General features: G+C 45.3%; 1 long non-coding RNA gene across 1 annotated transcript; it reads left to right on the top strand.

The window, feature by feature from the left end:
- The first annotated feature begins 31,144 nt into the window (after positions 1-31,144).
- On the top strand, positions 31,145-66,269 carry LOC147711362 (uncharacterized). Its single transcript, XR_015295694.1, has 3 exons — positions 31,145-31,236; positions 47,344-47,424; positions 64,915-66,269. It is a non-coding gene; the product is annotated as an uncharacterized LOC147711362 (long non-coding RNA).
- The last annotated feature ends 5,820 nt before the right edge of the window (positions 66,270-72,089 follow it).

Raw genomic sequence — 72,089 nt, 5'->3', positions numbered from 1 at the left:
CACCATCACATCCACCACCACCACCACCACATCCACCACCACCACCACCACCACCTCCACATCCACCATGACATCCACCGCCACATCCACCACCACATCCACCACCATCACATCCACCACCACCACCACCACATCCACCACCACCACCACATCCACCACCACTTCCACCACCACCGCATCCACCACCACCACTTCCACCGCATCCACCACCACCACTACATCCACCACCACATCCACCACAACCACCACCCCATCCACCACCACCACCCCATCCACCACCACCACCGCATCCACCACCACCACTGCATCCACCACCACCACCGCATCCACCACCACCACCGCATCCACCATCACCACATCCACCGCATCCACCACCACCGCATCCACCACCACATCCACCATCACCACCACATCCACCACCACATCCACCATCACCTCCACATCCCCCATGACATCCACCGCCACATCCACCACCACCACATCCAACACCACCGCATCCACCACCACCACCACTGCATCCACCACCACCACACCCACCACATCCACCACAACCACCACCCCATCCACCACCACCACCACATCCACCACCACATCCACCATCACCTCCACATCCACCACTACATCCACCGCCACATCCACCACCATCACATCCACCACCACCACATCCACCACCACCACCACATCCACCACCACTTCCACCACCACCGCATCGACCACCACCACCGCATCCACCACCACCACCCCCACCACCACTACCCCCACCACCACTACATCCACCACCACATCCACCACAACCACCACCCCATCCACCACTACATCCACCACCACATCCACCACCCCATCTACCACCCCATCCACCACCACCACCGCATCCACCACCACATCCACTGCATCCACCACCACATCCACCATCACCACCACATCCACCATCACATCCACCACCACCACCACATCCACCATCACCTCCACAACCACCACCACCACCACATCCACCATCACCTCCACATTCACCATGACATCCACCACCACCACATCCAGCACATCTGCATCCACCACCACCGCATCCACCACCACCACCACACCCACCACCACTACATCCACCACCCAATCCACCACAACCACCACCCCATCCACCACCACCACCACCGCATCCACCACCGCATCCACCACTGCATCCACCATCACCACATCCACCGCATCCACCATCACCGCATCCACCACCACATCCACCATCACCACCACATCCACCACTACCACCACCGCATCCACCACCTTCACCGCATCCACCATCACCACATCCACCGCATCCACCACCACATCCACCATCACCACCACATCCACCACCAGCATCACCACCACATCCACCACCACCACCACCACCACATCCACCATCACCTCCACATCCACCATGACATCCACTGCCACATCCACCACCACCACATCCAACACCACCGCATCCACCACCACCACCGCATCCACCACCAATAGCACTACATCCACCACCACATCCACCACAACCACCACCCCATCCACCACCACCACAACATCCACCATCACCTCCACATCCACCATGACATCCACCGCCACATCCACCACCACCACCACCACCACATCCACCACCACTTCCACCACCACCGCATCCACAACCACCACAGCATCCACCACCACCACTACCACTACATCCACCACCACATCCACCACAACCACCACCCCATCTACCACCACCACCGCATCCACCACCACCACCGCATCCACCACCACATCCACCGCATCCACCACCACCGCATCCACCACCACATCCACCATCACCACCACATCCACCATCACATCCACCACCACCACCACATCCACCATCACCTCCACCACCACCACCACATCCACCATCACCTCCACATCCACCATGACATCCACCACCACCACATCCACCACCACCGCATCCACCACCACCACATCCACCACCACCACCACACCCACCACCACTACATCCACCACCACATCCAATACCACCACCACCCCATCCACCACTACCACCACCACCGCATCCACCACCACCTCCGCATCCACCACATCCACCGCATCCACCACCACATCCACCACCACATCCACCATCACCACCACATCCATCATCACATCCACCATCACCACCACGTCCACCATCACATTCACCACCACCACCACATCCACCATCACCTCCACATCCACCATGACATCCACTGCCACATCCACCATCACCTCCACATCCACCATCCACCACCACCACATCCACCAACGCTACATCCACCACCACCACCACATCCACCACCACCACATCCACCACCACTTCCACCACCACCGCATCCACCACCACCACATCCACCACCTCTTCCACCACCACCGCATCCACCACCACCACATCCACCACATCCACCGCATCCACCAACACATCCACCTCCGCATCCACATCCACCACTTCCACCGCATCCACCACTTCCACCGCATCCACCACCACCACATCCACCACTTCCACCGCATCCACCACCACCACATCCACCACCACATCCACCACCTCACCCACCACCGCATCCACCACCACCACATCCACCATACCCACCACCATCACTTCCACCACCACATCCACCACCACTTTCACCACATCCACAACCACCACCACCACATCCACCACCACTTTCACCACAACCACCACCACATCACCACATCCACCACCACCACCATCGCCACCACATCCACCATCACCACCACATCCACCATCACATCCACCACCACCACCACATCCACCATCACATCCACCACCACCACATCCACCATCACCTCCACATCCACCATGACATCCACCACATCCACCACCACCGCATCCACCACCACCACCACACCCACCACCACTACATCCACCACCACTACATCCACCACCCCATCCACCACCACCCCATCCACCACCACTACCACCACCGCATCCACCACCACCACCACATCCACCATCACCTCCACATCCACCATGACATCCACTGCCACATCCACCACCACCACATCCAACACCACCGCATCCACCACCACCACCACATCCACCACCACCACCACTACATCCACCACCACATCCACCACAACCACCACCCCATCCACCACCACCACCACATCCACCATCACCTCCACATCCACCATGACATCCACCGCCACATCCACCACCACCACCACCACCACATCCACCACCACTTCCACCACCACCGCATCCACCACCACCACAGCATCCACCACCACCACTACCACTACATCCACCACCACATCCACCACAACCACCACCCCATCTACCACCACCACCGCATCCACCACCACCACCGCATCCACCACCACATCCACCGCATCCACCACCACCGCATCCACCACCACATCCACCTCACCACCACATCCACCATCACATCCACCACCACCACCACATCCACCATCACCTCCACCACCACCACCACATCCACCATCACCTCCACATCCACCATGACATCCACCACCACCACATCCACCACCACCGCATCCACCACCACCACATCCACCACCACCACCACACCCACCACCACTACATCCACCACCACATCCAATACCACCACCACACCATCCACCACTACCACCACCACAGCATCCACCACCACCTCCGCATCCACCACATCCACCGCATCCACCACCACATCCACCACCACATCCACCATCACCACCACATCCATCATCACATCCACCATCACCACCACGTCCACCATCACATTCACCACCACCACCACATCCACCTCCACATCCACCATCACCTCCACATCCACCATGACATCCACTGCCACATCCACCACCACATCCACCACCACCACATCCACCAACGCTACATCCACCACCACCACCACATCCACCACCACTTCCACCACCACCGCATCCACCACCACCACATCCACCACCTCTTCCACCACCACCGCATCCACCACCACCACATCCACCACATCCACCGCATCCACCAACACATCCACCACCGCATCCACATCCACCACTTCCACCGCATCCACCACTTCCACCGCATCCACCACCACCACATCCACCACTTCCACCGCATCCACCACCACCACATCCACCACCACATCCACCACCTCATCCACCACCGCATCCACCACCACCACATCCACCATACCCACCACCATCACTTCCACCACCACTTTCACCACATCCACAACCACCACCACCACATCCACCACCACTTTCACCACAACCACCACCACATCACCACATCCACCACCACATCCACCACATCACCACCACATCCACCACCTCCACCACCACCACATCCACCACCACATCCACTCCCACATCCACCATCACCACCACCACCACATCCACCACCACCATATTCCCCAGATCCACCACCACCACATCTATATGTGTGTGTCTATGTGTGTGTTTAGGTGCAAATGCAATGTTCTTGGATTTTCGTCACAATAAAATACACTGAACATAATCTTCACAAAAGTTATTTACAAACGTTTAAGCTATTGCCATTATAAATTACAATAACTTTTATTTAAGTATTAATTATTTACAAAATTAAAAGCCATTGTTATTTGTAATATCAATACATCTAAGTCACGTAAATACAACACCCATTGCATTACAAATGCTATAGGTGTCACATTTGCAAAAGTTAAAACTATTGACATTGTAACTGACAAGGCTATTAATTTTGCTACTTTCAAAACCAACACATAAATAAAAAGAGTGTCATTTACAATACCAATAGCTCAAACTTTCCTAATGCGAGACCTATTGCATTCCCAATGCTTGTTTTAACATTTGAACCGTGTGTGATTATTTGGCAGAACTTTGCACATCGGCCTGCACTTACCCTGATCTTTGTCGGTCCCCGGACCGTCACGGCTCTTGGTGCCGCTTGAACGGAGGGACGTGACTCCTCCCCCTCATTGCCAATAAAGCGTGAGTGAGACCGTCCGCGCTGGTGTGAGCAGCGCGAGCTATGCGCTGGTGGTGAGATCCTCTACAGCAGGCTAAAGAGCTAATTGATTCGAGAACCGCTGTTTTAAAAATTCCTGTGATATATTTTTTTAACATTTGAACTGTGTGTGATTATTTGGCAGAACTTTGCACATCCTCCTGCACTTACCCTGATCTTTGTCAGTCCCTGGTCCGTCACGGCTCTTTGTGCCGCTTGAACAGAGGGACGCAACTCCTCCCCCTCTTTCACTGCACTTCCCGTTTTCCTCCCCTTAAGGGAGATGGGTGCGCGGCTGCGCAGCGGACTTGCGCAGCGGGCGCGCCAAAGGCAAGCCCATCTGCGCCCGTCCGCGACTGGCTTGCGGCCAGCGCCAGAAACGCTGCTAGTGAGGGTAGGGACAGTAAGAGGATCACCTGGTCCAGGTTGGATCTACTTGCGATGAATACAGCGAGGCACTGTGAGGCAAAAAAGGTTGTTTTAGCAAACGCTGAGCTACCTCAGGTATGTTTGTACTGTGGCAAGGTTTTATGTGAGGACTGCTTGGCACTCAACCAGATCGGTCAGCAAAAAACCATTCCTATAGCGGGTCCCTCCGGTTTAATTTTTAGAGCGGGCCTACTGAATTGCAGATCTTTTGCTAGGCACGCAATATTTGGTTATTGTTGATGGACTCGGAGTTGGACGCATTGTTCCTGACAGAAACATGACTGAACGAAGACAATTTGACTACTATCGCATTAGCTGTCCCTCTGGGTTTTAAAATGAGTTTCTCGAACCGGGAAAGTGACAGAAGGGGCGGGGGTGGCTCTTATCTTCAGAGATAAATTTACTGTTACATCCTCGCTACCTACTACCATCATAGGTATGGAAGGGTTACATTTCTGCCTGCAAGTCAATCCCCAACTCTCATTGGCAGGGATAGTTATCTATAGACCCCCGGACTGTATGGGGGTCAGTTCAGGTGAACTTATGGACATCATTGTCCAAAGCTCCCTCCTACATCCCCACTTCATAGTAGTGGGTGATTTTAATGTTCATGTAGACAGGTCTAGCTGCTCCCTGGCGGCTCAGTTAATATCTACCTTGAGCGCTGCTAACTTAATACAAATTATTACTGGCCCTACGCATCGAGCAGGGCACACGCTTGATCTGATCTTTTCTAACATTTTGGGACACGACAGCAGAGACACCGCAGCCGCTGCTTTGGTCGGACCATTTCTTGATCTTCTTTGCTATTACACTGCCTCTTGGTTGTCAGGCTGTTGGCAGACGCTCCTTTCTGCACAGGCAATGGAAAAACTGTCGATCTGACACCATTGGCGCTGTCCTGCAAACTAATCCCCCTGCACTGACGTCAGATCCTAATACTGATGCAGTTGCGCTGAATCGATGGATAGGAGATATGGTGGAGACCATCGCGCCAGCTAAAATCACCTTGTCTCGCAGGGAATCCCCCTCAGCCCTTTGGTTCTCAGCGGAGCTGAGGGTGGAAAAGTCTGCCTGTAAGAGGTTGGAGCGTGAGTGGCGGGTGAATTATTGCGAATCAGCCAAGGTTTGTTATAAAACAGCCGTTCGCAATCTGAAAAAGTCAATACAAAAAGCAAAAAAACTCTTCATTGCCACCTCTATCCAACAAGCGGAACAATCTAGCAAAAAAGTTTTTTAAATAGTGCAGTCTTTTTCTAAGCCTAGAATCATTGAAACAGAAGTCACCCCATCTCAGACTCTTTGTGAAGCCATTTCGAATGTCTTTGATAATAAAATTAAGAAAGTGTATGGTACTTTCGCCGGCTCCAGTCCCACTGTACTGGCAGACACTGTTGAAATTAGCGCTCACCCCCGACTTTAAGTCAATTCCATCTGATTACATTCATGGAAGCACTGCAGGAAATAAAGAGGTGTAAATCAGGGGCCCCGGACGATCCCTGCCCTCCGAAGCTCTGGAACCTGATGGCGGAGTCAATTGTTATTACTCTCCTGCATATATGGAACAGGTCCATCACATCCGGGGTTTTTCCAGATTGCTGGAAACACGCCACACTCCTCCCTTTGAAAAAAAAAACGAACGGGGATCCGGAGGATTTTAGCAACCTCCGACCAATCTCCCTACTGGCTGCTCCAGGTAAAATGATGGAAAAATTGATACAGCGCCAGTTGAATAGCTTTACAGAGGAGAATAAGATCTTGCATGAAACACAATCGGGTTTTAGGGCCGGCTTTAGTACCGAGACCGCCCTGATTGAGGTAGCTGAGACAGTTAGGTGGTCTTTAGAATCAGGAGCATCAGCTATGCTGGTGCTCCTGGATCTATCTGCCGCTTTCGATACGGTCGACCACGGCAGACTCCTGCAGCACCTAGAGGACATTGGCCTTCAGGATAAAGCACTTGGGTGGCTTTATTCGTATCTGACAAATCGGTCACAGAAAGTGGCGCTGGGCTCTTTCTCTTCGAAACTGGAGCGGCTGGGGTGTGGGGTCCCTCAGGGATTGGCACTCAGCCCGCTGCTTTTTAATATTTATTTAGCTCCGCTCTTCACCTTGATCGCCAAATGGGGGGTCACAGCAATTTCATATGCTGACGACACCCAGCTTGTTTTTCCTTACTCAGAAGTGTCGGAGCCAGCTTTTGCCAAATTCAAGGGGTGCCTCCGCGATGTAGCCAGCTGGATGAATACCAACAAACTAAAATTAAACGCGGGCAAGACGGAGGTGATCTCTTTTTTGGGAAAGGCGTTCAACCCCCCTCGGATCTGTGGTGGCCATCTGAGATGGGCCCCGCGCCTCTCCCCAGTACAAAGGCAAAAAATGTGGGGGTGAGGTGGGATAATAGCCTGTCCTCCTCCCACATCCAGCAGGTCGTAGCAGAGTGTCTAAGCAACTTGAGGAATTTACATAAGTTCCTCCTGCTTCTACCGGAAGACTGTCGAAAAATGGTAATCCATGTGACAGTTACTTCAAGGCTGGATTATGCTAACTGCCTCTATTTGGGCCTTCCTGAATATTTAATTCAATGCTTGCAGACCGTGCAAAATGCGGCTGCGAGGCTGATAAAATATATCCCTTTTAAACAGCATGTCTCTCCGCATTTGCACGATCTGCACTGACTCCCGGTGGCAAGCAGAATCAAATTTAAGGCTCTAACCCTGGCTTTTAGAGCTCTCCGCGGGACCTGCCCCAACTATCTTAAAGCGAGACTCCCTAGGTATGTACAGGCGAGACTTTTGCGCTCTAACTCCCGATTTCAGTTACACGTCCCGCGAGTTAGGATGGCGCGTCTTGGAGGCAGGACTTTTTCAGCCAGCATGGTGAAGTTGTGGAATGCCCTACCGCCGGCCATTCAGTCAGCAACATCAGAAGTTGGGTTTAGGAAGCTATTAAAAACCTGGCTGTTCACTCAAAAGATATGAGCCACTGGTGCTATTTACTGTTTCACTGTGCTGCTCATATAGCGCCAGGACACCTCCGATTGAGGTAACTGTTCGCACTCTATAAAATTCTGTATTATTATTATTATTATTATTATTATTATTAATAAAACAAACTGTAAGTGAATTACAGGGCATCAGGGGGCTAATGCCAACTGTGGTTAGATCAGTGCTAGATATTGTTACTCAAGGTGGGGCAGGGGAAGTAGAACCTATGAATAATTGCCAGGATGTATATATATCTAAATGCCCAATGCTAATCAGGAGATGGGGAGAACACCCATGGCATAGGCTTTTAAACACAATGTTAAACTTAAAAAGACAAACACTGCAAAAAGGCAAAAAAAAAGGGCTTAAAGAAAGGAGGAGATAAGGGAGCTGGGCCTCATGAAACTCCACAAGAAAGAGGAGCTCTCTTAAATATTAAGAGAAAAAGGAGGAATACAGGGGGACCCCTAACCACGAGACAGGTGGAATTAAGGGGGGAAAGGGCTCAACAAAGATTCACTGGTAACGTAGGAAGACAGGAGAAAATGTTGCGTGAAAGGGTAAATCTGGAGGAGGTGAAAGATTATTCTAAGGATCCAGGGAAGGGTGGAAAAACTCCAAGGACAATAAAAACTCCATCCATAAAGAAAGACAAGAGGGGTAAGAAAAATTTGGGCTACAAAGAGTTAGAATCAAGTGTTAAAAAGTGGTTATACCTTGAACCCTCAGAAGTGGAGAAGGGGAGGAAAAAGCTAAGGAAAATTGTACCCTCAAACCGTTCGCAACTCGTATTTTCCTTTTCAAAATGCCCAAGCCTTGAAGAAATTGAGTCAAAAGTTCTGAGACAGGTAGGTTTTAGAAATAACAATAGAGGCAAGGAATATGCGAAAGTTGAAGTCTACTCGGGGCTGGTAAAAACTGCAATCTTAAAAGCAGAAAAAGAATTATTAAAGGAAGGAATCAGTCTAATACTGAAAGCTGAATTGGAAAGGATAAAACAGCCTGATACTACCTTCTTGAATTGCCATGCCAGCCTTGGGAAAAGGCAAGTAAATTTGATAACAGGGTTATGTGGAGAAAAAGCAAATATAAACATAGTCATAGAGAACCCAGAGCCCGGAATAGTTGGGGTAACTGGAGCCCAGGAGATAGCTTTACAAGCACTCCGGCGTGGGCCTTGTTAAGCCCAGCTGCCTTAGTGAGATTGATTAGGGATGTGGGTTGAGGCATAGCCTAAAAATAATCTCATGGAACAAAAAATGGCTTTATAGGGCAAGTAAAGTCTGAAAGTATTAAACTTGTCTCACTGCAGGCAGACAATATCTGCCTGCAGGAAACTTGGCTATGCGACATCACCCCGGTAATCGAGGGTTTTGAACAACATCATAAACCGGGTAAAAAAAAGAGGTGGGGGCGACCAGCCGGGGAGATTATGATTTTGGCCTCCACTAGGATTACAAAAAGTGTGAAGTTAAAAACAACAGCCTGTAAATGGGTGTTGGTTAGTGAATTAATCCTGTTGGTTACAGTAAGGTCAAATGAACGATTGATTCTAGTAAATATCTATATACCAGGGGGCTCTCAAGAGGAGTATGAAAGGGATATGGTGTTATTTAAGAATGTAATGAACTTGTTGAGCAATAAGTATGGAAACAAGGTGCTGCTCATTATGGGGGATTTTAACCATAAATTAAATCCCCAAAAATTAGACCCCTGGCTCAGTGAGATCGAAAATTCATACAACGTAAGGACAGCTTGGTTCCCTAATTGTAAAATGAATAAACAAGATTTTACTGAGTTTTTAATCTATTTTGAATCTGTGTATTCCTTGCTGCCTGTAAAGTTATTTTAACTTATGTTGTAGTTTACCCTTTGCAATGTTGTATTTTAAAGGTAATTTATAATTGTGGATGGCACTTTATGTATAATCAAATTCTATGATCATAGAGGTTAGCACAATGCACTTTATTTTCTGTTGTGCATTGTATATTATGCAGCATTATAAACTAATACAGTCAGTTGTAACGCTCTGCTGCTAGCATAAGGCACTTTAGTTTGGATGCTGAAAGTTTAATGTACTTTTTCTTCTGTTGCTAACTGTTATTGACAAATTGTAAAAATTGTTATTATTTGCACTTTTCTTCTGCTGCTAATTGTTATTAAAAAATTGTTAATAGTTGCTGCTAGCATAAGGCACTTTAGTTTTGGTGCCGTAAGCACAATGCACCTTATCATTTGTTGCTAATGGATTCTGGCTACTTGTTAAATTATTGTTGATCAACTTATGTTAGGGTTAGGCTGCGGACAGTACTTTGGTCATAAAAAATGAACTGTATCTGTATATGCTCAATCAGATGTTGTTTCAGATATATACTTTTTTGTAATGATTTTAATTAATCAACAAATAAATGTACTTACTTACTTACTTACTTACTTACTTACTTACTTACTTAAAGAATAAACAAGATGACGCTCTAGGAAAATTCCTAGGATCAATGGGATTATTTAGTCTAAATGGTAGGATGGAGTCTGACCGCCCAGCAAATCAGACATTTAGAAAAGGTAACCAACGCTGCCCAATAGATTATGTGTTTTTGCACGCCTGGAATTACACGAGGGTAAATATGTTTAAGGTAATACAGCGTAACGAAAGTGATCATAATGCCCTGTATTGTAAACTAACATGGGGGCCCATAAGATACTGTGAAAGAGTCCTTGTGCAGGATATGTCTTATCCAAAACATTTGTCTACTAAACTAAGGGATGAATGCTTAGTTAAACTAGCTAGTTTCCAACAGAATTTAACCATGGAGGAAGCAAGGGATCACAAGGTCTCCTGGTTTGAGGTTAAAATTAATCAGGTTGTGCAATGCCTCAGAGCTGATTTAGGTAAGAATGAAAAGAGCAATAAAAATAGTCAGTTCAGTCGAAGAAAGCAAGGAAGTTGGTTCGACTCTGTGTGTAGAGAAAAAAAAAGGATAATAAGGAGAGTTGAAAGATCCTTGCACCTAAGGTACGAGCAGGGGGGCCTTAATAAATTACTTAAACTAAGGAAAGAATATAAAATATTTGTAAGGTCTAACAAGAGAATTTTTAAAGAAAAATGCTGGGAGAATCTTCTGAAACAATAGAAACAGAAAATGTTAAAGGTTTCTGGAAGGTGATTCAAGATGCCTCGGGCGAACCCTAGGAACCATGAGCTGGGTAGTTGAAGAGACTTCCTGGGAGGATCATTTAGGCGAACTATATAAGGCAAACTATGTGCCTGTAATGAGTATGGAAAGAGCCTTCAGAGGAAGGGTAGCAAAAGATCTAAAGCCAGCTTTCTCCCCAGAAATAGTGAAGGAAACTATTAAGAAGCTAAATTTAACCCGAGCTGTAGGGCCTGATAACCTACCAGCTGTTATAATAAAAACACAGCTAGATTGGTGGGCACGATTTTCCTCCCGGATGTTCTTAGTGGTCCTGGACTCAGGAATTATCCCGAAATACTGGAGAGGGGCTGTAATCAGGCCCATCCATTAGAAAGGCGACAGGCGGGACCCTAAGAATTACAGATTAATCAATCTGCTCGATATTGGAGTGAAAGTGTTTTCTAAAATAATTCTTGGCAGATTGAAAGACTGGGCGGAGCAACACTAAATAGTGCCAGCAGAACAAGGTGGTTTTAAGGAGGGGCATTCAACAATAGACCACTGCTTTGCGTTATGGGCGGTAGCACAGAAATCCATGGAGAAGCAAGGAAGATTATATTGATGTTTTGTGGATTTTCGTGCAACCTTTGATTTAGTCAACAGGGAGTGTCTCTGGAAGAAGTTAAGAAGCTACAACATCTCGGAGGAACTCCTGGCGGTAATTCGGGAGTTACATAGTCAGAATTGGGCTCAGGTCATTAAAGATACGAAGGGGGGTTTGACTCCGGAGATAGCGATCAATAATGGCTTGAGACAGGGTTGCAGATTAGCCCCGTTACTCTTTTCAATCTTTCTTGCAGACCTACCTTATTTTCTGATGACTGACAGAAGTGCAAGCCCAAAAGAAAAATGGAAAGCAGTTGTCTTGCCTTCTGTACACAGACGATCTGGTGATCTTGGATCAGACAAAATTGGGTCTGCAAAGAAAGCTGAATGTGTTCAGTTCTTACTGCGTAACCAAACGTCTCGCAGTGAATATGGACAAAACAAAAATTCTGTGTTTTGGGAAGAGAAACCAAAAGTTCAGTTGGATCTTGGGGAAAACGAAATTAGAGATAGTCAACGAGAATAATTATCTCAGAATATGGTTCGACAAATCTTGAAAATGGGGCACGCACCCTGAAGCCGTGAAAGTAAAAGCCTTAACTGCAATTTGTGGGTTGAAACTTTTTAATCGCAGTTATGGCTCTATGTCCCATAGACCATTGCTGAAGGCTTATAATGCATTGACACCCCCACAACTGCAGTATGGTTTGGAGATCTTATGCCTAGGGGGAAAGGTTCCTGGGACAGCGAGGAAGGGAAATGTCTAAAAGCATTGTTCTCAATGCCTAGCTCTTCAATGATACAGGCAATTAGACAAGAGCTAGACATGACCACATGGAATGTCCAGGTGCAAGTGAGCCTAATTAGATTCTGGAAAAGGCTGGTAACAGGTGAAGAATCAAAAGTGGCACAATGGTGTATGAAGGAGAACCAGTTTTGTGAAATAAAGTGGGCGAAAGTAGCAAGAAAGTTTCTATACACCATTTGTGATAAGTTAAAGGCGACTATTGATCCACAGTCCCAGCATATCGATGAATCGAAAAGTGAACTTAAAGCCTTAGGGAAGGAATTATCTAAACTGAAGGACATGGAGTACTTGAAAAATAAAGAGTCTGTGCGATTTATGATAAATAGCTGGATGAGCGAGAAGTGGTACCCTTATTTAGACTTTTTACCAAACCCATGGCTTAGAATGGAATTACTAAGGGTAAGAATTGGCATCAATCCTGTTTGGTCCAATGATAAATTGAAAAGATAACTGATGTATCCAGATAGTAGATGCACATGTAGGATTGTTATGAAATGTAATTGCTTACATATTTTAATGGACTGTCAAAAATTGCTAGACAAACGAAAACTGTTATAGGACCGGTTTTCTTAAAATGTGATACTAGGTCTCGTGTGCAAGCAATTGAGCTCCTTACGGACATGCATTACCTTGATAATATATTAACTGTGGCAAAGTTTGTTCAGGATGTTAAAAGGTTGTTTTTGGATGAGGGATCTGAGGGATAGACTGAGTAAGAAGAATTGAGATTTTAAGCTTATTTATTAATGTTTTTAAAAATAAGATTTTAGTATATTGGATCAAATAGTCTATCCCCAGTGTGTCAATTCTCCAGGTTGGACGCATTTTTAAAAAATTAGGAGGGCCTCTATAAATTTATGAGCTATAATGGAATAAGAGGCTGTTTCTTTTTTAAAGAATTTATGTCATTTTAAAATAAACACAGTGTATGTTTTATGCGGTTTATAGATCTACCGTCTAAATAAACTTTACTTTTTTACTTGACTTGACTTGAACTTGTTAGCACATACCATTCCCACTAGATAGAGGCCTTCTCCCACCAGCCCAGCTGCAGTCACGGACAGGACGACCTTCATTTATAGATAGGGTGTACCCAGCCTTATTGTGAAAACTTTTCCTACTGTACCTCTTTGATTTAGCTGTGCGAGCCTGGAATTTTCCATTTTGGGGGTGCTTTTATTGATTTGAGATGTGCCTAATGTATCTTCATGCTGGCTGAAGCCGGTCCCTCCGCAGCAATCCAAAGAGGCTGGTCAGGCTGGACTCCACTCAAGTGTTCCTTCAATAAATACCTTTGGTTTGTATTCTCTACTGTCTGACCGACTCTTCATTCGTGAGGAAGGCTGAGATGTGGTCGCTAGGGACCCGAGTGACCCTGATTGGGTCACTTCCTTAAATTGGTGCCCGAACAGGAACTCCGTCGGGTGACCCATCCTTGCCCGCAGATGGGTGAGGAGGTTGGGCCACGTCAGGTCAGACGGGCGGACCAGGGATCCCTTCACGAGAGAGTCTTGTACTTCCAGCTGCCCCATCTGTCTGACCGGGCAGTGCCTCATCCAGAAATCATCCCGACTGGGGTCCTGAACAGAGAAAGCTTTGGATCTGACCATTTGGTCTGAAGAGTCGGCACCTAGAGGATGAAGTTCTCATGGACTGTGTCGTGGAGCTGGTGGATAGGGCAGAGCTCAGCATGGCACAGTCTGACAGGATCGTCCCGACAGTAACTACTTTGATAACATTTGGGGCGGACCGTATTATCATGACTATGATATGAACGTTGTGACTGGACTGTCTCACATCTACAACAGCCAGGGACGGAGTGAGGGACCAGTTCAGATACCTGTAGATCAGCACCGCCCTTATGTTACTGCAGATTTGCATGGGTCAGCTAGCAAATTTTTGGTGGATACAGGTGCAATGAATAGCTCTATCTCTTGTTTACTGGTCCTTGGGCAGCTCAGTCTGGCCATAATAATGTTTTGGTAGGATTTTCTGGTGTGCCGGTTGTGAGCCCAATTTCCAAACCTCTTACACTGACTATAGGTCTGTTCACTGTAGATTCACCATTTTTGTTGACATCTAATTGCAGAGAAAATTGAATGGGCTTAGATTTATTAAAGAAGTTGCCCGTATTCCTCAGTACAAAATACCACAAGCAGGGTAGACAGCCTTGTTGCAGATTATACAGGACCTTATTACATCAGGAGTTGTTGAAGAGATGACTGCTAATGTGTGCAATAGCTCTATTCTTCCCATTCTTAAGAGTGCACCTTTGGTTCCTCTGATGATTATACTGACATTTATCATTTTGTGATTGACTTGCACGAAGTTAATAAAATAGTGGTTCCTCAGTACCCGGTGGTCCCAGATATTACTGCTCTTCTGACGATGATTCCACCCTCTCCTAAATTTGTTTCTGTCATTTAACTGAAAAATGCATTCTTCAGTATTCCGATCCAGCTAGACAGCAGGCACTTGTTCGGTTTTACACTAGCTGGCAGAAGCTTTCGATTCTGTCGAACTCCTCAGGGCTATACTGAGAGCCGTAGTATATATAGTCAAGCTTTAAAAGCCCAATTGGACACACTCACACTTCCCTCAGGTAACGTATTGCTTCAATATGTAGATGACCTTCTCATCGCTTTTGAGCACATCAGTACCATTGTTAAAATTCATATCCTTCAAACTCAAAAGGATATGTGCACTTTTATTGGCTTTACTTCCTATTGTCGCCAACGGATCCTTAACTACTTGTTACTAACAAAGCCTATGCTGGCATTAACCACTAAAGATGTGCATGAACCCTTGCCTTGGATGCTTGAATGTCAGCAGTCTTTTGAGCAGTTGAAAGTTGCTCTTTGCTCTACGCCTGTGCTTGCTACGAATTATTACACAAAGCTGTTTGTGCTGTACGTACATGAGATGGCTGGTTGTCCGCTTTCTGTTTTAACACAGGGCTTTGGAGGTAAGCAAAGGCTGTGTGCTTATTTTTCAGCTTTTATTGACCCTGTCAGAAGAGCCCTCCCGAGCTGTCTAAGAGCGGTTGCGGCTATGGCCATCTCAATAACACAATTGGCTGGGCTCGTACTTGAGACTGACCTCACAGTCAGAGTGCCCCATGCTGTGGATACCCTTCCTTTTGACTAAGACCAAGACGCAGCACCTCACCAGTGCTCGTCTGACCCCTCCCTTTTGAAAGTGAGGAAATTGACATACATGATTGTATCTTTCGAACGGAGGAAGAGACGAAAGGACAGGTAGACCTGACTGATGTACACTTATCTGACCCTCAAGGGGAACTATATGTTGATGGCCCTTGTTTTAAGTTACCAGATGGCACTACAACAGCTGCATATGCAATCACAACACTGCGCACGGTAGTTGAGACATCACAAGTTCCCTGTCAGTCGGCCCAAGCTGCAGAGCTTGTTGCCCTTAATTCAAGCCTGTGAGTTGAGTGAGAGATTGGCTGTCAATTGTCAAATGTCAGTATGTCTTCGGAGTCACCAATAATTGTAGATGACTCTATGCAGAGAGAGGGTTTCTCACTTCCCATAAGATGAAGATCCAGCATAGCCCCCTTATACATAGGCTTTTGTCGGCTTTGACATTCCCCAAGAAATTAGCGATAGTAAAGTGCAGGGCCCACAAGGCAGTTACTGACAATGTGGGCAACGGGAATGCCTTTTCAGATCAGACAGCTAAGGAGGCGGCCCGAACAAAGATGAAAAGAATATCTGTAGCAAGTCCCCCTAGGTGGGTATCTGAGGCCACCCTGCCTGATGATACGCTGGAAAATGTCAAGGAGATACAAAGTGAGGCAACGAATGAGGAATTAGCAATATACAGGAAAGCACAATGGGGCAGATTTACAAGCCCCTTGCGCCTCATTTACGCTGCCGTTGCGTCACTTTTGTGACGCAGCGCAAATCCTGCTCCATGGTGCGGGGTACTTACAACGTGACGCATCTGGGAGATGCGTCACGTTGTAAAGCCCTGCACCACATGCAGGCGTTCCTATGCGGGGGGACGTTCCGGCACAGGAACGCCTCCTAAAAGTGGCTGAGTGAAATCCACAAGATTTCACTCAGTCACTTTTAGGCCCATGCTGCTTTAAAACCCTGTGCCTGCCTGAAGCAGGCATAAGGATTGACACAACATTAACTAGATAGGGCCCCCCCCCCAGTGCATTGCTGGAGCTGCATCGCGCTTGCGACGCGACTCCAGCAATGCGTCACTTTTACGGCACATATGCGTCATGCATCTGTGTCATTTTTGCCCCATGTGCGCCGCTTTGTAAAGGCGGCGCATCCATGATGGCGGGGCTGTGGCGCACAATAACTGGCGCATCCCTGCTGATTTGCAGGGATGTGCCAGTTATTGTAAATATGCCCCAATATGTTTGGATGAGGAGAGGTGTTGGATTGATAAGTCAGGGAAACAGAGATGGATGCTACCAGATCTATGTTCTTCCCGTAGTCACCATGGCACACAGGCCAGTTCATATCAGTGCTAAAGATATTTGTAAGTTGTTAGACCCTGTATGGCAAAATGATAATATCCCACAGACTGCCACCCATTTGGTCAAACACTGTATGTTGTGTATGATGAACAACCCTGGAACAGGTACTGCTACACCACCTAGTAATTTTGCACCTCCCACTTTCCCTTTTGAGGTCCTATATATTGATTTCATAGAAATGGACCTAATCAACAATTTGGAATAAGTTTTAGTGGTGTTTGTGCATTCAGTAAATGGGTTGAGGCTTACCCCGCCAAAGAAAATACAGCAACTACAAAAGTACTCCTAAAGGAGTTCTTTTCTCGCTTCGGCTTACCCCGTTTGATTTGGAGTGATAACAGAAGTCACTTTAACGCAAGAGTCATCAGGTTAGTTTTTGAGGAACTACATATCAAACAAAAATTTCATACTGCGATTCACCCCCAGTCCGCAGGTTTGGTTGAGAAGTAAAATGGTTCTCCCAAACTGAAATTGGCAAAGATTCAAGAGGGTACAGGGTTGCAGTGGCCAGATGCTTTACCATGAGCCCTTTTGTCCGCACAAACAACAGCACATTCCAGAACAGGATTGCCACCCTACGAGGCAGTGTTTGGGCCCCCGGCAAATGTCTGGGGCGTCCGACGTCCTCGTCGGTTTTCAGAAATTAAATATCCTCTGTTGGTGGACTATCTGTATGAGTTAACTAAAAGTCTGCGTTCTATTCAGAAACAGATCCAGGATTCTCTCCCAGCAGTACCTGAGGGGCCAGGACATGACATTCAGCCTAGTGACTACGTGATAAACCGCAATTTTCAGAGAAAGAAGAACCCGGAGCCGAGGTGGAAGGGGCCAGTCCAGGTGCTTCTAGCAACACACACAGCAGTCAAAGTCACCGGCCAAAAGAACTGGATTCCTTGTCAGCATTGCTGCAGAATGCCTCTCCCCTTACCGTATGATCAGTGGGTCAACGAGAGAGTTGGGGACTCGAAGTGGGAGCACGTCCCACGATATGTCCCCTTTTTGGATGCCAAGCTCATGTGGACCCAAACAGAGGCTGAGAAAGATGAGGTGCTAAATGAAGCAGTGCCCCAGAGATTAAGGCAATTCAAGAGCCCCCTTCCTACTGACCCCTCTGTATCTGACCATCTTTTTACTGACGCCTCTGTGTCTGGAGTAGCTAAGTACAATTTGCACCCCCGACGGAGGAACAGTGCACCAAAGGAGAAGTCAGATTAGAAGAGATGGACTGCGCAAGTCAGGGTGTACCTTGCGTATGGTACCAACAGCAGTATAGGGAGAGGCGAGATTGGTGCACTGTTCGGACATTGGACACACAGGATAGGCTGAACGTGCTTCCCTGGAGGAGGTATGGTACACTGGATGATGTGGGATCTCTTAAAGATCTAGGATCGAACAGCTCCACCGCTGGTGCTCAAGAAATCCAACGTTGATGAACAATAGGAGTCTACCAGTGAGGCTCTAAGAGACACTGGGAACAATTGTCTTTGCCATCAGTTTTATTGCATTCCCTTTTTCCCCTGGTTCTACTATGTATCCAGGTGGTTGGCCCATTACTGAGGAGGAACACCAATTTGCACCTCCACGCCCAGTGCTGGGTTGGTCCACAAAAAGTAGGAATTGCAATTGCTTTAATGTTTGTATTAGGGATATCTTGGTTTTTAGAGGATAATATCCTGTATGTTGGGACAACACATGTTCTCCCTGAACACATGTTTGTAACTTTGGCCTCTCACAAAGGAGAACACCGAAAAAAGGTACGCAGACAATGTATTTTTACAAATGTTGTATCAGGCCAATGATACTTCCAATAGTACTAATTGGTGGATCTGTGGATTGCTACCGTCAGTTACACTTAAGTGTGATATTTGATTATCGATGCTGGTATCCTAATTCGGAAGTTGTGAAGGGAGGTTTGAACTGTTTACTAGGGTGCATTATCACTTTAACTTCTCTGCTATAAATATGACATCTGCTGACTCTTGCACTGTGGTAGAGTATATACGTTTCCATCAAGGGTTTACTCCCACGGTTTAGGAGAACAAGGGACCCCTGGTACATAGTCTCCAATAGCTTGTATGAATGTATATGAGAAGGTAAAGAATGAAACATAGCTTCGAAAGAAATGTTAGATTTCCAAGGGTTCAATGCCACTGAATATTTCCGATCTATCCAAACCTGCAATATTACTAAGGACAAAGTGATGCCAGTGTCAGAAGTCAACACAACAGCTGGTTTCTGTGTTCAAAGATTTGTAGCTTAGGTGTTTTAAGCCACGCCTTTAATTACATTGGCCATGCTCCCTTGAGACACTGCCCCCCCTGTTTTTTCATCCCACTTGCAGCCCTGCTTATAACCAAACACTTCCCAGTGGTAAAGCACGCTACTCCTCCCCAAATATGCTTTGACGTCTGATCAGGTGTATGACGCACTATATAACTGCAAATTCAATACAATCAAAGCAAGCATCTTCAGAGGTTAAGATTGCCACGTCGGAAATTCCTGGCCCGCACCAGCTCACACTGCACTCTCATAAAAGACCTTCATATGAGGATTTAGAGAGCAGCTCGTTGCCTCTGAGGGAAACTTGTTCCCACACAACATCGATGGAACCTGACACATTTCTAGATTTACAAGTTTTTGTAAACCTTAGAATGTGTCAGATTCCTATGCCTTCCCAAGGGAGTTGTAAGGGAGGCACAACAAGGAGAAATACCTTTATTTCTCCTTGTATTTCCTTTTTCTATGTGCCTTGCATTTTGCTACACATATAGAAAGAGGAAAACTCTTCTTATTTTGTGCAGTATACAAAAGCCATTACCTCTTCAACACAGACACCCTTGAACCATGACGGAAGAGGGCCTGCGTTGGAGCATGGCACCGCATTGTGCGCCAACACTGGTGAAAAGGTCTGGAATGTGCCTTATTTTGTAGATAGGGCGCATTCCTACCCTTTTCTTTTGACGCACGGCAGCACAGCAGGAAGGCTTGCTCCGCTGCAGTGCATCAGAATGTTGTAAACGAATCCCTATGTGTTTCATACCTGGCAGCTGCATCACTAGCCCACGTAATTTCTGCTGAGTAGACCTCGGACAGCACGAACTCAGGGGCATATTACCAAGCAATAGCGATAATTATCGCTATTGCTTGGTTAGAGACAAAAATTTACCGCAGCGCTGCGGCGATTTTTACCGCAAATAAACCTTGGTATTACCAAGGTTTAGCGCAAATGCGGTAAAAATCGCTGCAAAGCATGAATATCGCTGAAAAGTCTGCGATATTCATGCATTAGCGAGCTAATGCTCTTAGCCATGTTATCCACCTCCCATTGGATAACATGGCTAAGAACTGCTCAGGGCAGGTGTTAGCTTTTGGAGATATTCCCGCTTAGCGTGAATATCTCCAAAAGTTGGTAATAGGAGATAGCGATGTTAGCGACTGTTTTCAGTTGCTAACATCTTGGCACGCCCACTTTGCATCTCATTAGTGATAAATATCACTGACATGCAAAGTGGGGCCCAAGATGGTCGCTATCTCCTACTAGCTGTCACTAACTGGTGTTAGCGGCAGCTAGGTAATAGGGAGATAATTTTATCTCCGCTTTCTTGACTTTTAAAGCCAAAAAAGCGGAGATAAACCCCCTTGATAATATGCCCCTCACTTTCCTGAGAGTCAAGTGCTATAAAAGGGTACTTGATTCCAAGCAGAAAGAAGACTGTGGCCTTATTACTTTGTGAAGGACACACATCATTCACAAATTATAACCCACTTTTTAACAGAGTTGATCTAGAAGGGATGAAGAGCTATTGTGGATTTTCAGAATAGCCAAGCTGTTGATCTTGATTTCACTCAAAGCCTCTTTCTTTCACTGTCCTAAGCTTCTTGTTTATTTATCTAATATTTGAGGCTCCGTTCATTGAAGATTGTTTCGCATTAACACTGTTTCCTATCTTTTTCGTTCTTGCTCTCTTTTCTGTCTTTTGCTGATGGTCGAGGTCTGAAGAAAATAAGCTCCGGTGGCAAAAAAAGGTACTGAAAGTGTTTCCAAACCTTGCAGCAGTGAAATTATTTCGTGACAATCTGTTTCCAAAACCTAATATCGTCGGCAGTTGAATACTAACAACTCTTTCAAATGTCACAGCGCGAGTTCTTATGTTTTAACCGAGGGAAATGGCTACTGTCCTAGGATTAGAGTTGCAAAACTCGAACAGGCTGACATAGAAATAAAACATATATATAGTTAGATACAAACACATCAGATGCCACGTCACTCCTAACAAGACACAAAGGTTGCATTCAAACAAGTCTAACATCCGCTCGGTTTCCGTAATTGTAATTCTAATCGTTGCCAACTGAGAGAGAACAAAAAATCGCAAAAATTAGCACACAAAAAGATTACAATTACAAGCCGCATGAAGGCAATTTTACTCCTTCGGTGACATTCAATCACATTTGCAGCCTCGCCATCTTGACAATCACCGAATTTGGTTCGATGCAGGTGGGTAATTCCTTTCCTTGAAGCCCCCCTCACTCTGAGCCGGAGATAAAGACTTCCATTGCCTTAAGACGGTTTGCACTGCGCGGCGAACAGGCCTCATAACTGCTGGGGGGCTCCCCCGCGCTTTAACCTACATTTATATTCATAACGCTGCGCGGCTGTCCCTCCGAGTGCGCGTTGCTATCTCGTACCATCAGCATAAAGTAAATGCTGTTGCCATATCCCATAACCACCTCTCAAGAATAAAACACCTTGAGTAAGCACAAACAAGGAGAAGTAGCCCCTGGGGAGCAGGCGAGTTATAGTTTGAGCGGAATGCGTCTAATGCAGTTCCTATGTACTTAGTGGTTGCACAAACAGTCGGTCTCAATGCCCTGGTTATGTATATTTAATGCAGCAGAACGCCGCGTGGGAACTTGAACATCGAGGGGAACGTTCCAGTGAGCTTAAGGAAACAAGTTTCCCTCAGAGGCAACGCGCTGCTCTCTAAATCCTCATATGAAGGTCTTTTATGAGAGTGCAGTGTGAGCTGGAGCTGGCCAGGACTTGCCGACGTGGCAATCTTGACCTCTGAAGATGCTTGTATTAAACTTGCAGATATATAGCGCGCCATATAGACGTCAAAGCATATTTGGGGAGGAGTAGCGTGCTTTACCACCTGGAAGTGTTTGGCTGTAAGCAGGCCTGTAAGTGGGATGAAAAAACTGGGGGTCTCTTAAAGGGGCGTGGCCAATGTAATTAAAGGCGTACCTTAAAACACCTAAGCTACAAATCTGTGCTCAGCTTAGCACAGTGTGCCATTGCTCAACTTGTATTTTGCTGTTTCTGTCGTTACATCTAGATATATGATACAACAAGTAACCATACCTGCAACAAGTCAGGACTATTGTCTTTGTTAGTGGTTGTTAGCTGCATAAGATGAATAGGCAGCAACTATGGCTTGTATATAATATTGAAAAACCTTCCACTGAAAGCCATGGTGACACCACGACAATGTTGCTGCTCCTGAGTTTGAAAAAAGAAGCTAAATCCAGAGATAAAATGTTTCTCTTTCCCGTAACATCTTCACTTGTGAGAAGTGAGCAGTGTGAGCACGCGCACATTGTTGTGCCTGCTCTCACTGCAGTCCAGAAAAAAACGACGCCTGTGCCAGGGCACAAAACCGAACCCGATAGAGACCAGTTTTGAGGCTGCCTTTAAGCAAGCATTTGCAAAGCAATAGGTCTCGCATTAGGAAAGTGTGAGCTATTGGTATTGTAAAGGACAATTTCTTTAATATGTGTTGGCTTTGAAAATATATAAATTAATAGCATCGTTATTCACAAAGCCAATAGCTTACACTTTCCTAATACGGGCCCCATTGGCTATGGCAATGCTTGTTGATAGCAAGCAAGGACAATGCTGTTGTGGTGCTGAGTGATGATGTGGTTGGGCTGAGTGATGTGGTGGTGTCCCAGAGTGATGTGGTGGTGTCCCCGAGTGATGTGGTGGTGTCCCCGAGTGATGTGGTGGTGTTCCCGAGCGATGTGGTGGTGTCCCCGAGTGTTGTGGTGGTGTCCCCGAGTGGTGTGGTGGTGCCCCTGAGTGGTGTGGCGGTGCCCCAGAGTGATGTGGTGGTGTCCCCGAGTGATGTGGTGGTGTCCCCGAGTGACGTGGTGGTGTCCCCGAGTGACGTGGTGGTGCCCCCGAGTAACGTGGTGGTGCCCCTGAGTGGTGTCCCTGAGTGATGTGGTGGTGCCCCGAGTGATGTGGTGGTGTCCCTGAGTGATGTGGTGGTGTTCCCAAGTGATGGAGGGTGGAGTTGGAGGGTGGAGTTGGAGGGTGGAGTTGGAGCTGGAGTTGGAGGGTGGATGTGGAGTTGGAGGGTGGAGTTGAAGTTGGAGTTATAGGGTGAAGTTGGAGGGTGGATGTGGAGTTGGAGGGTGGAGTTGGAGTTGGAGGGTGGATGTGGAGTTGGAGTTGGATAGAGCAGGCCACATATTGTATTGTATTTGTTCAAACTCCAATATTCTGACTATTAAATCCCCCTTGGTCCAAACCTGGTCAGACCACAAATTCATTCCTTTCGACCTGACATCAAATCCAAATTATAATGTCCAAGGAAAAACAAATAAAAGAACTGTGGGAGGTAACAAACCCGATTGGAAAAAAGTACTTGCCCAACCAGATCTTCTAAAGAATGTGACAGAGAACAAACCCATATTATCCGGCCATACCACGACAGACAATCAGTATTTCTGTGAATGGATCACAGCTTTAAGTAAGCAGTCAGACCTGATGAATATGAAAATTTCAGGTGGCATCAAAAAGAAAAGGAGCGCCCCTTGGTTCTCCTCCACCCTGAAATCTGAATTAGTAAGATCATTAGAACGCAGATGGCGCAGAAATTATGAGGAAGACACCTGCAGGATCTATAAAGCAGCCCGTAGGCAGTATCATGCCTCAATTAAATTTGCAAAAAAAGCTCACTTCCTAGAGGCTATTGCCTCCTCTGGAAACGGACAAAAATAAATATTCAGGATTGTCAATAGCTTTACTAATCCAAGAGCACTTGCACAGGAAATCCCCCCCTCTCTACCCCACTGCAACTCCATCTCTGATTATTTTGGAAATAAAATTCAAGATATTGTCAAGGACTTCCCTCCACCAATCTTGACCTCCCTCGACAACGAAAGGATGGAATCAAATAGAGAGAATGACCCTAACACTCTCCATCTCAACGTTTTTTTACCCATTTCTTTAGAGGAATCACATCAGACCATTTTGTCTAGCAAATCAGGATCACCGTTCGATCCTTGTCCTCCCATGTTTTTAAGAGCCTTGGTCAATGAGGTAAATCCTATTGTTAATATTATTATTAACTCATCACTTGCGACTAAAGAGATCCCACCTGACTGGAAATTAGCCGCTGTCAAACCTCTCTAGAAAAAACCTCTATCTGACCCCACGATTCTCTCCAACTTACGTCCTATCTCACTGCTGCCTGTGTTGTTCAAATTGACCAAATCTTTTGTCAATAAACAACTTACAACATTCTTGGAAGACAATAACATCCTGCATACTAATCAATCTGGCTTCAGGTCCAAGCAATCGACCGAAACTGCCCTCCTGTTCTCTGCCGAGTCCCTGCGTACCGCTATGGACCAAGGGAAGAAGGCCGTCTTGCTATTACTCGATCTATCGGTGGCCTTCGATACGGTCTCACACACCATCTTGACCGTTTACTCAGCTCAGGGATAGGCGGTGTAGTGCTGGACTGGTTTAAAAACGTCCTTAGCCTAAGACGGCAAGTCACGGTGTAGGGCGAATTCAACTCCGAAAAAAAATCCATCAGCACAGGGGTACCTCAGGGCTCCAGCTTGAGCCCTGTACTTTTCAATCTTTATATGGTACCCCTGATCGAGCTTATTTCTTCTTATCAGATCAGTACTATATCCTACGCTGACGATATGCAGCTTATCCTGGTACTCGACAGAGAGCTGCCAGGAGCTGAAGAAAACCTTAAAAAATGCCTGACTGCCACATTTGAATGGATGAAGAGCAACCATCTCAAATGCAATACTGGGAAAACAGAAATTTTACCGCTTGGTCCCCAAAATCTGTTCTCCCCTAAGCAGTGGTGGCCTGAAGATGCTGAAGCTCCCCCAAATACCATCTCTTCTGCCCGCAACCTGGGTGTCAAGTTTGATGACGCATTGTCCTTCAAGCAACAAGCCACTGGGGTGGTCAGCACATGCTTCTATATCATCAGAATGCTCAGGAAATTCTTCGACTTCCTCCCACTATCAACTAGGAAAGCGGTAGCGGTGGCACTTATCACATCAAGACTGGACTACTGCTACAGCCTGTATGCGGGAGCCAATAAGTCCGTGCTCCACAGGCTGCAGACGGTCCAGCATGCCACCGCTCGCCTGGTCCTTGGTTGGCCCAGGAAATCATCCGCTTCAGCTGCACTACACGCCCTTCACTGGCTTCCCATCCATAAATGCATCTTATTTAAAATCTTGATTATTACTTTTAGAGCTTATCACTCACAAGGACCCAGGTATCTCTGAAAGAATTTCAAACGCCACCTCCCCATTCGGAATCTGAGATCCTCTAACCAGAATTTGTTAGTTGTTCCAAAATTCAGACTGGCCACCAAAGGTGCAAAATCCGTTGCTGTGCTGGGTTCCAGAGCATGGAATAAATTGCCTCCTTCGCTCCTGCAAATTGCATCAGAATCCCTTTTCAGGAAAGCCCTGAAGACCTGGGTCTTAACGCTCACTGATGCTGCCTGTAGAGCCTTAGTGTAAAGGATATAGGTTCCTGGGAATTGCTCCAGCTAACCACCCTTTCCATTCTGGGCTGGTATTAAGCGCCAAGATGCTCCTTGGAGTGACAGAATGTGCTATAGAAAAAATGTTTTACATTACATTACAGGGTAGAGTTGGAGTTGGAGGGTGGAGTTGGAGGGTGGAGGGTGGAGTTGGAGTTGGAGGGTGCAGTTGGAAGGTGCAGTTGGAGGGTGGAGTTTGTGGGTGGAGTTGGAGGGTGGAGTTGGAGGGTGGAGTTGGAGGGTGGAGTTGGAGGTTGGAGGGTGGAGTTGGAGGGTGGAGTTGGAGGTTGAAGTTGGAGGGTGGAGTTGGAGGTTGGGGGGTGGAGTTGGAGGTTGAAGTTGGAGGGTGGAGTTGGAGGGTGGATGTGGAGTTGGAAAGTGGATGTAGAGGGTGGAGTTGGAGGGTGGAGTTGGAGGGTGGATGTGGAAGGTGGAGTTGGAGTTGGAGGGTGGAGTTGGAGGGTGGAGTTGGAGGGTGGAGTTGGAGGGTGGAGTTGGAGGTTGGAGGGTGAAGTTGGAGGGTGGAGTTGGAGGGTGGGGTTGGAGGGTTGAGTTGGAGGGTGGAGTTGGAGGGTGGAAGGAGAGTAAGGAGTAACAGAAAGAGCATGGGTGCGAGAGTGAGAAAGAGACGTGGAGAGAGGGGGTAGGAGGAGAAAAAAAATAACACGAGTGGTGCACATGTAGAAAGTGAAAAAAATTGAGTTAAAAACACCTGGCGACTGCTTATATTTTTCAATATTCAGCATTGAAAGGGAAAGTAGGTTAGCGAAAGAGATGTTACGGGGAGAGTGAGGGAGAGAGCGAGAATGAGAGAACTACAGGGGAGGAATGGAGATAAAGAAAGCAATGAGTAACAGAAAGAGCGTGGGTGCGAGAGTGAGAAAGAGACGTGAGGAGAGGAGCTTTTAGTGAGGGGCAAAAGGCCCACTGGTGACCTTCAGCGAGTGTAGGGCTAAAAGAACAAGATAGCGGGGAGTGCATTTCTTTTAAGTCTGATAGGGGGGGCGGGGGAGCAAATGGTGAGGCACATGCACTGGCCATAATCTGAATTCCAAAGCCCTCTGGCATCAAAGGAAAGGTGGGAGGGAACGAGCAAATTCCTAGTGTTTTTGGAAGGAGCCGGTAACGGATGGACTTCTATTGCTGGCAATGCAGTTGTAGAAGGGGGCCCTTCCCATGCCACTGAGAAGAAAATTCTTATAAAGTACAGGATGTAAAATGTCTAAACTACTTCCATTAAAGTGATGGTTTGACATTCATGCAGTAGTCGGCAAACAAAATGCAAAATGAGCTCCGTTACAAACAGCAGCTGAGAATGTCACAGCCATGCTTGCTTTGGGATTAAAAAGAAGAAAAAAAACAAATCCAGAACAATGCCGTTCCAGTTCCGGATGCCAAAGCAAAGGCGTCAACAACAAAAAAAAAGTGGGGGGTGACGGGGGGTGTTTTAGAAAACAGAAGGTCTAAAAAGCTAGTGGAAGACAAAATTGAACTCCGCAGGTCCTGAATAAGGAGTTAATTTACAGTAAAAGAGCTAAAATTCGGAGACTCACCTCTGCACCGGTGTAATTCCAACCCGGTCGGGTTCAAAGAATACGGAGGTAGTAGTCAAGAATAAAAACACAGGCAATGTGTCCCGAACTGAAAAGAAGAGGAATGGTGGGTTAAACATAAGGTGAGGATGGATACAGTGTTATGTAACTCAAAGTGACTTGGCGCGAGGCATACCTGAGTGTGGATGTGTAATGTGGACTCTAATAGGGAGTAATGGGAAGTAAAAAGACAAACGTAATATCAGGCAAAGCCTTGCGTAATCACATGTTGAACGTGGTATGAATAGGGTGGCAACGGAGTGAAAGGTGACAGGGAAAAGAGGAACACAGGGGTTTTGGGTAATGGGGCCAAGTATACATATATTGCGAATGATAGTGGTGAAAACTATAATCAGCATCCACATCGATAAAGTATCAGGGAAAGGATAATAGTTGCTGTATTAAAACGAAGAAATAAGAATGTTAGTCTCATCCTTAGGGGTGACGGGGTATCACGCAGCTAAAACTCTTACACCTTTATAAACACCAGCCTCACCTTCAGTATATACTGTGAAGCCCACGCGCCAATATGGTGTCACGAGGAACGGATAATTCCAAACCAAGGGCAATCTGCGCAAAAAATAAGCAAAAAAGCCCATCAATATACTCGCAGAAATACCAGTGTCAAGACATAATATAACCCTGTGTGGTAAAGTGTGCAAGTCAAATACACTCAAGTGTGAGACCAAAGAATCCAATAACTGTCCTCACTGACACGGGTGAGTGTCAATCGAGTTCTAAAGTAAATAAAGTATAAAGATGAGAAAATACCTGAAACCCCAGCGCCACTGGACTAACACGATGTGTATTTAACTCTATTCGTTAGTGTACGGTCATTCGGGATGTGCGATATCATCTTACATTATTCAGGCGTGGACCCCATGTCTTGGCGGTTGTAGAATCATTCCGGAAGTTGAATGATACCAAAACCCAGAGGTGAAGTAACCACCCAGGTCGCAACCACTAGACCGCGACAATGGACCCAAACGCACCCGAAGTGCTGTGTGCGGAACTCAGTAAGGTAAAACCAAGTAAGGCAAAACTGATAGCGAAGAAAGACGTCCTCTCACGATAGACAATGGACAGTTATACGTCAATATGGCAAAAACTTTATCCCACTCACGTCCACAATGGCATGTGTGTCGGTAAAAAGGGAATGAAAATAAATGATCGGAAGAGGAATGCGGGAAGAATGCTGACGTAATGTTACAGAGTGAAATATAAATCTGGATGTGTAGCGAAAGTGAAAATGGAAACGAAGGGGTCTGCATGATCAATGGAAATAGTTAAATCGAAACCGTACTTGCATGATGCCGGAACCCTTAAGAAATATAAGTGTATGACCCAGTAACTGACCACGAACATCAATGCTAAGTGCGGCCAGAGAAAGTGAACTGGTATATAAAAAACGATATTTATCTACTCATGACATAAGAGAACATATTAGAAAGTGATCGGATGGAGGCAGAGGGGAAAGCACGGGAAATACAAGCTCTCAGCATTGCTGTGGAGGGGGTGGGGGAGCGGCAGCCTTTGCAGTCTGATGCGAGGCACAGACAAATGGTGGTTTGTGACGTAGCTGGTTTGTGCACGCGCCTGTCTCACATGAACTGTGGCTAATCCGCCGTTGGCAGACTTTTCGGACCGCTTACTAGAAATCTCGACAAACAAGCATTGCTAAAGCAATGCTTTAAGTCGAGACCTAAAAACAGCTGGTGCTCAGCACTGGTGAAACACGGCCCACTCAAAGCCCTGGTCGTTAAAGTGATGAATTGCAGTTTGGTCTATATGGGAAGTCTTTTGTGCTGCGAGTGAGTGGTCAGAGTGATGCTCTTTTATCTTGTCTCAAGCCGCTAACCTAGGCAGGCGATGGCGAGAAAAACAGGCATTGAATGCATGCTCTTTTCCTCCAACCCTCCCCACTAGCCTGGTGCTGTTGCTCTCTAATATCGCTCACATTGTACTAGGGAACCAGGAGCAGCATAATATGGGCTCCACCCCTTATTTAATTTTTTTTTTTTTAAATATCTTTTATTCAGTGCAATTGTTGAAAAAAAGAATTACAAGCATATATCATACAGAGTCTTGGTATATGAAGAGCCAACAGTTAAAGAAGTTCATACATAAATCACGGGGCGGATCGCAAAGTGTGTTGCAACAGTTCGCTAATAAAGCTGACGTCCAAACATTGCGTGATCATGCTATCTCTGGTGTCGGATCTTGTTGAGCGAGCAATTTCAATAAAAGCGTAATAGGGTAGGGATATCGAACTTGGAATCATGCGGCGTGCGGTGTATCAGGTAGTGAAGATTGTGGCGGGGGGGGCGAGGCTGGGGGGAAAAGAGGGGGGGGGGAGGGGAGAGTACGGTGGTAGCGCGGCTGTCATGTTCTGTCCGTTCCTGCAAGTGCGGGAGCTTTGTTGGTGATACGGGAGGGTGGTAGCAGTCCCGGCGTGTCGGCCGGGCAGGGGGGATGGGCTCCACCCCTTATACGTCACAATTGTGCAATTATATATTCATATAGGAATTCGTGAATTTGTACTTGTAAAGCGCACTTATACCCCAACCGGGGTTTCCTGGCGCTGTACGCATACCGCTGTGGAACCCTTCCTGGCTTTTCCCTTCGAAATGTCCACTCCTGGGCACCCCCAAGGTGAAGCCAGTCATCCCAGCTCTGTTGGGGCCGTTGTGGAGATTAAGCAAGCTATTGCCCAGAGTTGCAGAGTGGGACCCATGATTAGAATAGGCACCGAGGTGAGAATTATCAGGTCTGAGGAAATTGAGCCCAAGACCCGCCAAGGCGGGAATTAAACCCTGGTCCTGGGCCAGACCTCTGTATCAGGGTCTGCCGCTCTATACCACTTTATTTTCACTGTGTAACTTGATTCCCTTAAGGTGTGTGATGCATTTTGATATATTAATGGAATGTTATCATGGTAGAGATTAGGGATGCACATACAGGTGTATAAATGTTTAATTGAACCATGTAATCACTTTTTTTATTCACGGTTTGCATTCATTCTTAAAATTATACGTGTGTATGTTTAATCATGTTTTCAAAGTTCATTTTGACTACTGAGTTAGCTTAGCCTGACTACAGACCTCAATTGAAACGTGTTTAGACTTCCCAGTATGCTATTTCTTTTCTCCAGCAGGTGCGTTGTCATGCTTCTCATTAGCTAGTGAAAAGCCCATTGTTTGTATTAGACTATCGACGGTGAGGCCTCCAGGGAGGAACCTGGCAGCGAACTTGGAGATCTGTTTCTCACATACCAGGTTGTGGTCTGCAGTCCCTGTTGGATGAGATGGGAAACTAAAAGGAGGGTGCGGATGCTCTTCTTGGTTACCAATTTGGTTGGTTCCTGGAGATGCAAGAGAAGGTAAGGATATTTTTGAAGCTCTTGTTACTTTAATTGGTGTTTCCATCATTAATCAGATTCCTTCTAGACTCTTCCTGAGCTTTCCTGAGATTTAAAGCTTTATTCTAAACACTATTATCCTCCTTTTTCCAAGATTTCTACTGAAATCTATACTATGCTGGCACCATCTAGGCTTCCTAAATATAAACCCTGATTAGATGATCCTGTAGTCGATCTATGTTCAGAAGACAGAAGGAAAGTTTATTTATGGAACACGTATTTACAATAATTTCTTTCATTATTGTGGTGGCTGTCACTATTCTGTATCTAATTTAGCAATCTAAGTGGCGTCTGCCATCTTAGATTGGAGAATTAAAAAAAATGACGGGCCCATAATTCTTTCGGCATGCGCATGCATGTCTCTGTGTGCGAGCGTACATCATACCTTCATGCACAAACCTACAGAATAAGCAGCCGGCAACATCGGCTGTGTCATCACGCCTTTAAAAAAAAAATGTGACTGATGCTACACAGCATGCGCAAAAAGCATTTTTCTTTTTGTCGATGGGCAAAGAGCATTTTGATTTCTCTTCATTCTGCATAGCATGGACTGAAACACTGTCATAGCTTATTAGGCTGGAAAGGTGAAACCTAATGGCTTTATCAGTGCTTCTTTTTCCAAGCAATGTCAGGAGCAGAAAGGCGGTTTCATTCAATACCCACATTTTTATGCCATATAAAAAAAAGTTAGATGTATATACCTGCTCATATCACCACACTGTTTATAGTGAAGCCTCTTTCCAAAGTGTGAAAGTGTGTCTGTCCAGATTAGAAAACTCAGCTGAAATATGCGACATTCAGAACCACGCAATTATAAAGTATACTCGCCGTGATCCACATTTTACATGTCTCCATGCTTTGACTAATGCTGGGCAGCTTCACTTCTAGCACCGGAGGGCGGATTGCGGCTCGTCTTCTAACATGGCCGCTGCTCCTGGATCACTACTTGACGCCGCGGTGTTGATTGCCGAAACAGTCATTTACAATCCTCCCAGTCCATCAATCAATCAGATATCAGTCGGTGCGGTGTGCAGCCTGGCACATTATCGACAGACGGGCGAGATGTTCGTACAAATGTACTTGAGGTTATTTGTGGGATTTTAGATCGATAAGAACCAGGAAAAGCAAAGGCCGAATTCGGAAAGTGCATGTCTGCAAAAGAGAACATTTGGAGGCTTTGGTTTCTGACAGGCCCGGCTGAAAGTCAGGGGCTAAAGTATACTCCGGTAGTTGCGGCGACACTGGGAAGCTCCAGCGCCAGGGGGCACCGCTCCCCAAAAGGCCTTTGCACACCTACAGGCAGTGTTTACTTTCTAAAAATACAAACAAGCACGGGGTTTATTTGTTAGGTCCTCCATCAGCCGTGCCGAATGCAGAGGTTGTTGAATTACAAGGCTGCCCCTACGCCTCATGCCCCTTTCTATCACAACCCTGCACATCCTGTTTCTTCATCTCACTCTTGCAGGTTCTTATTCATCTCTTCTTTCCCCGTTCATCAGTGTTTTTCTAGCTTTCTCTGCCTTCTTCTTTCCCATTTTCTGTCTTTCTCTCTCTTGCTCTGGGTCAAAGTCTGATAAATCTCAGTCGCTAGAAACGAGAGCTGGGCCTACCACTGGTACAAAACAAGCACCGCCTATTGGGCCGCAAGTCTATAGAAGTTAAAGTGCCTCTTCAACAAATTTTGCAGGTATTTCCCGATACATGACAGATACACGACATTCTTTGTTAAAACTATGTCTTCGTAAACACTACAAGCAGGGCACACTGTGCACTTTCATACAACAGAACTCTTTAAGATAGTACTCCTGACACGTATGCAGCACAGCCCAAATACGTTACCAACTACTTATTACTGTGTCAAATACCACTCACTCCCATCAAACCTCCAGTAACATCCTTTAAACACTAGGGGCCATATTAAAGAGATGCCCCAGGGTCACTTTGGTATTCCAGAAGTGGTTGCAGACGCTTGTGCGGCCCCTTCTGTAATACCGATAGCGCTGGCACAATAAAGCACCAGCGCTATCTACGGGGGCGATCCCTCATTTGCATGGGGGCATGATTCATGCAAATGAGGGAATCCCGTTGCCTCTGTGCCCGTGACGTATTACAGACGTGGGCGCAGAGGCAAAGAAGCTGTCAGGAGGTGCACTGACAGTGCGCCACCCAAAAAGAGGTGCAATGTCAGTGCGCCCCCTGAGAGCAGCCCCCTGGTGGGCGGAAAGAGGGTCCCATGGATCCCACAGACATACCCTTGCATGCGGGTGCAGTCACTGACTGCACGAGCCTGCAAGGGGGTCTCCTATTCCCTTTGAAAGTGCAGGCGGGTTCCACCTGCACAGTGAAAACACAGAGGGACTTCAAAGCAGCTGCTCTGTTTTTCACAGGAATGAGTTTCCCACAGGGCAGCAGAAGTTTGCGGCTGTCCTGGGAGCATTGCATTCCACATAATGAAGCACATTTTCCTTGTTTGCACTGGGCTTTTCATTTAAAAGGTGAGCCTATGCACACACAGAAAGTCGCATTTACATAATACGGGCCCAGGAACATTCACCAACAGCTCATTAAACCTGGATCAGTCCCCAGCATAGAAACATTCTAATTCACACTACCAATAGAAACCAAAACAGACTCTGATCTATGACTGATACGTCAGAGTTTTAGGGAATGTTGCTGCTCTAGATTGCCAAGTCCAGATTCTGTGCTATACAAAAGCCAATAATATAACATAGTGTAACGTAACGTAACGTAATGTAACGTAACGTAACGTAATGTAGCGTAACGTAACATAACATAACATATCATGGCATAACATAACATAGCATAACAACATAACATATCATAACCACATCACATAAGATAACATAACATAACATACCATAACATTATATAACATAACATAACATAACTTAACTGTAAGAAACTGGGTTATTAGTGCAAGTAATAGGTCCACAACATCTGTTGGCAAGCAACAACACTCAAAAAATGATTGTCCAGTCAGTGTATTTTCTTTGAGAAAGGAAAAGTACATGTATGACATACAAACACACAAACACTACTAAATACTACACATTAACGTATAAATACATACATCAGGCAGATGACAATACGTTTGATGACTTTCTCATATTAAATTTGACCCCTATGGAGTCATGAACCCCCTATAGACACCATAACTTATACTAAATTGAGCATCACAATAGGGAGGGGTGTCATTTTAAACTTAAGCAAGCTTATTGGCTTTGTCAAGGGGTCACCCCATTATAAGAACAATAGCCACATGTTAAACCCTTCTGTGCGTTGGACGGCCAGGGGTCGTCCGACGCACCAGTGCTCATGTGCATAGGAGGACCCCCGGCCATCCTCGCACATGGCACAGGGAATCACTCTGGTGCGGGCACCGGAGGGGTTCCCTTTTACTTCCAACAGCCTTGGGAGCTGGGTAAGAACTTCCCTAGCTCCCGAGGCTGCCTGCATAGTTTCCCTGAAATGACGATCAGTGCGCACGTCACACTGACGTAATTTCAGTGAAACCAAAACTGAAATGAATCAAGAGGCTCATTTCAGTTTCGCTTTCTACGTGCTCAGGGGGCTATCTCAGAAAGTCAGGAGAGGTATCGTTGGGAAGGGGAGAATCTCCTCTTTCCAATGCTACCCCATACCTAGTGGATCCCTGCTTAGGGATCACCCCTGGAGGGCGATCCCCAAGCAGGGACCCACCCACTAGGCACCAGGGATGGGGGAGTGGAACCTTGGGCAAAGGCCTTTGCTCCCCCCATTTTTTAGGGCCATATTCAGTCTTTCTGCCCCCACTGGGGGGGCAGATGGGGGAAGTAGTATTATTAATTATAATTATGGGTGGGGGCTGCCCAATATGGGCATGCCAATGCCTCAACCCACATGCCACAAAAGTACAATCTTTCTGTCCACCGGGGGGGCGGGAAGCCCACTAGAAACAAGGGATTTTGTTTTAAGTGCAAATTAAGGGTGAGGGCTGCCCAAAGTGGGCATGCCAATGCCCCCACCCCACAAAATTATAGCCAAGAAGACACCAGGTTTTCACTTCAAATGCATTTAGGGGTGGGGGTTGCCGAAAATGGGCATGCCAATGCCTCCACACCTCCCTCCCACAAAACCCCAGTCTTTCTGCCCCGGGGGGACAGAAAGCACCCTAGATGCCAGGGATTCTTTTTTTCATAGGACCGGGGTGAGGGCTGCCCAGAATGGGCATGCAAATGCCCCCACCCTACCCCCCAAAGAAAACAAAAGACTTTCTGTCCCCCAAGGAGGCAGATGGAGGCAGTAGCCCCTGATCTGCCCCACCGGAGGGGGTGAGGGGCAGAAAGTCCAAAAAGCACCAGGGATTTATTTTTAAAGTATAGGTAAGGGTGGGATCTGCCCAGAATGGGCATGTAAGTGCCCCCCCAAAAAATGCTACACGCTTTCTGCCCCCCCCGGGAGGCAGATGGGACAATAGCACCTTATCTGCACCCCCAGGGGAGGGGGTCAGAAAGTCCACTAGCCACCAGGGATTTTTTTCTCAAAAGTTTGGGAAAGGGGCTGCCAAGAATGGGCATGTCAATACCTCACTGACCCCAAAAAAACATGCCACCGTTTTTCTACCCCTCCCAGGAGAAAGATGGGGGCAGTAGCCCCAGATCTGCTCCCCGGGGAGGCAGACAGCCCACTATGCGCCAGCAATTATGCTATCTTTTTTATACACAGGGGTGGGGGCTGAGCAGAATGGGCATCCGAATGCCCCTGACCCCCCCAAAGAATAGCCACAGTCTTTCTGCCCCCCTAGGGGGTATATCAGGGCAAAAGCCCCGATTTCCCCCCTCCCCAGGGAAGAAGAAATCCCATTAGGCACTGACTTTTTTTTGGAATGTGCCTACCTGTGGATTTTGGATCCTAGTGCAGCCGGCACCTAGGGAAACATAGCAAACCTATATATTTTTGAAAGCTAGACACTGAGGGGAATCCAGGATGGGGGAATGTGTAGCTCTCACTAAGTTCTGTTACCCAGAATCCCTTGCAAACCTCAAACTTAGTTAAAATACAAAACAACATTTCCTCACATTTCCGTGATGGAAAGTTCTGGGATCTGCATGGATCCACACATTCGACTTATCACGCATTTCCCAAAGTCTTCTGAGAAAAATGTTACCTCACTTGTGTGGGTAGGCCTAGTGCCCGCGACAGGAAACATCCCAAAACGCAACGTAGACTCACCACATTTTCCCTGTGAAAAACGACCTTTTTTTTTGCAAAAATGTAGATTTTGAACCCTAGCTCTGCCGGCACCTATGGAAACCTAGCAAACCTATACATTTTTGAAAACTAGACACACAGGGAAACCCAGGAAAGGGTGACTTGTCTGGGTCCCACCAGGTTCTGTTACCCAGAATCCTTTGCAAACCTCCAACTCTGTAAAAAAAAAAAACATTTTCTTCACATTTATGTGATGTAAAGTTCTGGAATCTGCACGGGACCACAAACTTCCACCCATCACACATTTTCCAAAGTCTCCTGATAAAAATGGTACCCCACTTGTGTGGGTAGGCTCAAAGCGCAACGTGGACACACCACATTTTCACAGTGAAAACTGACCCTTTTTTAATAAAGTGCCTAGCTGTAGATTTTGAAGCCTAGCTCTGCCTGCACCTAAGGAAACCTAGCAAACCTATACTTTTTTGACAACTAGACACCCAGGGGAATCCAGGATGGGGTGGCTTGTCTGGCTTTTACCAAGTTCTGTTACCCAGAATCCCTTGCAAACCTCAAACCTTGTAAAAAAAACACATTTATCTCACATTTCTGTGGTGAAAAGTCCTGGAATCTGCGTGGATCCACAAAATTCCACACACCCCGCATTCCCCAAAGTCTTCAGAGAAAAACGGTACCTCACTTGTGTGGGTAGGCCTAGTACTCGCGACAGGAAACGGCCCACAAAACAACGGGGACACACCACATTTTTACTGTGAAAACTGACCCTTTTTTTGCAAAGTGCCTACCTGTAGATTTTGCACCCTAGCTCTAAAGGCACCAAGGGAAACCTAGCAAACCTAAACATTTCTGAAAACTAGACACCTAGGGGAATTCAAGATGAGATGTCTCATCTGGCTCTCACCAGGTTCTGTTACCTAGAATCCCTTGCAAACCTCAAATTTTATTAAAAAAAAGAAACACATTTTCCTCACATTTCTGTGATGGAAAGTTCTGGAATCTGCGTAGATCCAAAAATTTCCTACCACTCAGTGATCCCCCAGATCTCCCGATAAAAATGGTACCTCACTCATGTGGGTGCCCCAAGTACCCGTGATAGGTAAGGGCCCAAAACATATTGAGGAGACATCAAAATGACCTATCACAAAACAACCTGGTTTTGCAAGGGGAGTCACCTGTGTTTTAGGCCCCATGGTCGGCAGCCATCTTGGGAAATCTTCCAAACCTACACATTTCTGAAAACTAGACACCAGGGGGAGTCCAGAAAGGTATGGCTTGTGTGGGTCTCCCTAACGTTTTCCTACTAAGAATCCCCTGCAAACCTCAAATTTAGCTGAAAAAATCACTTTTTTTCCAAATTTCTGTGTGAGAAAGTTCTGGAATCTGTATGGATCCACAAATTTCCGACCACCCAGCATTCCTCCAGGTCTCCTGATAAAAATGGTACCTCACTTGCGTGGGTGGGTCAAGTACCCGCAACAGGCAAGGGCCCAAAACCTATTGAGGCGACATCAAAATGACCTATCACAAAACAACCTGGTTTTGTGAGGGGGGGTCCGATGAGTTTTTGGCCCAGGGCCCGGTGGCCATCTAGGGAAACCTACCAAGTACACAAAATAGTAAAAATAGGTTATGTCCCAGTAAAATGCCAAAATTGTGTAAAAAATGTTGGTTTTCTAAACAAAAGTCTGTCAGTCCCTAAAAGATGGGAAAATGGTGATTTCATCCCTACAAATCCTTTGTTGATACCATTCGCAGGGAAAAAAACAGACACTTTCATTTGCAGCACTTTTCCTCATTTTTCCCCCAAAAAACAAAATGTTGCTGTAATTTGGCTAATATCTGGGTCCCCTCCAGGGAAGTCCACAAACCCTGGGTACCTTTAGAATCCCCATGATGTTGGAAGAAAGGGGTGCATATTTGGCGTGGATACCTTATGTGGTCAAAAAGTTACAGGGGCCTAAGCGTGAACTATCCCAAATAGCCAAAAAAAGGCTTAGCATTGGGGGGGGATTTAAGGTCTAGCAGCGAAGGGGCTAAAACTCACAGGCATATCAATGCAATCAGTGATTATGTTTAAATGCAATGCAATCCATTCTAGATCTAGTGCAGCCTACCCTTGCGAGAAAACTATATACCCAATTGAGACATGGCTGCTTGCCCATTAGGGTGCTGACTTCTAAATGGACTAATTCAAATGAGGGAACCGGCCCAGCCTGCAATAATAGCATAGAAGATATTGTGCATGCTCTGTTCTTCTGCCCGGCGTAAAGCAAAATACGGAAATGCTGGTTGTCTCCACGTGCAGAAACTTGGGACAGGCTTGAAGAGTTTTAACATATGATACCTCCCCTCCTTTTGTTTTCTCTGTTTCCCGCTTCCTATATGGTATGTGGCGCAGAAGGACCACCTTTCTGACAAGGATCTAACTGGAGTAATTCCCCTTTTTTCTTTTTTGATAACTTGCTGTTTAATAACTTTTTAACTGCTCGTATTTATGGATTTTATTATTGTGCTTTGTATGTATTTTATCTGCACTTTTATGGTCAAGGACCGAAATAAAGTTATCAAACGAATCATTATTGTTAATAAAAGCATGACAACGTTTCTTATTATTCATTATCAAAATAGCACTTTGAATATAGCATTGCACATCACACGTCAAAGTATTTCTTTACACTCATCAGGCCACATACAATGCCACCATAAGATCAACTACATCAGTTCCTCGCATTCTAGAGCTGTACAGCCAAAGCTGCAGCCCAAGGAGTGTTTTTAAGTAATACACCCCTTTCCTGGGAGTCATTAAATCAAGAGCCCTTGCAACTTAGTAGAATTTTCTACCAATGCTGTAACACTTGCAGCCCCCCCCCAAAAAAACACTTTTTTGTTCGGTTGTGGTGCATCTGCCCACTCCTGGGTCTAAACGAGCCAAGAAATATCCAAATTGAGGCCACTGTTAAGCCATTATGAGGCACCCACTCCTGAGGAAAATGCATAGTTAATGAGAGGCTTAATCTGCTTCTGCCATCCAGTGCCACATATTTTTCTCTTTGTATTTTGTGTCTTGTACTACACGCTTCTTTGCTTTTTGTGAGGGTGGATATCATGGGGAACCACTCTTACGCTACTCAACCTGCTCTGCTCCTCACCCACGCCCCCTTCAGTGCTGAGTGGGAGCCAGTAGTTAATTTCACTATACTGATCCTCATGAGCAAGAAGCAGGTAGGTCAGTGTGTGCACCGCTCCCCCCGTCTCGAGCTTAGGGAGTGAGAGCTGCACATCGTAATGCAGATGGGCTTTGCTGGGCCTTCCTTTGCTTCTGCCCACCCATAATGTATCAGCTCAGTGGGATGTCTTCGTTGTGCTGCCACTGGGGAAATGGGGTACCTCTGAGTCCATCAGCATTCGGTTAAGGGGGCCCCATGCACACCCGCTCCCCCTAACAAAAGAAAGAAATATCTCTGGACCAAACCCAGGCCCTGGTCTACTCCTGGGGTAATTAAATGAAGTTGCAGCAGAGCCACATACACTCTCTTGCTCTTTTTAGGCATGTTTGAATGGGAAAATCTTCCTGGACCCAAAATTAGGTCCCCATTGGGCTGTTTGTCTTAATCCTAGACTCATTTTTCTTCTCTAGTCACCAGGATCATTTGCACTGTGCAAAAAAGCTGATTTAACAGTCTCCTTGTGACAGTCCTTTCCTCTGCTTTGCTCTCCACAGTCCCAATTAGCTCCTGGCCATCCTGCAGGGCACCTGGGGTGTAGCGAAGCCCAAGTCTTCCCCAAAAGTGGTCCTCAGTGCCACTACCCATCTGGTCCTGGGAGTCAGATGTAGGCAAAGTCCTTAGTCCATCAGGGGCATTAGGTGGCTTCTCCTTCCACTATCCATGATTCTGGTGTCACCATCCAGGTCCAGTGTCTTGCTGACCAGAAAAATGAAGGTGATTGGAGAGGTTTAATCTTGTGACTGAAGCTGATTTCTTTTTCCAGATACTATGGGGAGGGAGATGGCATAGTTAGAAATGTGTGTTTTAGAATGTATTTGCAGCTACTTCTATGTGTTCGGGGAAACAGTGATTCAAACATAGAGGAACAAGAAGAGAAAATAACGTATAAACCTTTTTAAAAGCAAAAAGTCTTTGTATGTTGGACCATCTTCATTGGATTGACATGAAAATCGACTCACCTAAATGACATCACACACTCTTTGAGCTCAATTTTATCACAATAGATGACTTCATATGAACTTTCACCCTATATCTAATAATGTGATGCCATAGACCTTGACCCTGATATCACAAGAACTGATGTCACTGAACCATAGTGTGTACCTCAAAGAGAAAATGTATTGCTAAATGCTAAGAAGAGTCACAAATAAGAGATTGGAAAAACAATACTGGTCATGTCCTTGGATACAATCCATATGGACCATGAAGAATATGAATTATCTTATTGGCTTGATTTACTCTTATTATTGTTAACACGTTTTGACTTCAAAGCAACTATCACACTCATGTAGCATAGAGGTGATTTTTCTTCCCACACATCATTAGGTGCAGTCTTGAGATAACTTTAGCTTTTCTGTCATCTTCATGTAATACAAAAAAATACATACTTTGAGGAGCCTTGGCTTAACTCTCTTCAACCAATGCTCTATTCAGAACTCATTTGTGTTTTGCTTCCGCCCATTACAGCTTAAGGCATAGAGCAGCCAGTCAACCCACTTTCATCCACTGACTGCCTAGTTCTGAGAATGTAATACATGGATATTTAAGAAAGACAATTTGAATGTTCTGGGTATTTGGTGTGTACATTTCAAGGAATGGAATAAATGCACATTCTCCACTTTTAAAATGTGAACTGTAAAACTAAGGGGCATATGTACAAGCTCCTATCGCCACCACAACGTCACCTATAGTGATGTTGTGGTGGCAATCGGTGGCAATAGGGGCTGCGACTTATGTACAAGGCAACGTTAAGGCACTTAACGTGGCTTAACGCTGCCTTGTAGATAAGGCACCCTTTCATGCTATGGTTAGCATGAAAGGGGTGGGCAATGGGTGTTGCGGTGGGCGTGCCACAGCAACACCCATTCATTTGATGCTGCCCCTATGTACAAGGGTGGCGTACATAGGAGGCAAAAAACACAGTTGATGGACAGAATGTAGAACAATGTCATACATTCACCCCAGTACAGAGATCTGGGCCTAAATCCATCGTTTTTTTGCATTCCACACCACCCCAGTTCAGACAGGGCCATATGCAAATCAGTCTGACCCTGTGCCTCATGGGAACAGTCCAGCCCGAACTGCCAAGCCATGCCTTCCCTGGACCGGAAACAAGCTTCCGAGGACCGGTATGTCACTTCTTCCCATGTAAAGAGTGATGCACCGGCAGCACAAGGTACATGTAAACTAGGCCCTTAATTTGTTGAAAAAGCAAGAGGATAGTTGGTAGAAAATGGCACAGTGCAGTACTGCATGCAATGTGCAATTTTTACAATAATATGGCGCAACCCAGTGTTTCCCTTTGTGCCAAAACAGTTGCCTAGTGCGAACACAGGCACCCTTGCACCATGGGCAAGGGAGCCTGTGTTGCTGGGATGATTCCCTGCAAGGTAGTAACCCTTGTACCATGGTGCAAGGGCGTCTATGTTGCAGGGATGATTGTTTATGTGCAGGAAGGGACATCTTGCTGCCCATTAACTACCTTGATGATTCCCTCTTTCCTCAGCACATATACAAAGAGCAAAAATGAGGAGAAATAAAAGTATTTCTCTCCATTGGCCATTCTAACACCTGCTATTCAGTGGCGTTACTTTTTGACTCTGCATCATATTTACAGAACCTTGTAAATCTCGGGCAGTGTCAAAAAGCCATGAGTGTTGCAGTGGAACTCCACAGCAACACCCATTGCACTCCCTGTTCACGCAGATACCAGAGTGAAAGCTGACGATAATTGCAAAGTGGCGTAAAGCCACACAAAGTGGCTTAACGCCGCTTTGGAGCAGGGCATTGTGCCACCAGAACATCAAAAATTAACAAAACTGAAAATACTGTTGTACAATAGAAGATCTTGATATTGTTGCTGTGCCATAGCTGCACTAAAGTATCATTGCATGTATATTTAAATTCAATAAATACGTTTTTTTTTTAAAAAGTGAAGCTCCGGTGGCGTAATACCCTTGTAAATATGCACCTCAGTTCATTCTTTTTTTGTCATTACAACAGTTTTATGAATAATGTAAACTCTGCCCTTTTTCCGACAAAGGGAAATCAGTCAAGATTTTCTTATTTGGTAATATCTTTATTACACGTGTAAACTAATTTATCAGCCTCAGATGTCTCAAAAGGTTTGCAAAGGATTCACCATCTGTTTCTTTATGTTTTATTCATGTGCAAAAAACTTTATATAATACAGACTCGGGTGCAGTAAATATAAGAAAAAAACGTCAATAGTCTTGTTTCATAAGATTAAAAGCAACTTCTGCGATCAAAATTATATAAAGCCCTTAACAGACCCTGCTATGTTAGCAAAAGGCAAGTATAATAGCACCCAGAAGCGCTACAAGAAAAGAAGCAAGAATGCAATTTGGTAATACACACAAAGAAACCTTTGGGAAGGAACTAAGAAATGAGAGAGGAAGGGAAATGAAAGAGAAGAGCGGCAGAATGGTGAAATTCCTTCAAAAAGAGATTGAACAAGGCGAATGAGAATAACTTCCCTCTGGCACATGCCCTTCCCCCGGGGAAATTTAAATAGTGAAAATTACCAACAATTATGCAAAAATGAATTGATTCATTTTTCATGCAAACCTCACACCATCTGTCCCTTGTTTGCATAGATGCTCATATTAGCATGGGTTAATCTGATTTAGAAAGTGCTGATGAAGTCAATAATAAGTAGTCAGATTCAGACTGCAGAGAAAGCATAACACAAGAACAGACTTCATAATGCAACATCGAATACATAACATAGTAGCTCAAGAGAACAAGCATTGGAAGAGCTAATAGGTCTTGCCTGCATTTTCAGTTATACTTCTGACTTGGACCAACTATTGATAAATGCTTAACCACACACACACATGCACGCACACAGCACACACTCACACGCCACACACACACCTGTGACCTTATCTGAAGTGCTACCCGCGTGAAGTATACAGTCATTTTCCCATGGACCTATGAGTGGACAACTGGTGGGGAGATGAAGCAAGCTGACAGTTCAAGCTCTGGACCCAGAGTTCTGTTTGCACAGTCGCTCGTACATAAGGATTTTTGTTCTACTTCAATTTCCGAAGCATGACCTCTGGGCGACAGAGATCAAAAGAGAGTGGACATATTGGAATGTACAAAGGTTAGCGAAGATAAACGATCATATGAGGAAATGCTGCTTTTTTGCTGGTGAGCACCATAAGCAATTCTCACGGGGTAGGACTCTTGACGATAATTTCTCCCTAGGATAGTCACTCCCAGATGCACATCTACCCATAGTGGGCATATAACGTGCAATTCATCTCACCATACCCTGCCCCCCTTATGCCCCCCCACAAAAGGTACCATACAAAGTGGCTGGTCTTCACTTCGTAGTCTTTATTAATTCTCTCAGATAACGCCCTCTTTATTTGTTGATACATTGTCTTCATTAGACCAACTTTATTAAAACAATCCAACACACATTGATAAACATAGGGTTGTGCAGTATTAGTTTGCACCACAGGTTACAATTGTATTTACAATTCAGGATCTCCAGATCCACTCTGGATGTGGGTTGTACCAGCAGGCCACAACCCACCTCCATTGCTTCCAATCCATTCCAGTTAACTACCCGTCGTCCACCCCCTAGAGGCGGCCACCTGGTACTGCTTTGCGCATTTCCTTGCCCCAGCTTTCCCCAAATTGCTTCTTCCAAGCACCGGCATCTCGGGTAGGGCCGGAGAGTCCAGGACCACCAGCAGGATGGCCCCCTCTCCCGCCAGCTCGGAGCCCGATTGACTGCCCTCCTTGATCCAGGATGAGCCAGTCCCCGCCAAAAAGGAGTCCCCGACATTTTTCTTGGCCAGGACCCCGCCACAGGGCGAGGAGCCAACTGGCACTCTCGCCCTCCCCCCAGTAGCTACTTCCTTTCCAGATCTGGTGCTAAGGCCCCCTATTTATTGTGGATGGCCCCATATTTAGTGTGGATGGATGATGCCAACCCTACATTCCTTATCACAGGAGACTCCTGCAAATAACCATTTTGATTCTTGCCCCAATCTACTTTTTAGAAGGAGACTTGATTCCTAATGTTCAGGAAAAATGGATATTATCATCTGCCCCAATGTATTAGGGTAAGTGGATAATAACTAGGGGGCATATTACCAAGGAATAGCGAAAAGTATCGCAAAATGCACTTAGCGCATTTTTTTTATCGCTGCCTATCGCTGGATATGTTAGCGAAGAAAGCATGCTATTCGCAACGTTTTTCTCCATTGTGCTAAAATATCCAGCGATAGCGACGAAATGCGTGAATATAGCTGAGAATACAGTGATATTCACACATTAGCGACGAAATGCTCTTAGCCATGTTATCCACCTCCCGTTGGATAACATGGCTAAGAATTGGTCTGGGCAGGTGTTAGTATTTGGAGATATTCGCGCTTAGCGTGAATATTTCCAACGCCACGCCTGCCTTGCTAATAGGCGATAGCACATTAGCCACTGCTTTCAGTCGCTAACTGGTTTGGTACGCCCACTTTGCATGTCATTAGCGATAAACATCGCTGACATGCAAAAATGGCCCCAAACCGCTCGCTATCACCTAAACACTGTCGCTAACATCAGTTAGCGACAGTTTGCTAATAGGGCGGTAGAATTATCGCCGCTTAGCAGCCGAAAACGGCCGCTAAATCAGCGATATTTGCCTATCGCCCCCCTTGGTAATATGCCCCTAGGTTCATCTTCAAAATGCCTCCAAGCGTGTAGCTGTTCTCTTGAGCAAATTTGTTGCCCTCGCCAAACAGAAAGTTAGCACAAAAATTCTGCTTGCTTCCAAGGGATTGTAAATTTGCAAATGTACTTTTCAGACTCCTCTTGCTGTGCAACTCTCCTAGGCTCCACTTTTCCAAAGCTTTTCACTCTCTGTCTAATGCCAGGTTAATCCTTCCCAATAAGGAAATGCTGTGCCTAATTGTTTTCAAATAATGCTCATGTATAACCTGCTTTTAAATAAAACAAAAGCTATGTTTCGCTCACACATGAGCGGTCTACATGAGCCCCCTCGCGGCCATCGCACGCCAGCACAACCTCAACATAATCTCCTATGCCGACGACACCCAGCTGATCCTCTCCCTGACCAACGACCCCGCCGCCGCCAGAGCCAACCTGCACGAAGGGATGAAAGAGGTAGCCGAGTGGATGACGACCAGCCGCCTGAAACTGAACTCGGACAAGACGGAGGTCCTCATCCTGGGCTCCTCACCCTCCGCCTGGGACGACTCCTGGTGGCCTCCCGCCCTGGGCACCGCACCCAAACCGACAGACCATGCACGCAACCTGGGCTTCATCCTGGACTCCTCCCTCTCCATGACCAGGCAAGTCAACAACGTCTCCTCGGCGTGCTTCAACATCCTACGCATGCTACGGAAGATCTTCTGGTGGATCCCCACCGAGACCAGGAAGACCGTCACCCAGGCCCTCGTCACCAGCCGACTGGACTACGGCAACGCCCTCTACGCCGGTACCACCGCCAAGCTCCAGAAGAGACTCCAGCGGATCCAGAACGCCTCAGCCAGACTCATCCTCGACATCCCACGAACCAGCCACATCTCCGGACATCTGAGAGACCTTCACTGGCTCCCCGTCAGCAAAAGAATCACCTTCCGCCTCCTCACCCACGCACACAAAGCCCTACACGACCAAGGCCCGAGCTACCTCAACAGCCGAGTCAACTTCTACGCTCCCAAACGCCACCTCCGATCAGCCAACCACGCCCTCGCCGCCGTCCCCCGCATCCGAAGAGCGACGACAGGAGGAAGGTCCTTCTCCTACCTGGCCGCCAAGGCCTGGAACTCCCTCCCGACCGACCTGCGCCTGACCCAAGACCACCTCTCCTTCAGGCAGAAGCTGAAGACCTGGCTGTTCGAGCAGTAGCGGCACCCCCCCCCCCCACCCCCAGCGCCTTGAGACCCTACGGGTATGTAGCGCGCTCTATAAATGTCAGTGATTGATTGATTGATTGACAATTTGTGCTTCCTCAACAAAGACTGTACCTGACACCACTAGAGTCATGATATAACCAGACTCCCCAAAAATGAAGCTCGGTCTCTTCGTGCTAGAAATGGAACTGAAGAAAGGAAACACAGGACTTCTTCAACAGAGCTCTGTAGTCTGAGGCCAAAATAAATACATATGTTTGTATCCACACACCCGAGGAAGCTTCACAGGCGCTCCTTTAATGAGAGCATTTATTCACAACTCTCTGCTTTACTCATAAGGCTTTTCAGAATACAGGACGCATCTAACTTAATCCCAAAATCCAGCAATGCATCACAGTGTGATCTTTGTGAACCTCTTGCAAGTGCCTGGACTCGATCTCCGATCGACAGAGAGCCAGATCCGACTCCTATCTGGCACCTGATCTTTCGACTTTACTTCCTCTTGCACTGAGTGAAACAATAACCACAACTTGTTTCATAAACTAATTAATCAAAATGGGGTTTTCAAAGCATCAAATGAACTTCTCTTTTGAGGGTCAGGTTTCTGGGTCTTCTGCGCTGATCCCTGTCCACAATTGTACCTGTTTTACAAATCACATTTATTCATCCATTAATAAATGCAAATCGGATCTTTTCTTACCTAGAAAGTACAGCGGTACTTTTGAGTGCAAGAAGCCACTGGTAGCAGAAAATATGGACGTGCACTTCTACCCAGGAGGCTTAAGGTAAGTGGATAATTACTTCATTTTGAAAAGTAGCTCTTCTTCTTTGCCTCTGATTTGTTTGCCTGTACAAAACACACAATCAGCAAAAATATTTTGTATATCCAAAGGATTACAGGTGCTTAAATATCCGGGAAAGCTTGCGTTTAGAGCATGGTGGGCGTGCTAGTTGTGGAAGTGCTGGGAAGTCTCTTAAGAACATTTGGGCGCACGCATTAAAAACAAAAATGAACACTGACAGCAATGCATAGTTGGCCAATAAATGCAAGATCAGCAGAACTAGGCACTGATCAGAATTCACTCTTCCGCCATACAGCAGGGCACCATGCCAGAGACATCGCACGGAGAAGGTAGGACAGAGAAGCACACTTTGCAGCCTGTTCACTATGTAGCTTTTATGTGACTTGAGGTGCTGAGGAAATAAAATCATAAAAACACTACTGATTCCGGACAGAGCCAATGGTAATGCTAACGAAGAGTGCATGCCACCCACTACCATTACGTTTAAATGTGACTCACAGTGCTGATAGAATAATAGATGTAAACACAGAAAATATTATGAAAGAAAAGTTTGCTGGTATCAAGAAGGTAATTAATCATGGCGCAAATGTATGTGTTAGACCTGTCAGTCTTAGCTTGGTCTTCCCTGACCTTTCTGCCTCACTCCTCCATTTTTGCTGATCTCGTTGTTGGAGGCCTTAGGACTCTGAAGTTTACACTGCTAACCAGTGTTAAAGTGCATGTGCTCCCCCATTTAAACATGTTAAATTGGCCACCCAAGTGGTGCATTTAATTTACTTGTAAGCCCAAGTAAAGTGGTACCAAATGTTCATCAATGCTGACTGCTTTCTGATAAGTTACCTGTTGGTTAAGCACAGGTTAATTTGGGGTTTGCTTGTGACTTCACCCTGACAGGAATTGTGGTTTCTGCTTGAGGTGCGTTTCAGCCCCTCAACCAGTAACCCAATTTCCTACACTGTGGCCTGAACACAATGTCAGGCGAGCTTCCTTCTGCCCAACATAGTTGAGGGAAAGGAACTGCCCGACCATGGGTCGGCAGATCCACAATCCCAATTAGAATGCAACCGCACGGACACTTCCATTTTTCAATGGGAGCTTGTGCTGCGGGCTGAAAATGCCCGTCGCACAAACTCACATTGAAAAATGGAAGTTTGTGAACAACCATGCACCTTGTGGCAGGCACGTCATGGTGCCTGCCACACGGTGCTGGGATATTGAGGCTGGATGCAGAGGGCCAAGGGGGAAGGGAGCCCTGCTAGGGCTCCCCAATGTCGCTTTCCGACAGCCTCACCCTTTGCTGGCGGAAACTGGCATCATAATCCTGATGGTTTAAACGCCATCCTTAAGGGATTATGGTGCCTTTCCTACTGACTGACAGGCTCAAGTCGGAATCATTTTGGATCCCCTGCACGTTTAAACTCCGACCGTGGTCACCCTAATACAATGGTTGGACTTTAAACCTACCACGTCGGGCGGTAAGCCTCTGACCGCTGGTCGGAGGTTTTCCGCCCTGCCATCGTAACTGGGCCCTTAGTATCCACAAAATACTGTCGAGTAGTACTAAAATCTGTATACAAAACCAGGAAGATAATAAATCAAGGAACTAAAACAAACATGAAAATTGATGATGTAGGAAGACCCAAAGTAAGTTGTTGTGTACTCAACACAATATTAATTCAGCAAATGATAACCTTGTGTTATGTTCCATGCATTTTCATCTCGAGCAACTTTCTCTGCTCACTGAATCACAATCACGTCAACCCCTTATGAATGGAACTACACTGGCTCTCCTTATGGTTCGTAACATCTTCAGAATCACCTGCATCACCACCACCCGAGAGAGGGAGGACTAGCATCCCACATGTGAAACAATATTACCAGGCCACCAAGCTGCGATATATGGTTGAGTGGAGTAGAGAAGAACACTGGAAAACATTGGTACAGGTGACAGGTATCCTTATATGGAAGGTACCATGGTAAGACACATGGACCACTTGCCTTGACATCTACTTTTATACCTCCAATCTAGCTGGGGTGTACACCTCCCCAGTGACCACAGCCTCTCCTGCAGTCTGGGACACAGTGACCACTAAAAAACAGCTCACCTCTTTTCCATCTTCTCTAACCACTATTATCTTGAACCTTGACTTCTCTACCACAATTAACTCGGAGGAGTTTAGGATCTGGCAGTAAGCTGGTTATATGTCAGATATTTGACACCAAAGGCATCTCCCCTTTTAATCAACTGAAAGTAGAATAAGAAAGCATGCATTAAAACAATATCAGGCACTGGCTGTAAGCAAAATGCAGAAACCTCTGGTGAGCAGACATTGGACCAAGTATAGGAAGTGGCTACTTTCAAAACAAGCATTTGGGACCAGGGACCAGGGTTCAATTCCCGACGCGGCAGGGTCGTGGACCAGGGTCAGAGGACTTGATAATTCTCATCTCGGTGCCTACTCTAACCAGGGATCACACTCGGCAACTTTGGGCATTAGCTTGCCTCATCTCCACAACAGCCCCCCACATACGCCGGGGATGCCTGGTTTCACCTTGGAGATACCCAGTAGGGACCATCTCACAGGGAAAGCCAGGACGGGTTCCCCAGCAGTCTACTGCACAGAGATACTCCTTCGGGAGTCGATTCTAGCACATTACAAACCCACAATTAATTAATTAATATGCAATGCAATAGGTGTCGCATTTACAAGAGTTAGAGATATTGGCATTGCAATAGCTTAAACTCTCGCAAATGTAATACAACGGTGTGCGTGTAGTGGCCAGGACCTTGATAAATGAGTACTTTGTCTGAAAGGATAATTGTCAAAATATAATAACTAACAAACATCAAACTACAATCAAAACATTTATTTACTGACAGGTCAATAATAGGCCTATAGATATTTAAAAACAAATCATTTTTATTACATTATAAAAAGAATTGGCGTACAAATATTGGGAAGTACAAATATTTATCTTGTTTTCATGAGGTGTAGCTTTGGTAGTTGCTGTAAACCTCCTTTTCAAGATGGCTGTTTCGTTTATCTGCACCATGGCCAGTATTGACTTGCCGCCTATGCCACCACCCGAACGGACAAGTGGGAAGTCTAGGTAGATTGATAAGCAGTGTGGTCACTCGTATCTACTCTACCAACCTTTGCGTGACATTAACCACAGAAATGTTTGTGATAATGAACACAAGTAAATCAAGTACAAGTACAAAAACAAGTAAAACACAAGTAAGGGGTGGAGACAAGGCAAGGACAGCGGGAGGGGGAGAAGGCACGGGAAGGAAAGAGTGCTCATGCAACACTTGAAGTAAATGGGCCAGGAGCCATGGAAGGATGTAAATGACAACATGGCCGTCATAAGAAGGGACTAACAGTCTATAAACCAATTAGAAGGCAGAATTTAGAAAGGACAAAGACACAAGCCAATGAAAAAGTGGGTGGGCGAGTTGGCATGGCTTCTCCCCCGTACTCTACTACCACAGATCAACCCCAGAGCAGCGCTTGCGCGCTGGCTTAGGGCTCGACCTACAAATGACAAGCATTTTATATCTGAGTTATACACCACAGTGACACAAGCTTCCCCCTAAGAAAATTCCACAGGGCAGAGGAGGTGAGAGCTAGAATGTAACTTTTCGGATAATGAGTGAGCTGATATCTTTCATAGAGAACGAACCATAGCTAGGTCAGCAGCTGGAAGGGAAGCCATGGTGAAAATCATCACCAACTGGTACCTGATCACGCCCAGGATATTAACCTGGATTCAAGAAATGCCTGTAACTGTTGGAGTGGATACTGAAGCATGGGGTCCCTGGTGCATTTGACCTGGAAATTTTGCACTCTACCTCGCAATTGGACTCAGGTGCAAGACGATATTCAGAGACTTTATAAGGCATGGGCAAAGTGGGTCCTGCCCAGGGCCAAAGCCTTTCACAGGCCCCCCCCTATAGAGCCAGCTCTGTCCTTGCTCTGAATACCGTGAACAATTCTTAACAGCTTGTTTAAAGTACCGTTTTCCTCTAATGTATTTTTAACATGGGTGACGTATTGGAGTCTATTACAGACATTTGACTGAGAGACGTTTGTTTTTCGGTACCATGCAACAGCCACAAAAACAGTGTCTTTTAGAGCAAAACGGGACCGCACATATGAGAAATGGCAGGGGGTCACAAAGATTATTAGCAATAATAATAATGAGCTGATGTTGAATTATAACATTGAAAACGCACATCACTATCCCTGAATATTAGATGTTAATACATTTAGAATTTGGACAAATGTGCCTGTGTCATGTCAGTGACCTGGTCAAACAGGACATGAAAAAGCTGAAATTGGATCATGAATTCAAAGCTGTCACGAACAGGGACCCCCAAAATACGGCTGGGCAAGGGCTCCCGAAATCCTTAGGATGTCCCTGATGATATTGACACAATCTGCACTGCTCAAATCCTACCGTTCTCAGCATATGCCCTGACAGGCCTGCCCAACTCACAAACTTTCCCACCACGCACTATAATTGGCTGACCTGGGGAGTTTACCTCTTGCCAGCCTCCCGGTGGTAGGCATGGTTGTGTTTTTCTTTTTCTTTTTTTTTCTTCTTCTCGCCTCTACTGTATTCGATTAAAATGAGAACCAATAAGCACAGCTGATCCACAAAAGAAGCTGTGTCATTTCCATATCCTTCACAATGAACTCCCTACATATCTAGCTGATAAGCTCAAATCGTATTTGGCTCTTGTCGCTCCCACAGCCAGAATGCTTTCTTAAATGTACAGGGAAGTGCAGAAAAGTAAATTCAAGGCAGCAGGACTTCTACATCAAAGCACCCAGGATCTGAAACAACATGTCACCAACTATCAGGACTGTAACAGAAGCTACTCCAACTTACGAAGCAGTTGAAAATGGGGAAACATCATTTACCACGAAGGACTTACCATGCATAACGTTTACCACGGGTCACTCACCACGCAAACGTCTTTTGAACGCGGGTGCCTTCAACGACCGTCTTTACCACGCGAGTGGTATTCCTTCTGCCTTTACGATCTGCGTGGGCTTGGGGGGCAGAGGGGGGTAGGGGGGGAGCTGGAGGGGCTGTGGGGGGGGGGAAACAAGCGGATATTAATAAAAAAATTAGAAGAAAACTTTAAAAAAACGCTCTACAAGGCCTCAAAACGAACACGGAAAGAGCCTCACCGTCATAACAGAAGTCCTTTATCAGTTTTGATAGACGTGTTTTGACGCTTGTTTCTGTGGTCGGTGGATGAAAGGGCTGATGGTGAAAGACGCACAGGGGACAGAAAAGAATCTAAACTTTGATAATAAAGGTATTAAGGGGCATTATGAAAAAAAGAAAAAGAAAATGTAAGGGAATCTGTTGTTTTTTATTGTTTAAAACATCGATCTTTTTCCTTCGTACTGCATGTAACCTATCACTATCATTATGTAAATTTCAATGGGACGTGAGATGTGCGGGATGTTTCGTAACGTGATTATTGCGGTGTAAAAACATGTGTAGTAAAATGCTGCGTGGAAAAGACACATGCGAACTAAAATTCGCATGGTAATGCCATGCGTGGAACTTGTAATCGTGGAAAAATCATATATTCTTGAAAATGCACCTCTGCAAAGAATATTACATCACAATGCATTAATGTTCCCAGTACCCAGCTTCCTCTCCTTTCACTATGTGAGCGTATCTCTTCCTTTGACTTTATATGGTACTTCACTGCCATTTGGCTAGGTTAACTCAGCAAGTGCAGGAGCTTCTACTTATAAAAGAGGTCTGTTTACCTGCACACCACTTGATTTATAACCCTGTGCTCCGCGTACGTAGGTGTCATGACTGGAAAGTAGTCATGTTATGTTTATGTGGTATTCATACAGTGCCTACTGCTATGGGTCTGAGGCTCTGAAAAGCAATAAGGAGTACATTATAATATTATTGCATTCATATAGTATTGATTCCAGTGGCAGGGAATGTTAAAAGGCTGAGTTTACTCTGCTAGGATTTGAACTTGTGATTGCATGTTAAATAGGCATCTCAGAAGCATTCACATCATCTAATGAGCTAGGTTACCTTCTACGTGCCATGTAGCATTTTGGCCTACATTTATAACACCTACATAAAGAATGTACACAATGGTGCAAGGGTGCCTTCGTTGCGGGGAAGATTATTTTTGTACAGGAAGGGAAACCTTTCTGTACAAAAATAATCACAAGAGGCTTTTCCTCTTTCAATGTGTGCTGTAGAATGCAGCACACATAGAAAAAGGAAATACGATGAGAAATAAAGACATTTCTCCCTGTTGTGCCTCCCTTACGCCTCCCCTGGGGAGGCGTAAGCTTTTGGCACTGCTTCAGAGTTACGATTTCTCGTAAATCTGGGGCAGTGTCAAAAGGCCATGGATGTTGCTGGGAACGCCCCCAGCAACACCCATTGCACGCCCCTTTAACGCAGAACCAAAGGTCGACGCAGCATTTCGGTGTCTTGAAAGGATAGGTACACCTTCTTCGGGAATCGCTGTACTAGGAAGAGATGACAGGGAGGGACAGTTTTTATCAAGATAAACCGACATAAGGAAGCATAAAACAAGACGCTTTCAGCCGATACAAGGAGAACAGATAAATAGTTCCCCCAGACCCCACGAGGGGATCCGAGAAACTTGCTCTAAGCAAGGTTGTATGTGAATACATTATCCATACGGTGGTCATCCCTGGTACAGCGAACCTATCCAGTTTATATAATCACTTGGACCCAGGTGAAATTATTTGTAATAATCAACAAAGCAGATAATATGCAACAAATGGAATAAGAAACTGTTGGTATTAAAGGTAGCCTGCAACTACCAGACTCGCTCATAATTTGAGTGATTTTAAAAACCGTCCTGAAGAAGGTGTACCTATCCTTTCAAGACACCGAAACGCTGCGTCGACCTTTGGTTTTTAAAGTATTTGTGTATATGATTGTGCAATAATAAATTTTATGTATTGTAATTAAAAATTCTTTTTAATAAACTGTTACATTTTACCACATATGCCACAGTATTGTTTTCGTAATGCCACAAGACTTGTATATGACAGTGAGTACCCAACATAACTGATGCTCAGCTATTGGTCAGCTGAGTCTTATTGCTGTTTAGTAATAATAGGGTTGTGCTTTGAGTTGTGGTGTGTCTCACTAGATTAGTAGTGACAAGGGACACTTCGACATAAGGGACAACCTTAAACTTAGGGACTGTTTTTCCTTTTTTAAGACTGAAGATGTTACAACATTCCCCTCGGAAGAACCTTTGCTAAACGTTTCAGCACAAACAAAAGCTTTTGAACATTCTTTAAAAATATCATTCCCCTTTTTTATCATTACTTCCAATTCTAAAAGTCCCAGGTTTAGTCCTTTAATTTGCTCATCCAAGTCCTTCTTAGATCTAAAGACCAAAAGATCATTCACTTGCTCCTGCATGGAGTGTAGTGTGGATTTAAAAATATCTGCTACTATCAATTCAAGAGACTCTATCATACTGTCAGATCCAACACATTGCACGGTTGATACCACTTCTGTTTGGGTACCAAATGATCTACATTTAAGTGTACAGTTACCAGTTTGGAACGTCTTTGAGACCACTTGTTTTGCATTTGGCTCCACCACACTTTTACTATTATATGTTCTTTTCCTCTGTTGAGTAATTTTTGGCTTGGGTTTTTCCTGACATCCTTTGCGAGCCCCTCTTTGCCTGGTCATCATTGGTGGGGTCAAGGAAACATCAGAGTCAAACTGTGATATTTGTGATATTTGGGCCAGATGTATATCCATGTCCTCAGGTGTCGCAAGTGATGGTACTATTACTGGCAATGATTTACAGGCTGATTGGGATACAGTCACAAAACCTGGGGAAATGTGTGCCAAATGCGACAACAGAGTAGATGGATCCATAGACATCCTTGTCTCTACACGTGCAATTTCATTGCTAATAAGCGACTCCATCCGTAGGAAAAAAACATCCAAGGTCCCACTTAAACATTTCCTTGACTCCTGAGGGCCAGAAGTTGTGAATTCGTCAGGCATATCACTAGCCATCTACAAGGATAATGGGGGCCTGCACTCACTGTAATGCCACTAGACAAATAGTTGCTTATCACCCGTTAAACACCTGTAAGGAAAACGACAGTACCTGATGTTTAAACCAAGGGGGATAGCCCAGCCCGGCCTCGTCCTCCCCGGATTGCCACAGACGGCCCGACCTTTGCCCGGGCTTAGCCCGGCGTCACCCGCGCGCTTCCCGCGACGCGGAAACCCTGCCCTCCTTTGAAGCGCCGCCTGGCGCGAACTCAGCGTGGGGGCGGCGTCAGCCGCGAGGAGCGCTGGGAAATGTGGCCTGTACCCCTCGGCGGCCGTTCAAGGTGGCAGAATGCAACAACGGTGGGGGAGACCAGCTGCGGGCAGTTGTGTGTGTCCTCGCAATGGCAGGAGGTCCCCGATATGGCAGAGGGTCCCAGGTAACACAAAGGTCCGTTTTGTAAAGAAGCATATCTTTCATAGAGAACGAACAATAGCAAGGTCAGCAGCTGGAAGGGAAGCCATGGTGAAAACCACTACCAACTGGTACCTGACCACGCCCAGGATATTAACCTAGATTCAAGAAATGTCTGTGACTGTTGGAGTGGATACTGAAGCCTGGGGTCCCTGGTGCATTTGACCTGGAAATGTTGCACTCTATCTCGCAATTGGACTCAGGTGCAAGACGATATTCAGAGACGTTTTAAGGCATGGGCAAAGTGGGTCCTGCCCAGGCCAAAGCCTTTCACAGGCCCCCACCTATAGAGCCAGCTCTGTCCTTGCTCTGAATACCTTGAACAATTCTTAACAGCTTGTTTTAAGTACCGTTTTCCTCTAATGTATTTTTAAGATGGGTGATGTATTGGAGTCTATTGAAGACTTTGATTGAGAGATGTTTGTTTTTCGATACCATGCAACAGCCACAAAAACAGTGTCTTTTAGAGCAAAACAGGACCTCACATATGAGAAATGGCAGGGGGTCACAAAGATTATTAGCAATAATATTGATGAGCTGATGTTGAATTATAACATTAAAAACACATATCACTATCCCTGAATATTAGATGTTAATACATTTAGAATTTTGACCAATGTGCCTGTGCCATGTCAGTGACCTGGTCAAAGAGGACATGAAATAGCTGAAAATGGATCATGAATTCAAAGCTGTCACGAACAGGGGCCCCCAAAAAACGCCTGGGCAATGGCCCCCAAAATCCTTAGGATGTCCCTGATGATATTGACATAATCTGCACTACTCCAATCCTACTGTTATCAGCATATGCCCTGATAGGCCTGCCCAACTCACAAACTTTCCCACCATGCACTATAATTGGCTGACCTGGGGAGTTTACCTCTTGCCAGCCTCCCGGTGGTAGGCATGGTTGTGTTTTTCTTTTTCTTTTTTTTTCTTCTTCTCGCCTCTACTGTATTTGATTAAAATGAGAACCAATAAGCACAGCTGATCCACAAAAGAAGCTGTGTCATTTCCATATCCTTCACAATGAACTCCCTACATATCTAGCTGATAAGCTCAAATCGTATTTGGCTCTTGTCGCTCCCACAGCCAGAATGCCTTCTTAAATGTACGGGGAAGTGCAGAAAAGAAAATACAAGGCAGCAGGACTTCTACATCAATAAACCCAGGATCTGAAAGAACATGTCACTAACTATCAGGACTGTAACAGAAGCTACTCCAACTTAGGAAGCAGTTGAAAATGCACCTCTGCAAAGAATACTACATCACAATGCATTAATGTTCCCAGTACCCAGCTCCCTCTCCTTTCACTATGTGAGCGTATCTTTTCCTTTGACTTTATATGGTACTTCACTGCCATTTGGCTAGGTTAACTCAGCAAGTGCAGGAGCTTCTACTTATAAAAGAGGTCTGTTTACCTGCACACCACTTGATTTATAACCCTGTGCTCCTCGTACGTAGGTGTCATGACTGGAAAGTAGTCATGTTATGTTAATGTGGTATTCATACAGTGCCTACTGCTATGGGTCTGAGGCTCTGAAAAGCAATAAGGAGTACATTATAATATTATTGCATTCATATAGTATTGATTCCAGTGGCAGGGAATGTTAAAAGGCTGAGTTTACTCTGCTAGGATTTGAACTTGTGATTGCATGTTAAATAGACATCTCAGAAGCATTCACATCATCTAATGAGCTAGGTTACCTTCTACGTGCCATGTAGCATTTTGGCCTACATTTATAACACCTACATAAAGAATGTACTCATAACCAAATAGTGTATCTCTTTACTGTGCATTCTCTAAATAAAAAATACACATGCACATAAAGGATTTGCAATTTACATGACAAGAAATGTATTTTTGGAGGCTAAAATCGAACTATCCCTGCTTTAGATTTCGGTTTTCCATGTGTTGCCTTTAAGAAATCAAAGAACTCAGGACCTGATTTAGATCTTGGTGGTCTTACCGCTCTCCCACTGAGACGGCGGTTCCTAGTATTCCACCAAGTCGACGGCTTTTCACCCACCATATTTAGATGCATGCAGGCTGCCTCGCTGTTCGAGTCGACAGAGTGCAACCTGCCGCGTTCACTGCACGCTGCCGCTGACATGGTCTGGGACTGCCGGCCACCCCCGCCTTAACATGCAAACAATAATTGTCAATAACTTATTAATCAGTCAAGCAACAGAATTCTTTGGAAGGCAGGGGGTCTCGCGACCCCCCCCCGGCCGTATTTATTAAAATATGAAAACAAATTAAAATGAATAAAATAACATTATTTACATATTTATTAAATGCAAAATTCAGACATTAGATTTACAGCGAGTTAGACAGGTATGATGGGCTAACCTTAACAAATTTCTAATACAGCGTGTTACCTACCCAAATCTAACATCCTACATATCAATTTTGCATTTTAATAATTTCTGGTCCTACGGCAAGGTCGTTAACCGGTGTCAGATCCTTTCCCCAGCCTCGCCCTCACGTCTGAGTGCGCATGCGCGATAAGGGCCCGGTTACCGGGAGAGTTCGTCCTTCTCCTGGTTACCCTCGTACGCTCCGTGAACTCCACTTAACCAAAAAGGAGGGCCCTTACTCTCGCGCCATTTGCTGACGTCATAGAGTATGTGCGGGGTGGCTACCAACCCAGGAAAGCGTGACTCCCTCCCCCGCACCCTCCCAAACAAGCGGATATCCTGCCCCTGAAGTTCCAGGAGAGGCCAGTAGCCCCTCCCCCTGGGCACGGACGATCTGGATGGGGCAAGACTGCTGGATATTACATCTCCGCTTGGCCTGACACCGTTTGTGTCGGGGCCTACACATGAGAAAGGGCATACCCTTGATCAAGTGTTTTCCTCTGTCCCCATTGTCGACATTGAAACATGGCCTGTGCTCTGGTCTGATCATAGGCTGATCGGGTTCTATGTGTTAGAGAATGGGCGGTTCGACACCTGCGCCCCCATGGTACCCAGATTGGCCTCGAGAGCGTTGCATAGTATGGCGCCTGCTATGCTTGAGCAGGCGCTCACGGAACATCCCTGCTCTCTCTCGGGGGATCCGGAAAGAGACACGGAGGCCCTGCAGCTATGGCTGACTGAGAGATTAGATGACCTTGCCCCCAAGGTAACCCCCCGGTCCTCGGCGAAACGGCAATCTGCGCCTTGGTTTACAGAGGCGCTACATGTGGCTCGTAGCCAATGTAAGGTCGCTGAGCGGGCCTGGCGCCATCAATATGATGGGGAGGCCAAACTCGCTTATAGGGCGGCGGTGAAGGCCTATCATCGTGATGTTCTTGGTGCCAAGCGGGAATACCTTGCCAGGAGGATCGAGGCATCGGCAAACTCTTGTAAGGAGATCTTCACGATTGTGAAGGAGTTCACGTCTCCTACGTCCTATTCATCTCCGCCGGTATTACCTGATGTGTGGGCGCGTGATCTTGCCACTTTCTTTACCGACAAGATTAAGGCTATTCAGGCCTCCTTCTCGGAAAGCACGGAGGAGGGTTGTTGTGATCTCGGGGTAGGACCTGGGACATCGGCCATGCCTATGGCTATCCTGGAGGACTTTCCACCTGTCTCCAGCGACATGTCCCGGACCTTGTTGGCCAGTCTTAAATCTGGTTCCCCACTGGACCCCTGCCCCGCCAAATTCTTGGCTGGAATGGCGGCAGTGGTGAATCCCCTGGTCAACCCGATCCTCAATGCTTCCTTGAGTGCGGGGAGTGTCCCATCCGCCTGGAAAAGGGCAATGGTGATCCCCCTCCTGAAAAAGCCTGGTCTTGATGCCGAGGCTTTGGCCAATTACAGGCCAATCTCTCTTCTCCTGGCTTTGGCCAAGATCACCGAAAAACATGTTCATGGCGTCTTGTCGAACTTCCTGGAGGCTAACAATCTGCTCCATCCATCCCAATCTGGTTTCCGTCCGAACTTCAGCACGGAAACAGCGTTGGTGGAGGTCTCTGAGATCATCAGGGAGACCTTGGATGGGGGTGGCAAGGCCATGCTAGTCATGTTGGACCTGTCGGCGGCCTTCGACACCGTTCCCCATAAGGCACTGCTTGCCAGGCTCTATGACATCGGCCTAAGGGGGACGGTGCTCAGATGGTTTACATCTTTCCTGGAGGGCCGCCGCCAGACGGTCTGGGTTTCCCAGAGCTCCGCCGAGATGTCGCCATTGGGTGTTGGGGTTCCACAGGGCTCGGTCTTGAGCCCGACATTATTTAACATCTTTATGTCCCCTCTGGCGGCCGAGGTGGAGGCTTACGGAGCCCAGATCGTGTCCTATGCCGATGACACACAACTCCTCTTCACATGTGAAAAAGATCAGACATTTGACGGGGAGAGAATCCGGGACTGCCTGGACAGGGTCTTCAGCTGGTTTCAGCAAAACTGTCTGAAGGCCAACTCCAGCAAGTCGGAGGTTCTGTTTTTCGGCTGTGCCTCCGATCCCGAGTGGCGGCAGTGGTGGCCGGCCGCCATGTGTCCTCCGGCACAATCATCCTTGGTTGCCAAGAACTTGGGTGTTAAGCTTGACAATAAACTCTCTCTGAAAACGCACATCCTTGGCCTGTCCGGCACCTGTTTCGGCATCCTCAGAATGCTCCGCAAGTTTCTACCCCTTCTGTCTGCGGAGCACAGACGGATTACGGTGCAGGCGCTCATCGGATCCAGGCTAGATTACGCTAACGCCCTTTTCTTAGGCCTCCCGGATTATCTGGTTCAGCGTCTGCAGGTGGCACAGAACTCGGCAGCCCGGGCAATCTTTGGTCTGCATAGACGAGCACGGGCTTCGGTGTTGCTGCAGACGCTCCATTGGCTTCCTATCCGGAAGCGGATTGTCTTTAAATCCTTGACGCTGGTGCACAAGGCTCTGTTTGGCTCAGGAGCAGGATACCTGAAGAAAAGACTAGCTTTCTATCGCCCAGCTCGTTCATTGCGTTCAGAATCCCTGTTCACTGCGGTGGTCCCACGCGTGAGGAAGGCCCGTATTGGGGGGCGTTCTTTTAGCCTTAAGGCCTCCCAGCTGTGGAATGCGCTTCCGTTGGCACTCCGCAGCACTCCCAACCTGCTTCAATTCAGGAAGAATTTGAAGACTTGGCTTTTTAATCATTCTGTTTAGGTGGGTTTTTCTTTCTCTCTTTTGTTTCCCTGGGGTTCTGTCTTATTTGTTATGTTGATTTGACACTGTAAGTTGCCTGTGGAAAGCGCCGGGACACTCTTTTAGAGTAGCCGTGCGCTATAAAAATGCACTGTAACATAACATAACATAACAACCCCATTCGCTAATGGTGCCACCCCCTAAGCACCTTAAATTGCTGCTCACCGATTATGACCTTACCGCCTGACCCACCTAATAAATACGCCAATTATAACCTATGAAGGGAAAAAAGGCCTAAGGAAAAACAATCAATGAATACGCATCAACACAACCAATTAAGCACATTACCATTAACATTGCCTGTACAAGGGAAAAAGGCCTGAGGAAGAAAATCACATCCATAATTACAGCATTGAAAATTATCACCGGGGATACCTACCAATGTCCCTACTTGAATTCTGCTAACAGGGATGGAGGGTGGGGAAAATTACGAGCCCCACAGCGGGGCGAGGAGCGAGCCTGGGAAGCGCGGGCAAAAAGAGGGTGCTTCCCGCGCTCCCCAGGCTCTTAAATCCCCCTTGCCTTGGTCCCGCCCCCTTGACCCGGAAGTGCTCAAACTGCTTCCGGGTCAACGGCGGGACCCATCCACCAATCGGGGCGGGTGAGGGGGCTGGGCTCAGCCATGTGTGCGTGGGGGCCGAGCGGCCCCCCCTTTCCTTGCTACTCAGTCGCCTTTAGTGTGGCGGGTTCCCGCTGTGCGTATTTAATTTCACAGTTGTGCTGGCGGTTTACTAGTGATGAGAGGTTTAAATTAAATGACGGAAATTAATAGACTTTGCACTAAAATATAGATTTCAAACGTCATTTATTACACAGTTCGGGACTACAAAATCCATTGTGCAACTTTAAAGCACAAGAAAAACGAATCCAAACCTTACTAGTCAGTTTTGTTAATTGATTCTATATCCTGATGAACATCAATGCCACTCAAGCAATCCAAAACTGAGCAGCCATGACATTGAAGCAAGCATGCATATGCAATGAAAGAAACTTCAAGAACCATTTAAGGCAAGTTAAACTATTACAAACAAAAGAAATCACTGAGTAAAAACGTCGCCTTGAACAGAAGTGCGTTGTAAATAGACAGCACTGCACGAGCTGCAGATTTGTAAACCGAGAACAAGCCGCTTGGTTGTATCACAAGCCTGTGTACCCAACCTACCTCTTACAAATGGATTTCATTTCCTAGGCGCACAGTAGAAGCAGAAAGGATGGAAGGCAAATGCAGAATAACAGTGCTCTTTAATCAAAAGGTGAGTGAAAGTTGAAATACTGATTTTTCCCAAACTGTTTGTGTCATGTATATTACAGTACCCTTTGTAGCGATACCCGACATTGGAAAATTCCATTCTGATATGACTAGAGGTATGAGACTAAATCAATGAAAGAGTGGAGTTGAGTAATATGGTTAATCTAAAATCAAAACTTCCTAACAAACACCTGTTTAATTTACTTATAACAGAAATGACAGAGTCAAGGTCCTGAGGAGAACCCCTGGAACAGTTAGGGGCTTGAAACGCATTGACCCATGCCTTTGGGAAAGAACAGTCACATTAATAGTGTCTGAGAGAGATCCAGAATTGTAGATACTCTCCCTTTGACAACATTCAGAGTCAGCGAGCCCAGGGCAATACATGTTGGCAAGACACAATATACATAATATAAAGTAAACAAACCGCCTAGTGTTAATGTGCTAATGAAAGACTGGTCAAAGAAAGGCCACATATTTGATGTTTCTCATGTATACGAATATGTCAGTAGGTCATTATATGTTGTTTGGTAATTCATGTAAATATAAATGTGGTTAAATGTATGTTTGTATTTTGTGTTTTCAAAACTAAGTGTTGCCCTTGAGACATGCGTTAATGAAAAAACATTTTTCTGAAAAAGAAAAATAGAAAAGTGAAATAAACCACAAGGGCTAATGAAATCAGAAGATTGGTACCCTTATTTTTGAACAACCAAAAAACATGGCAACTAGATACCTGTTAGTTTCCACAATAGAAGGGGTTCAATCTAGTTTGTGCAAGGACCCAAGCTTTCCTTCCATTAACAGGCGGTTTACTAGCGGCGGTTCCCAGACAGGGTAAGTCTACTGCGATATGCACTTAACAATGCACCATCGTTGTGGCCATTGGAAGGATGCTAGTAGAACACATCTGATGTCTATTGGCCAAATAGAAACACCTGCATACCACACTATAAAATACACCCCATTTCAGACCATGATCCTCTGCCATTCCAGCCCCACCACGTCTTTTGCTACAAGAGGCTTTGCCAGTCAAGTGAGGGTTTTTTACCTCCCTCTCTCCCTTTATCCCCTTTCATTTAGTACCTTGTAGACAATAATTGAGTTTAATCTTATTTTTTGCACAATGCCATCCCCAAAGAATCCAGATTTTACTGCGGGCGAATTGTCAGTCATTGTGGATGAAATCCTAAGAGTAGAGCCACAATCGTTTGGAGCCTAAGTACAAAATACACCTCTATCCCAGAAAAGGAAAATGTTCTTGCAGAATAGTCAACAGAGTGCTGTAGCAAACAACCTGTGCACACAGAAGGAAATCAGAAAGAGGTGGAACGATCTGTGGGGGATGGTGCGTTTCCTGGCCTCTAAACATCTTGTGGAGGCCCAGAATGATAGGGGGTGGTTCTCTTAGGCCCCCAAATATCATTCACGCCCTGGGAGGAGAAGGTCTTGCAGATCCTACATTCTGAAGGCTTGAGAGGAATATCTGGTGCAATGGAGTCTGGTAAGTTACACTTTGTAAATCGCACTAAACATCAATGTCCTGTGTGTTCTCAAGTCAGGGGTAGCCAGTGTGTCCTGCACATATTTTCCTAACATACAAACCTCAACGTATCAGTGTTCTATGGTTTGGATTGTTTGTGTGAATGTATTGTGTTACACCTAAAATTACAGGTGTCAATCTCCATTACATTTCACATGATGATATGGTGCCTGTAAGTGTTTGAACACCAAACTACCCATTACCCATATGTGTGCTAAAATGTAAGGGTCTGGCTCATTTCCACTGAATATTTTTTACAGGTATATTTCAGTAACCATTTTGCAAGTGTTGGGAAGTTATCATTGAAATGACTCCAACAATCATGATGCCCTGTTTTCGGTTTCTCAAAATGATAGTGCTATGCCATGTTGCTCATTCTCTCCTTCATAACAAATTTCAACATATGGTAAAGTGTCATGTAGTGACCAAACACTTTTCAATTATCTTTTCTGAAAATGAGTTGTGTTGTTTTCTGAATGTTGTTCTATTCTTCCTAACCATTTGTATTGATGTCATGAGTTTCACTAATCAAACCATGTTGACCCAAAAATTGGCAGGCATGCAAATTACTATGCTGAATATAAGTGGTACTTTAAAAAATGAACACTGCACTTTTCACATGATAATTAATGCTAAACATCCATCCATCCAAGTAGTGGAAATGTCTGATTACAGACAGATAGGCCTTGGAATTGCCAATTACACAGGTCACCTCTCTACTGTGTTGGGCTGAATGTTTGGGAGATATTAGCTTTACTCCCTAATCACTTCATGAACATTTCAGGGCATCTTATTATCTGCTGATTTAAAGTTGTATTGTTTGAAATTGATGAAAGTTCGGGTAATATGTTTAATACCACTGGAAGCTATCATTACAATAACCTCTACCTATTTATCTTCTAGGTATCTACATTGTTTGTCTCTCTGAAGATTTGAATGTACAATACACAGTTTTACTAATAAGAATGTTCTCCATTTCTAAATAGGTCAAACAGGCCGAGCACGTGCGCAGGTTGCAGCCACTGAAAAAACCTTCACTCCAGCCCAGGATTGAACCTTCAGTTAGGACAGCAGTCCCTAGTGATCTGGTGGAGCTTGAGAAGCCTGGTACACCTGGTCGCTCTGGGCAAACAGGACTCAATGACCGAGTGGAATTTGCATGTTATTTATGATATACTACAGTTATTGCATTATGTTCAACTAAACCACTAAAGAACAAAGTAATGTTGAAATGTTTTTATGATGTATACATTACAGATGAGTTCAGCAACATATAATTATCACACACCACTATCCCAATCGCCTATACACATTCATAGAGATCCATTACAGTATATACCAACAATCAACTGGTTCCATAAACAATATTTAATGGGCAATCAAGCCCTATGGGTATGTACAATATCTCCTAATTAGACATCACAACAAGCACATACCAGCCACAAGGTTCATAGTCTAATGCCAGATATATTTCTCACTACAACGTGTGATTTTATGGACCACACATGAATATATACCATATGGTATTTAGATACAATGGTGATGATCGGTAGAAGCGATCGGTTACAAAACCCATTCCAAGATGGCTGCCACAGTTACCAAGCGATCACGTGACATAGAGTCCGTTTTCGAAATTAACTAACACATCAAACGCTGACCAGCATACAGACACCTCATACCGAAGAGGAAAGACACGGTATCGCTGCATTCACGCTACACCTAATTTGAGGTAAGCCTCCGTTGTGACCAAGAGTCAAAAACAACTCTAAACTGAACAGACTGTTTCATAGAGATTTATAAACTAACGAGGAGGAAAGTGATACGCGCAAATTGCATGTTATTGAAAACACTAAAGAAGAATGTGCCCTTTTTAAAAGTTGAAGAGCGAATGTTATCTCACAACGGCGTTTTACAACGGCGTTTTTAAATACCACCTCAAATCTAATTCCGTAAACCACAGTTTAAGGCTGAAACCTCGCTAATGAGGTTCATTGCAGCCTTACAACAGAGCAATAGTTTAACAGACACACGATTATACTACTCACAGATATATACTACAGAGCACACACATGACAACAGAAACAGTAATCATGAATAGCAAATTGGAAGAGCATCAAGAATTTAGATGTGATATTCTTTAGCATGTAACATGTATAAACAGATCAGGATATTGCTGACAAATGAATTATGAAAGAGGTATGATGCTTTACAGGTTGAAGAGTGGAAGTCATAAAAGTTTTGTTATGATTTTTGCTTTCATTCAGATTTCCCCTGAAGAAGTGCACAGAAAGTGCATGAAATGCATTGGTAATTTAATCTCTAAGGAGTAGGAAAAATACAAATGTAGCAATACAATGATGTTAAAAGAGAAAGAATTGAACAAATGATTCAAATGAAATAAATTTGACTGATCATTCAACAACAACTTTATTGTCCAATTTTTGATGCAACAATGGAATAAAATAAGTTAACGCTGACCGCGATCTTTTCGGAGTGCTCAGAGGGTCGATCCCTAGGATTAGGGATTACTTGAACAGTTCAAACGTTTCCAGTGACAGACCCTGTGTTAACACCAACACTTCCCACCCCTGTTGTGACACCTCAGCAACCCAAAGATCCCACTTCCTGTATTCCTCCCACTGTGACACCGATTGTTTGCCCCTCAGTCTTGGATGATATTGAGATCACAGCACCACCAGATTGAACTCACCCTGGAACCAGTCAGATGGGGTACACTGGGGTAAGGGCACAGGGTAGTTGAGTTAGGAGTCATGAGAGGGTGATTGTGGGCCAGCATACTGAGTCCACTGGGGTCACTGACACCCAGTCTACCATCACACAAGTCTTGGGAGACTACCATCAGTCTCAAGACATGATGGACCAGATACTCACCAATTTCTGGGAGATAAAGCAGGTGCAGAGGGAGCACAACCAGCAGATGGAGGCCTATAACTCAGACATGGGCTTCCTGATCAGGGTGATGCAGGACATTTACACCCACATGTATAGGGCTTTCCCTGTTCCATCTACCCCTTCCTGTGGTCGTCCTACAACATCTACCTTCTAGCCATCTACATCAGCCACAGTCACAGGAATGGAGGCCTTGTCATCGGAGGAACCATCTGCAGCCCTTGCCAGCAAGAAATCTTGACGCTAATGTCTTCCAATGTCTGCGTACCATTCACTCTGTTGACAATTGCTTGACACTTTTGCCTTTTAGATACCAGAAGTATTTTGGACATCGAACTTCAAATCATTTTGGGTCTCCAACTTTGGTTTCATTCACCATGACTGACTTCTTCATTATTTGCTTTTCTTTTGGTATGTTCACACCCTTCAATATCATCATGTTTAATACAATAAATGTATAAGTCAAAAAGTCATTGACTGGTATATCTCAAATCAATACATTTGTTTTATTCCATCAGAATGTTACAAAACATCAGAAAATTGTATAAACATAGATGATTTGCAAGTAGGTAATGTTTACTTCAATGTCCCAAACATAACTCCCAAAAATGTCATCCCATTCAATAAACTACTATGTTTATCACATTTGACTAATACTTGACTGTCAACATTTGCCATACCAATCTACACATTACACCAATACTTAGTGACAGTTGGCACATTTCCAGTTCAAGACCTTGTCAACATGGAAGAATGGGAAATGTTCAAAACAATAAGATAGCACAGGCAATTTATCATTGATTCATGTCATAGCTGGAGCCAGATCTTCTGGCTCACATAAGGAATCCCACATCAATAATTCCAAGAGACAAAACCATGGCAGCACAAAATTTTGTAAACACAGGGTCATTACAAACCAGTATCCCAGTATCTGGTGGAATGTCACAACCATGTTTCAGTGGTGTGCCATAAGAAGTATATCCCACAATGATGTGACATATTAACACCTAAAACACTTTGCACTCAATGAGGATTTTACCAAGGTAAAGGGGGAGTATCATGACTTGGCTCCTCTACCACATGTGTTTTGACCAAATTATGCTACACATATTGCTTTAGGGCCTATATACGACAAAGAACAAGTCCAATGTACTCTTCAAATCTCCCATTCAATTACAGTCCAAGTTGGCTTGCTGCCAGATTTGTGCATCCAAAGTCTGTGTCTGATTTTCCCAGTATCAACTCAGGTTCTATTTGTACTTGGAAACAGCACCATATACCTGCAAATGTCACAACTCTGAAATATCCAAATAATGATGACACAGTGAAGGAACATAAAACAGAAAAAAAACATTATCAATCACACATAACATGATGGCCACATTACAAAGTCAACTTATGGAGGACACAGTTTCACAAAACAATCAGGAATAACCGATGTAACTGAACACAGTAGTCAATGTACCCACACTTTTATCAATAAATACCTTTGGCCTAATTTCCAATGAATTTGTCCTTCCCAACTAAGTACCACCACATGCTTCTCTCACCACCATATCAATAGTTGATGTAACGGTGAAAGACATGACATGTAAAGATATACTTACACTCATGAGACAAAGTTGTCAATAACATCAAGATATAAATCAACTCCTTCCTCTTTAGCACTATCATCACTATCATCCTAATTAGGCATATCAGGAACCTCACCCAGAGCCTCTTCATGGTTTCCATCCTTTGTCAATTTAAGAGATGTTCTGCCGCAGGACAATCTTGTGGAGCATGCAGCAGGCCACAGTGATTTGGCACAACTTAGTGAGTAAGTAGATAAGGGTGCCATCAGTTTTGTCCAGACAATGAAACCTGGCCTTTAGGAGCCCAAAACCTAGCTCCACTGCCTGCTGTGTTCTTCCATGGTCCTCATTGAAGCGGACTTCCCCAGGCATTTTTGGAACAGCAGTGCCAACGACCATGATCGATTGGGATACGCTGAGTCTCCTAGATGCAAGTAAAAAAAAGAGGTAAAATAATGTAACACAGTTCCAGATTATGCAATTTGAAATTCCCCAGACAATATAATGAAAGACTGTACTGACCAACAAGCCAGGTCTGCTCAGGTCCAAGTTGAGACATTTGCAGGGGTATGGAGCTGTTCCGTAGTACAAAGGAATAATTGGCAGAACCGGGAAACAGGCACAGACACTTGTGATGCACAAATCTGGTAAGCAGACAACTTTAATGTTGATTGAAGAGAAGTTCTTTTGATTCTGGTAGACCTGTTCTCAGGTGTGCGGTGGCACTAAGCCAATATGTGTGCCATCAATTGCTCCAACCACATGTGGTAGGTGACTCAAACCATAGAAGTCATCCTTCACATTGGCAAAATCCTGTTGCCATTGAAACTGGATGAAGCTATTGATGTGGCTCATCACTGAAGATAGAACGTCTTCGAGCACACTATTGAAAGTTGGCAGTGACATACCACCAGATTCTGCCACAGTGTAATGGAAGGATCCTGGAGCCACAAAATGAAGAACTGACATGATTTTGACAATTGCTGTAATAGATGTGGGATTTCTATTGTAAGAATGAAGATCTGGCTCCTGCTGATTACATAAATCCAGTATAGTTTACCTATTTGACCTGAACTTCTTGATTAAATCCCTTTCGTCCATGGTGGCAAGGTTTGCAAAAGGGCAGTACACCTGAGGCTGTTGTCTCCTCACTCTCCAAGGGTTTAGTGTGTCTGCATTGGAAAAACATGTGAACACTTTTTTCATCATCCACAGCAACATATTTGATGAGTAACACAAAAGTCATGTAGTTTGACAAAATATATATGGTTTAATACATATTTTGAAGCAACATTTACTTTTTGTCCTTTATGTATCATAAATGGATTTCATGGCCTTAATATGAATCTTAAAAATAAATGTGGCACTTTATGGAGCGGAACTGTGGGGCTCGGGCAAAGTTGACTCACTGAGCAAGGCTGAAAATAAATTCATCAAGGATCTCCTTGCCATTCCTTCGAGTAGCCCGACCATCCCAGTGCTCATGGACACTGGCTGCAAAGCCATAAGGGACCAGGCTCGGCTTCGACCCCTTTTGCTTTGGGCACGTTTGTGGAGGGTCCCGGAGCTAAAATCCTATGCCAATGGTCTGGCAGAGGTGATGCACTCTGACGGTTGGCGCAGCATCAAATGGCTGAAGGACATAAAACACCTTTTAGGGGACCTAGGCCTGGACTCTTGCTGGCATAGCCACTCCGCTCCTCCGAAGGAGACTTTAAAAAAACTTTTTTGGGAGTGGGTTTGTATGAAGTGCTTGAGAACCCAGCAGCACTGCAAAACCACCGCAGCTTTTCTGCTGTTAAAAGACGCTGTCAAGTATGAGCCGTACATGGACATTATTTCAGTGGCTATGGATAGGTCCCTGTACATTAAATTTCGGTTAGGAACCCTACCCTTGGCCGACTTTTGCTCGAGGTGGAATAAATCTCAGCCTATATCATGCTTCTGTGCTCTTTGTCATGACAAGCCAGAGACGGTGCCACATTTTCTTTTTGAATGCCCGGACTATGGTCGCCCCAGATCACGTTGGCTTGGTCCCATCTGCAGAGAACTGGGTACTCGTCAGCACTCCGTTGCACTCCGGATTCTTTTAACTAACACAGCCCCTCCCATTGTTTGTGCTGTTGCTAAGTTTTTAAAATGGGCTTGGTTGATCAGAACTAGAAGACTGTCCATATCAATTTAATTCTCTTTTTATCTAATTTATGCTGATCTAACGTGTTTTATTTCTATACTAAATGTTCAGTCTTACTTTTTTCGACATGCTGTTTTTATCTTTTGTACTGCTTTTATGATATGTGCATATCGAAATAAAGCATCAATCAATAAAAATAAATGTGTAAATAATCCATTTTATATGTAGTAGTTACACATTTAAAAAAAATCATTTTCCTCCAAACATGCGTCAACGGAGGTGTACACAATATTGCGCTAATATCATGTTTCAGCACAGTAATGCACTACACATACATTTTTCTTTCAAATGAATAAGTGTCCATCAAAGTGTGATTATATGAACAAAACTAGCCTCCATTTGGCGTGGTGGTGATGTCATTAACAGTCACTAACACACTAATTTAAACTCCTAAAATGGCGAGTTCCATGACCTCACATATAGGACAGTTAGAATCAGACGGCGGCGGAAGTCAACTGTGCAGTGGGCGGTAAACTCCACGAAGGACACAGCCAAAGGCTTACATTGCTTAACATAATGGTAGAAGGCCAATGGCTGTGTACGTCTCAGCTGAAGAGTGTGTACATCGAGTACGTGTATGCGACAGTTGGAAAAAAGCTCACTTGCCTCATAACATTGCTGCTATTAAGACCGCCTCCATTTTTGCAGCTGTTTCTCACCTCTCGGAGAAACCAAGCCAGGTCCAACAGGTGAGAGGACCCCTGCCTTCATGCCAGAGGAACTAGAGTTGCTGTTAAAGGAGGTTCTTTCCCTGTATGGTCAGTTCAATGACTCACCAGAGGAACAGGTACTTGTCTAGAATATTTATGTGAATCTGTATAACAGGCTATTTTCCATTTACACAGGTTACAATGTCCCTTGGAGTTCCAGAGTGAAGTATAAGGATTGATGTTAAGTATCACATAATGTGGTCCATACATAGGATAATGATATTAGGGATTTATAAGCACTCTCAAATGCCAAATAAACAACACCATCAAAATGTGTTTAAAGCCACAGATTCAAATTGGTGTGTATGTAGAGATGTATGCATGTATATGTGTGATGTACTTGTGATAAGTTGCCAAATAACATCATGGTAAATGGTAAACACATTGTTAGAAATGGGGGTCTCTAGTTGGCAGAGGTAGGTACCTTTGCCCAAATAGGGACCCTTGCTTCAAGTCAGGGTAAGGGGATACTCCCTTTAGATACCCCTGCTCACCCCCTTGGATGCTTGGCACAAGCAGACAGGCTTATGCCAAAGGCTACGTGTAAAGTATTTGTAGCAACACTCACAGTAACACAGTGAAAACACCACAAATGGACACCACACCAGTTTAGAAAAATAAAATATCTTTCTCTAAGCTAAACAAGACCAAAACAACAAAAATTCAAAATAAAAAACTCAAAAATAAACTTGTAGATGATAAATGCCACACTGTAGACTCAAAGGGCCAGATGTAGGTGGCTGAAAAAAGCCATTTACCAATCGGTAACGGCC

The sequence above is a fragment of the Lissotriton vulgaris genome, chromosome 5 (assembly GCF_964263255.1).
Source record: "Lissotriton vulgaris chromosome 5, aLisVul1.2, whole genome shotgun sequence".
Lineage (NCBI taxonomy): Eukaryota > Metazoa > Chordata > Amphibia > Caudata > Salamandridae > Lissotriton > Lissotriton vulgaris.
The sequence above is the reverse complement of the archived record's forward strand: the minus strand, read 5'-3'. Positions and strand labels throughout refer to the sequence as shown.